This window comes from Chroicocephalus ridibundus, unplaced genomic scaffold, assembly GCF_963924245.1.
Source record: "Chroicocephalus ridibundus unplaced genomic scaffold, bChrRid1.1 SCAFFOLD_113, whole genome shotgun sequence".
Classification (NCBI taxonomy): domain Eukaryota; kingdom Metazoa; phylum Chordata; class Aves; order Charadriiformes; family Laridae; genus Chroicocephalus; species Chroicocephalus ridibundus.
The window spans coordinates 482,530-552,379 of NW_026961151.1; the positions used below are offsets into that span (position 1 = coordinate 482,530).

General features: G+C 62.1%; 1 long non-coding RNA gene across 1 annotated transcript; it reads right to left on the reverse strand.

Moving 5' to 3' along the window:
* Positions 1-25,000: 25,000 nt before the first annotated feature.
* Positions 25,001-25,797, reverse strand: LOC134509107 (uncharacterized). Its single transcript, XR_010069245.1, has 3 exons — positions 25,517-25,797; positions 25,230-25,336; positions 25,001-25,091 (listed from the first exon to the last, which is right to left on the reverse strand). It is a non-coding gene; the product is annotated as an uncharacterized LOC134509107 (long non-coding RNA).
* Positions 25,798-69,850: the final 44,053 nt, after the last annotated feature.

Sequence of the window (69,850 nt, forward strand, 5' to 3'; positions counted from 1 at the left end):
CCGCAAAGCCCGCAGCCGCACGGGCTGTGGGGCCACGCGAGCGGCTGCCAAAGAGCTTTCCAACGAGGCACGGCTTTCCCTCCTGGCTCTTCAGGCGTGGGAGCTGTGGCCAGAGCCGCGGCCCTACCGGAAAATGCTTCGCAGGCTGGCGTGGCGGCGCCACGTGGGCGACGGTGGCGCCGAGGCTGACGGCCGCCGCAAAGCCCGCAGCCCCACGGGCTGTGGGGCCACGCGAGCGGCTGCCAAAGAGCTTTCCAACGAGGCACGGCTTTCCCTCCTGGCTCTTCGGGCGTGGGAGCTGTCGCCAGAGCCGCGGCCCTACCTGAATATGCTTTGTAGGCTGGCGCTGCGGCGCGACGTGGGCGCCGGTGGTGCTGAGGCTGACGGCCGCCGCAAAGCCCGCAGTCCCACAGGCTGTGGGGCCACGCGAGCGGCTGCCAAAGAGCTTTCCAACGAGGCACGGCTTTCCCTCCTGGCTCTTCGGGCGTGGGAGCTGTGGCCAGAGCCGCGGCCCTACCGGAAAATGCTTCGCAGGCTGGCGCGGCGGCGCCAGGTGGGCGACGGTGGCGCCGAGGCTGACGGCCGCCGCAAAGCCCGCAGCCCCACGGGCTGTGGGGCCACGCGAGCGGCTGCCAAAGTGCTTTCCAACGAGGCACGGCTTTTGCTACTGCCTCTTCGGGCGTGGGAGCTGTGGCCAGAGCCGCGGCCCTACCGGAAAATGCTTCGCAGGCTGGCACGGCGGCGCCACGTGGGCGCCGGTAGTGCTGAGGCTGACGGCCGCCGCAAAGCCCGCAGCCCCACGGGCTGTGGGGCCACGCGAGCGGCTGCCAAAGAGCTTTCCAACGAGGCACGGCTTTCCCTCCTGGCTCTTCGGGCGTGGGAGCTCTGGCCAGAGCCGCGGCCCTACCGGAAAATGCTTCGCAGGCTGGCGCGGCGGCGCCACGTGGGCGCCGGTGGCGCCGAGGCTGACGGCCGTGACAAAGCCCGCAGCCCCACGGGCTGTGGGGCCACGCGAGCGGCTGCCAAAGAGCTTTCCAACGAGACACGGCTTTCCCTCCTGGCTCTTCGGGCGTGGGAGTTGTGGCCAGAGCCGCGGCCCTACCGGAAAATGCTTCGCAGGCTGGCGCGGCGGCGCCACGTGGGCGCCGATGCCGCCGAGGCTGACGGCCGCCGCAAAGCCCGCAGCCCCACGGGCTGTGGGGCCACACGAGCGGCTGCCAAAGAGCTTTCCAACGAGGCACGGCTTTCCCTCCTGGCTCTTCGGGCGTGGGAGCTGTGGCCAGAGCCGCGGCCCTACCAGAAAATGCTTCGCAGCCTGGCGCGGCAGCGCCCCGTGGGCACCGGTGGCGCCGAGGCTGACGGCCGCCGCGAAGCCCGCAGCCCCACGGGCTGTGGGGCCACGCGAGCGGCTGCCAAAGAGCTTTCCAACGAGGCACGGCTTTCCCTCCTGGCTCTTCGGGCGTGGGAGCTGTGGCCAGAGCCGCGGCCCTACCGCAAAATGCTTCGCAGGCTGGTGCGGCGGCGCCGGTGGCGCCGAGGCTGACGGCCGCCGCAAAGCCCGCAGCCCCACGGGCTGTGGGGCCACGCGAGCGGCTGCCAAAGAGCTTTCCAACGAGGCACGGCTTTCCCTCCTGGCTCTTCGGGCGTGGGAGCTGTGGCCAGAGCCGCGGCCCTACTGGAAAATGCTTCGCAGGCTGGCGCGGCGGCGCCACGTGGGCGCCGGTGGGGCCGAGGCTGACGGCCGCTGCAAAGCCCGCAACACCACGGGCTGTGGGGCCACGCGAGCGGCTGCCAAAGAGCTTTCCAACGAGGCACGGCTTTCCCTCCTGGCTCTTCGGACGTGGGAGCTGTGGCCAGAGCCGCGGCCCTACCGGAAAATGCTTCGCAGGCTGGCGCGGCGGCGCCCCGTGGGCGCCGGTGGCGCCGAGGCTGACGGCCGCCGCAAAGCCCGCAGCCCCACGGGCTGTGGGGCCACGCGAGCGGCTGCCAAAGAGCTTTCCAACGAGGCACGGCTTTCCCTCCTGGCTCTTCGGGCGTGGGAGCTGTGGCCAGAGCCGCGGCCCTACCGGAAAATGCTTCGCAGGCTGGCGCGGCGGCGCCACGTGGGCGCCGCTGGCGCCGAGGCTGACGGCCGCCGCAAAGCCCGCAGCCCCACGGGCTGTGGGGCCACGCGAGCGGCTGCCAAAGAGCTTTCCAACGAGGCATGGCTTTCACTCCTGGCTCTTCGGGCGTGGGAGCTGTGGCCAGAGCCGCAGCCGTACCAGAAAATGCTTCGCAGGCTGGCGCGGCGGCGCCACGTGGGCGCCGGTGGCGCCGAGGCTGACGGCCGCTTCAAAGCCCGCAGCCCCACGGGCTGTGGGGCCACGCGAGCGGCTGCCAAAGAGCTTTCCAACGAGGCACGGCTTTCCCTCCTGGCTCTTCGGGCGTGGGAGCTGTGGCCAGAGCCGCGGCCCTACCGGAAAATGCTTCGCAGGCTGCCGCGGCGGCGCGACGTGGGCGCCGGTGGTGCTGAGGCTGAGGGCCGCCGCATAGCCCGCAGTCCCACGGGCTGTGGGGCCACGCGAATGTCTGCCAAAGAACTTTCCAACGAGGCACGGCTTTCTCTCCTGGCTCTTCGGGCGTGGGAGCTGTGGCCAGAGCCGCGGCCCTACCGGAAAATGCTTCGCAGGCTGGCGCGGCGGCGGCAGGTGGGCGCCGGTGGCGCCGAGGCTGACGGCCGCCGCAAAGCCCGCAGCCCCACGGGCTGTGGGGCCACGCGAGCGGCTGCCAAAGAGCTTTCCAACGAGGCACGGCTTTCCCTCCTGGCTCTTCGGGCGTGGGAGCTGTGGCCACAGCCGCGGCCCTACCGGAAAATGCTTTGCAGGCAGGCGCGGTGGCGCGACGTGGGTGCCGGTGGCGCCGAGGCTGACGGCCGCCGCAAACCCCGCAGCCCCACGGGCAGTGGGGCCACGCGAGCGGCTGCCAAAGAGCTTTCCAACGAGGCACGGCTTTCCCTCCTGGCTCTTCGGGCGTGGGAGCTGTGGCCAGAGCCACGGCCCTACCGGAAAATGCTTCGCAGGCTAGTGCGGCGGCGCCAAGTGGGCGCCGGTGGCGCCGAGGCTGACGGCCGCCGCAAAGCCCGCAGCCCCACGGGCTGTGGGGCCACGCGAGCGGCTGCCAAAGAGCTTTCCAACGAGGCACGGCTTTCCCTCCTGGCTCTTCGGGCATGGGAGCTGTGGCCAGAGCCGCGGCCCTACCAGAAAATGCTTCGCAGACTTGCGCGGCGGCGCCAGGTGGGCGTCGGTGGAGCCGAGGCTGACGGCCGCTGCAAAGCCCGCAGCCCCACGGGCTGTGGGGCCACGCGAGCGGCTGCCAAAGAGCTTTCCAACGAGGCACAGCTTTCCCTCCTGGCTCTTCGGACGTGGGTGCTGTGGCCAGAGCCGCGGCCCTACCGGAAAATGCTTCGCAGGCTGGCGCGGCGGCGCCAGGTGTGGCCCGGTGGCGCCGAGGCTGACGGCCGCCGCAAACCCCGCAGCCCCACGGGCTGTGGGGCCACGCGAGCGGCTGCCAAAGAGCTTTCCAACGAGGCACGGCTTTCCCTCCTGGCTCTTCGGGCGTGGGAGTGGTGGCTAGAGCCGCGGCCCTACCGGAAAATGCTTTGCAGGCTGGCGCGGCGGCGCCAGCTGGGCGCCGGTGGCGCCGAGGCTGACGGCCGCCGCAAAGCCCGCAGCCCCACGGGCTGTGGGGCCACGCGAGCGGCTGCCAAAGAGCTTTCCAACGAGGCACGGCTTTCCCTCCTGGCTCTTCGGGCGTGGGTGCTGTGGCCAGAGCCGCGGCCCTACCGGAAAATGCTTCGCAGGCTGGCGCGGCGGCGCCAGGTGTGGCCCGGTGGCGCCGAGGCTGACGGCCGCCGCAAAGCCCGCAGCCCCACGGGCTGTGGGGCCACGCGAGCGGCTGCCAAAGAGCTTTCCAACGAGGCACGGCTTTCCCTCCTGGCTCTTCGGGCGTGGGAGTGGTGGCCAGAGCCGCGGCCCTACCGGAAAATGCTTCGCAGGCTGGCGCGGCGGCGCCAGCTGGGCGCCGGTGGCGCCGAGGCTGACGGCCGCCGCAAAGCCCGCAGCCCCACGGGCTGTGGGGCCACGCGAGCGGCTGCCAAAGAGCTTTCCAACGAGGCACGGCTTTCCCTCCTGGCTCTTCGGGCGTGGGAGCTGTGGCCAGAGCCGCGGCCCTACCGGAAAATGCTTCGCAGGCTGGCGTGGCGGCGCCACGTGTACGCCGGTGGCGCCGAGGCTGACGGCCGCCGCAAAGCCCGCAGCCCCACGGGCTGTGGGGCCACGCGAGCGGCTGCCAAAGAGCTTTCCAACGAGGCACGTCTTTCCCTCCTGGCTCTTCGGGCGTGGGAGCTGTGGACAGAGCCACGGCCCTACCGGAAAATGCTTCGCAGGCTGGCGCGACGGCGCCAGGTGGGCGCCGGTGGCACCGAGGCTGACGGCCGCTGCAAAGCCCGAAGCTCCACAGACTGTGGGGCCACACGAGCGGCTGCCAAAGAGCTTTCCAACGAGGCACGGCTTTCCCTCCTGGCTCTTCGGACGTGGGTGCTGTGGCCAGAGCCGCGGCCCTACCAGAAAATGCTTCGCAGGCTGGCGCGGCGGCGCGACGTGGGCGCCGGTGGCGCCGAGGCTGACGGCCGCCGCAAAGCCCGCAGCCCCACGGGCTGTGGGGCCACGCGAGCGGCTGCCAAAGAGCTTTCCAACGAGGCACGGCTTTCCCTCCTGGCTCTTTGGGCGTGGGAGCTATGGCCAGAGCCGCGGCCCTACCGGAAAATGCTTCGCAGGCTGGTGCGGCGGCGCCAGGTGTGGCCCGGTGGCGCCGAGGCTGACGGCCGCCGCAAAGCCCGCAGCCCCACGGGCTGTGGGGCCACGCGAGCGGCTGCCAAAGAGCTTTCCAACGAGGCACGGCTTTCCCTCCTGGCTCTTCGGGCGTGGGAGCTGTCGCCAGAGCCGCGGCCCTACCCGAAAATGCTTCGCAGGCTGGCGCGGCGGCGCCACGTGGGCGCCGGTGGCGCCGAGGCTGACGGCCGCCGCAAAGCCCGCAGCCCCACGGGCTGTGGGGCCACGCGAGCGGCTGCCAAAGAGCTTTCCAACGAGGCACGGCTTTCCCTCCTGGCTCTTCGGGCGTGGGAGCTTTGGCCAGAGCCGCGGCCCTACCGGAAAATGCTTCGCAGGCTGGCGCGGCGGCACAACGTGGGTGCCGGTGGCACCGAGGCTGACGGCCACCGCAAAGCCCGCAGCCCCACGGGCTGTGGGGCCACGCGAGCGGCTGCCAAAGAGCTTTCCAACGAGGCACGGCTTTCCCTCCTGGCTCTTCAGGCATGGGAGCTGTGGCCAGAGCCGCGGCCCTACCGGAAAATGCTTCGCAGGCTGGCGCGGCGGCGCCAGGTGGGCGCCGGTGGCGCCGAGGCTGACGGCCGCCGCAAAGACCGCAGCCCCACGGGCTGTGGGGCCACGCGAGCGGCTGCCAAAGAGCTTTCCAACGAGGCACGGCTTTCCCTCCTGGCTCTTCGAGCGTGGGAGCTGTGGCCAGAGCCGCGGCCCTACCGGAAAATGCTTCGCAGGCTAGTGCGGCGGCGCCAAGTGCGCGCCGGTGGCGGCGAGGCTGACGGCCGCCGCAAAGCCCGCAGCCCCACGGGCTGTGGGGCCACGCGAGCGGCTGCCAAAGAGCTTTCCAAGGAGGCACGGCTTTTCCTCCTGGCTTTTCGGGCGTGGGAGCTGTCGCCAGAGCCGCGGCCCTACCGGAAAATGCTTCGCAGGCTGGCGCGGCGGCGCCACGTGGGCGCCGGTGGCGCCGAGGCTGACGGCCGCCGCAAAGCCCGCAGCCCCACGGGCTGTGGGGCCACGCGAGCGGCTGCCAAAGAGCTTTCCGACGAGGCACGGCTTTTCCTCCTGGCTCTTCGAGCGTGGGAGCTGTGGCCACAGCCGCGGCCCTACCGGAAAATGCTTCGCAGGCTGGCGCGGCGGCACCATCTCGGGCTGCGGGCTTTCCTGCTGTCTTCAGAGTCTCACAACCACCCTTTCCCACTTCGCACCACGCCAGCCTCTAGCATTTCTATTATTAAGTCAAGACAGTGTGCGATTTAACATTATACAGAGCGCTACACATCAATACATGCTCCAATTAAGCATAGCCAATGGAAAAATTGGCAATACAGTGCCATCGTATGTTACAGAGTCTCACATGTCATTGAATACTGTGACAGAGCGATACAACGTGAAGCGTAACACAGTACTGGGCAGTGCCAGGCAATACACCGTCACAAAATCACCAATAGTGAAGTTCAGAACGGAGTGCAGTCTTACGACAGAATCTCTAAAGCCACCGTTAAGCCAGTGACAGGCGGTACAACGTCACACGTTACTGTATACAGGGCAGTACAACCCCATTCGCAAACAAATAAATTAGTGCAAATTACAAGACTCCCAATACAGTACAGTACAATGCCAGACCGTCTCAGATGTCGGTCAAGACAATGCCAGGGCAACGCAGTGCAAGACATAACGTTATACAGGTCAGTACAAGGCAATACGCAGTCCAATGAAGAACGGTAAACTACAATACCCAAAACACACTGGCAAACAATGGCAAACAATCCCACATGTCGGTCGAGACAATGACAACACGAGACGGAATACCGCACAGGGCAGCACAAGGCAGTACACAGTCAAATAAAGTACAGCTGACCAGAAAACCCGCACTATGCTGCCGTACGATCTCAAAACATCTCGGATGGCAGTCAAGGCAATTACAGGGCAATACAAAGCACTACGTCGCAGTACACAAGGCAGTACAAGGCAATACTCAGTCAAATAAATAACAGACAGTCAAAAAATTCACAGTGCAGTGAATTCACATGGGTCAGATGGCAACCAAAAGAAGGACCGGGCAATACAAGGCGAGAGGTAACCCAACACGGGGCCGGACAAGGCAATATGCAGTTGTGGCGAGTGGAGCCATTCACTTCAGTCCTGAGAGAAGTAGAGAAACATTTAGAAACATCAACACAGTGTTTCGACAAAGGCAGCAGTGAACGTAACATCCCTTTACCAGGTTCCGTGGCCACGTCCCCCGGATAATTTATTGCACAGGGGCCAGGGTCAGACGAGCTGTTAGGGAGACCCTCCCGTTGAGCCACAACCCCCTTGCTTTCTAAACTCCTTCTTGACGAGCAGTCTAAGTGCGGCTGGATCCGATTCCTAGCCCTGGACTTGGGCAACGGTTCACCTCTAAAGGATTGTATCCGCGCCATCAACCCTTTATATCACTGAGCTAAGGCTACGAGGTTTAGCGTGGTATTAGTCACTTACCGAGACTCTGTTGCGGCAAGGGATCTCTCAGCCTTGAGGAGCAGAACCTGAAGCAAGCGTCCCCGCTCAAGGGCACATCCTGGTGCCATGACAGACTATGACAGGCAATACTATGACAGGGCAATACAACGCAAGACGGAACTTTACACAGGGCAGTACAAGGCCAATACACAGTCAAATAGGGAACGACCGATCACAAAATTGATGCACGGTCAAATAGAGTACAACAGCCTAAGAAGCCCTCAATACAGTGCCTGTCAACGCCAGAATACATCAGATGGCTCGCGGCACGGTGAGAGGGCAACACGACGCGAGACTTAGGAAAATACAGGGCAGTACAAAGCAATACGTAGTCAAATATAGAACAGCCGATCAAAAACACCCTCAGTTCAGTGCGGTACAACCCCAGAGAGTGTAAAAGGACAGTTAAGACTATTTCATGGCAACACAACGCACAATGTAACACAATCCACGTTGCTACAACGCAATACAGAATAATAAACAACCGATCAAAACGCCACAATACGGTGCAGTACGATCCCACACGGTCTCGGGTGGCAGTCAAGACAACTATAGGGCGACACGATCCAAGAGGCAACATTACACGACAGAGCAGAACGGAAGACGCAGTCAACTAAATACCAACCGATTAGAAGAACCGCAGTACAGTGCGGGAGAAAACAAAAATAAATGGAGATGCCAGTCAAGACAATGACAGAGCAATACAAGGCAAGAAATAACGCAATACAGGGCAGTACAGTGAAATACACGGTCAAATAAATAACTGATTAAGTATCCCACAATACCGTGCGATGCAATGCCAAAACGTGTGAGACAGCAGTCGAGGCAGTGACAGAGCTATACAATGGAAGACATAACGCAGGGCTGTACAACACCGAAACGTATCAGGTGGCACTCAGAACAACAACACGGCGATACAACGCAAGCCGCAACACAATACAAGGTGGTAACAAGGCAATACACGGTCAAACACAGAACAACGAATGAAACCTGCACAATACGGATCGCTGCAATCCCAGAACGTCTAAAGTGACAGTGAACGGAATGACGGGGCAGTACAATGCAAGATACAACACGAGACAGGGCAACACGCATTCAAATAACGCAAAACCAATTAAAAAACCCACAATACACACCAGTACAATGCCAAAACAGATCAGATGGCAGTCCGGGCAAATAGAGGGCAACACAATGCCAAACGTGACGCCATACGGGGCCGGACAAGGCAATACGCAGTTGTGGCAGGCCGAGCGGCTAACTTCGCTTCTAAGAGAGAAGCGGTGAAACATTCAGAAACATCAACACAGTGATTCTCCAAAGGCAGCAGCGCACGTGACGGCGCTTTACCAGATTCCATATGGCCACGCACCCCGGATTATTTACTGCCTAGGGGCCAGGGTCAGACTAGCTGTCTGGGAGACCCTCCCCTTGAGTCACGAGGCTCGGAAAGGACCCCCTTGCTTTCTAAACTCCTTCTCAGAGAGGAGTCTAGGTGCGGCTGGATCCAATTCCTAGCTCGGAAAGGACCCCCTTGCTTTCTAAACTCCTTCTCAGAGAGGAGTCTAGGTGCGGCTGGATCCAATTCCTAGCTCGGAAAGGACCCCCTTGCTTTCTAAACTCCTTCTCAGAGAGGAGTCTAGGTGCGGCTGGATCCAATTCCTAGCCCCGGACTTAGGCAATGGGTCACCTCTAAAGGATTGTATCTGCGCCATCGACCCTTTATATCACTGAGCTAAGGCTACAAGGTTTTGTATGCTATTAGTCACTTACTGAGAATCTGTTGCGGCAAGGCATCTCTATCTCGAGGAGCAGAACCTTAATTGAGCGTCCCTGCTCAAGGGGAGATCCTGGCACGGAGGCCCCTGCCATGCAGAAGTCAAAAGGCTCTTGGGCTGTCCACTCTTTATGGGGTAAGCCAATTGACTTATAGTCACATCAGCACAGGAACAAGATATCTAGGTCCCCACCGTGTTGCCAACCATCCCCCAACTTCAAGTACCACTCAGAACAACTCCATGGATGATTGGGGCGCCAAAACGAAGGGGCGCCCACACCACCCCAGCAGTCAAATAAGGAACAACCAATGGAACTTTCACAATAAATAAGTACAATCCCAGACAGTCCAAAGTAACAGCCAAGACAAGGACAGACCAATACAGTGCAAGACCCAACATCATACAGAGCAGTAAAAGGCAACGTGCAGCCAAGTCAAGAACAGTTAAAATACCCATAATCCAGTGCAGCACTATGACACTGTCCCAAAACACAGTCAAAACAACGACAGAGTAAGGCAACACAAGCCGTAACACAACACAGGGCAGCACAAGGCAATACACAGTCACACAAAGAACAGCCAATTACAAAACCCACAACAGAACGCCCTACGATCTCAGGAAGTCTCAGAGGGCAGTCACGGCAAATACAGGGCAATACGGTGCAAGATAACACAATACAGGCCACTGCCAGCCAATATCAGTCAAATAAATAACAGACAGTCAAAAAATTCACAATGCAGTGCACTACTATGACACCATGGGTCAGGTGGCAATCATGACAACGACAGGGCAATACAAGGCAAGACGTAACCCAACACGGGGCCGGACAAGGCAATATGCAGTTGTGGCAGGTGGAGCGATTCACTTCAGTCCTAAGAGAAAAGTAGAGAAACATTCGGAAACATCAACACAGTGATTCTCCAAAGGCAGCAGTGCGCATGACGGCGCTTTACCAGGTTCCGTGGCCACGTACCCTGGATTATTTCCTGCCTAGGGGCCAGGGTCAGACAAGCTGTCAGGGAGACCCTCCCGTTGAGTCACGAGGCTCGGAAAGGACCCCCTTGCTTTCTAAACTCCTTCTCCGAGAGGAGTCTAGGTGCGGCTGGATCCCATCCTCACCCCGGACTTGGGCAACGGTTCACCTCTAAAGGATTATGTCTGTGCCATCAACCCTTTACATGGCTCATAAAAAACAGCTGATGAAGGAAGTGACAATATGGTGGCCTACAACAGCAGAATAGATCAGATGACAATCAAGACAACAACAGAGCAATACAATGGAAGACGTAACACCACACGGGGCCGGACAAGGCAATACACAGCCACATCAGAACCCATGAGAGACATCACACTACAGTCCAGACCTAGGACAGATTCTCTAACGTGACCGTCAAGACGACAGGGCAATGCAATGCAAGATGTAACACAGGCCATATGCAGTTGTGGCGGGCGCAATGATAAAATTCACTCCTAAGAGAGAGGTAGAGAAACATTAACAAACATAACAGTGATTCACTAAAGGTAGCAGCGCACGTGATGGCACTTTACCAGATTGCACGGCCACGCACCCCGGGTCATTTACTGCCTCGGGGCCAGGGTCTGACACGCTGTCTGGGAGACCCTCCCCTTGAGTCACGAGGCTCGGAAAGGACCCCCTTGCTTTCTAAACTCCTTCTCCGAGAGGAGTCTAGGTGCGGCTGGATCCCATCCTCGCCCCGGACTTGGGCAACGGTTCACCTCTAAAGGATCATATCTGCGTGATCAAACCCTTTGTATCGCTCAGCTAAGATGGCAAAGTCTGGCATGCTGTTAGTCACTTACCCAGAATCTGTTGCGGCAAGGCTTCTCTCAACCTAGAGGAGCAGAACCTTAAGTGAGTGTCCCCAGGAAATGCTGATGAACAGGCCGCTGCCTTGCAAGAAAGCTCCAAGGGCTCTTGGTCTGTCCGCTAGGTCTATAGCAAGCTAACTGACTCACAGTGTCTTGACTCTGGTGCCAGCCATCCCACAAAGTTCAAGTGCCACTCGTAGCGACTCCTGCTGGTCGTTATAGCTCGAGCAGCAGCCCGGAGGAAAAAGGGGGGGTGACATCGCAACAGCGGTCAAATACAGAACAACCGGTTAAAAATTGCACAATACAGTGCCAGAGACTCTAAAATAACTGGCAAGACAACGACAGGGCAACACCATGCAAGATCTAACCTTACACAGGACAGTACAAGGCAACGCACAATCAAATGCAGAGCAGACAATGAAAGAATTGACCGTACAGTGCCATACAACGGTAGAATATATCAGATGTCGGTCACCACAATGACAGAGCAATACAAGGCAAGACGTAACGCGATACGGGGCCCTACCAGGCGACACAGTCAAGGAAACAACAACCCATGAAAGAATTCACAACACAGCGCGGTCCTAGGACAGAATGTGTAAAATGACCGTCGAGACAGTGACAGGGCAATACAATGCAAGACACAACACCATACCAGGTGGTAACAAGGCAACATGCAGCCAAACGAAGAACAACCGATTAAGAAACCCAGCATACGTTCAACTGTAATACCAGAAAAGATCAGAAGGCAGTCAAGACAATGACAGCACACTATAACATGAGAAGTAACACAATACACGGCAGTACAAGGCATTACACAGTCAAATAAAGAAGAACCCATTAAAAACCACACAATACAGTGCAGTGCGATGCCAGAGTAGATCAGAAGGCAGTCGAGACTACGACGGGGCAATATAATGCAAGATGTTACACAATACAGGGCGGTACAAGGCATTAGAAAGCCAGATGAAGAACAACCGATTAAAAAACCCGCAATACAGCGTGGTACGAGGCCCGAACAGATCAGAAGGCAGTCAAGGCTACGACGGGGCAATATAACATGAGACGTAACGCAATAGAGGGCGGTACAAGGCATTACACAGTCAAAGAACAACCGATTAAAAAAAAAAAAAACCACGCAACACGGTGTGGTACGATGCCAGAATAGATCACAGAGCAGGCAAGAGCGTGACGGGGCAACACGATGCGAAAACGATACTGAGTGAGGCGGAGCAATACTATTTCAAATATACAAGAACACAGTACGGAACCAAGTTCTTAAGCGTACGACACAAGACCATCTCAAATGGCAGTCAAGGAAGTTACTGAGCAACGTAATCCCGATTTGCACAAAATGGTGCCATCAGGCACCATCGCGTCCGTCAACACTAAGTTGTACTGCAATATCCCCCGCATCACACGCGCCGTACCCTTCTGCTCACCTGCTCCGCATGGATTCCGGGTATGGACTTTGTGGCACACTCTGGTTCTGGCACCTAAAACACCGAAGACACACAATATTACTGTTGAGCTTATGGGAAACCACCACCCCCATGCGCTACCTCTCTGCTACCCAGCTCACCTCCAACGCTCGTCCGGCTCCGGATGCCTGCGGCGCCTGCAAAACCAAAGACAAACACTTGCCTGAGCTCCCCAACGTGTCCACAACCGCCTCACTTGCTGGGACTACTCAGTGGGCGTGCAGCATCACCCCTCTGACCCTGCGTGTCACACCAACCGAAGAAACGCACGCCGAGATACCGCCCAAAACCCTACCAAATTCCCCATCTCCCGCTCCCTCACCTTGCCCGCCCATCCTCCCCTGAGGCGTGCAACCTGAAGGCTCGCAAACCACCCATAAAACCCAACAGACATGGGTTGCTTTACAACTTGAAAGTTGCTCCCTCTGAGGCAGATGTGATAAGGTCAGCAGCGGCGGGTGGGCTGAAGTGACTGACCCATCCCCATCCCCACATCCCATGTCATTCATTGCTTCAAAACTTCAAATTGGAAAGAACCAATACATACAGTACTCAGAGCCACATCTTCTCTCTAATACCACGTGCTGACTCACCTTCTTACATTGCTCTCCTCTCCTACGCTGCCCCGCCAAGCTTGTCCTGTTGCATCTGCAAGAACGACATCAGAGAAATCACCCTGAGGCAGAGCAATAGAGTCATAACAACAAAAAGTCTTGCACCTTTTTACAAATACCATCTAAGGTCCAAATACAACCGTACACAAAGAAAATTACAAAAAAAAAATCCGCACCAAAACCAGCCGTACCCTCTTCCACATGAACTCTTCTTCACTGCTGCTGTATTGCCTTTCCAACATGCCTCTGCTCTTCCCAAACAAAACAGAAGAGGTGTCTACACAGCCTCCCAATGGCTACCCTGAGATGACTCTAACACCTTTGCCCCGATCTACTGGGACTCATGTACTACATATAGACTCTCCACAGGATTCCGCCCACCCTGGACACTACGTGCCCAGGCAGGGCAGCCCCGAGCCAAACACTCACGGTTACGGACAGACACTACACGGAACGCTACGAACGACACGCCTCAAAGATGAGAGAAAACTCTCAGCAAGAAAGATGACATGGGGACCAAAGTCACCGTCGTGCAAGAAAATCTGTGGGATCGTGATGATGTCAACATGAAGACGCTCTACGGAACCCCCTGAAGCAAACTGTAGAACGTGATGGTACGTAATAAGAATGGACTGTTGAGCCCGATAAGATGGACATGCAGGAAGTCTGGCTTCAAGACCTAAGAACGTAACGACGCAGGGAAGAACTCCCAGACATGGAAGCGGGCCGTCCAGAAACTTCCGAGAGGCAAGATTGATGCACGCTTTAAGATGCTAACGCAAGAAGAGCATCAGATGAATGGTGCTACGCCCACAGGCCCAAGCATTCGAGACCCTAAGGATGACGCCCAGGGCCCCACGTCGTGCTCCTGGAGCTCAAAGATGACCTCGAGACCCAAGAAGGGGCGAAGATACACAACACAGACCACATGAACGACATGACAACACGCACAGGCTGGAACTGCCCTGCCCGGGACACGCTAGCGTCACACTGAACAGTAAGCAACATCCTTTACCTTCCTAAATATGACTGTGCCCCGGGACAGCCCTCGCCACTACGCTAACGTCAAAGACCCCATTTTGCAATTGTCCACCTCAGCCCCTCTCCGGCGCCTGACTGTCAACTTAGCTTTTGGAGGGCCAGGCATCTGAATCCTTCTTCGATGCGGTCCGCAAAAACCAGCCATCCGATACATTTCCGCAGTCACCAGGTTCCTCCTCTTCCTCTGCAAAAGGAAAATAAAACATAATCCCAGAGGCCGCCACAGCACCAGCAATAAGCATCCTGAGAGGAGATGCCAACCTCTTCGACGACACCCTCAGCCTCCCGAATGCCGTGGCGTTCTGCTCGCCCGCTCCGCGCCGATTCCGGAGTCCGAGGCTGCAGTGATAGTTATTCACAGCACCTAAGAGACCAAGAAACACAACATTACCACTGCGCTTCTGCCAAACCGCCACACCATCAACTCCTATCTTCTGTCTTCATTCACATGAAAAAAAAAGTACCCAATTGTATTCATAGAGGCGCCAGTCACATCTTCCCTCTAACGCCACATGCCGAGCCACCTCCGTACAGCGCTCCTCTCGGCTCCGCTACGTCACCCTGCACATCTCATCTCTCGGCATCTAAAAAGAGAAAAAAAAAATCCAACATTACCCCGATGCAGAGCGATAGCTTAATTCCAAAGGTCTTGTTTCTACTTCGGAACACTGTTCAATTAGATCCAACTACAGCCTGCCATCAAAAAAAAAAAAAAACCACAGAAAAAGCCCACAAACATTACACCCCACACAAAGCAGCCTGAACATCTTTGAGATACTGCGTCCTTCACTGGCTGTGAACAGCCTCTCCGACTTGGCTCTGCTTATGCCAACACCCACTAATAAAACACCCACGCACCCAACCTACTGAGAGACAATTAATTCCAGATGACTACCCAACCTTTGCCTCGGTCTCCACAGATCCACATATTAACTGTAGACTCTCGTCACTATTCTGCCTGCCCTGGACTCTACACACCCGGGCAGGGGGGCTCCGAGCCAGACACACACAGAAGCACAGACCAACACTACACAAAACGCTAAAAACAACGCACCTCAAGGATGAGAGAAAACTCTCAGCAAGAAGGATGACACCCAGACGGAAGTCACCGTCGGGCAAGACGACCTGGAGACCGTGGTGGTGATGTGAAGAGGCTCTATGGAAGCCCCTGAAACAGAGTGTAGGACATCATCATCTGTGATAAGAAGGGACTGTCAAGACTGATAAGATGTATGCGGGGGAAGCCTGGCTTCAAGACCTAAGAACGTAATGACATAGGGAAGAAGTCCCAGTTGTAGACGCAGGCCATCCGGAAACTTCCAAGACGCAAGACCGATGCAAGCTTTAAGCTTCTAACGCAAGACGACCAGCAGCCGAATGGTGCTATGCCCATGGGTGCAGGTGTTCGAGACCCTAGGGATGGCGCCTGAGGCGCCATGCCGTGCTCCTGGAGCTTAAAGACGACCTCGAGACCCGAGAAAGGTCTAAGACACAGAACACGGACCACACGAAAGACAACAACACACACAGGCTGGAACCACCCTGCCCGGGAATGCCGAACAGTAAGCCGCATCCCTTACGTGCCTAAAAGGAGACTGCCCTCCAGGACAAACCTCTCCCCTACGCCAACTTCAAAGACACCTTTTTGCAATTCTCAACCTCGTCCCCTCTCGAGCGCCAGTCTCTCAACTTAGCTTTTGGAGGGCCAGGGGTCCGAATCCATCCTTGAGGCAGTCCACAGAAAACAGCCATCCAGTACGTTCCTGTGGTCACCAGCTTCCTCCTCTTCCTCTGCAAAAGGAAAAGAAAAAAAAAGTTATCCCAAAAGCAGCCACAGCACCAGCAATAAGCATCCTGAGAGGAGATGCCAACCTCTTCCACAACACCCTCAGCCTCATGAACGCCGAGGCATTCTGCTCGCCCGCTCAGCGCCAATTCCAGAGTCTGACGCTGCGGCAACAGTTATTCACGGCACCTAAGAGACCAAGAAACACAGCATTACCACTGCGCTACTGCCAAACCACCAGTCCCGTGCTCCTCCTCGATACTATCTGGCTCGCCTCAAATGTGAGAGCCTAGAGCACACCAGGCTCCGACGACACCCGAACCCATCTGCAAAACCTGTCCAAGAAGGACTCATGAACCCGGCTCCCTTTTCTAGCCCTCCCCCAGTGCCAAAACTTTAGAAACCCCTTCTCTTCTCCCTGAGCTGCCAGGGAAGGAGCCCCACTTCTTCCCCATAGATCCCACCCTTTATTTGCCAGCCCGAACACCCGGCGTTGGACGCTTCTCAAGAGCCACTCTTCCCAGCCTCTCCCTGCGTCCCACCACCACCTCCCATCTTCTGTCTTCCCACAGACTCTGTGCTCTGCTGCAGACCCACAGAGTCAGTGAAGCCCTGATCTGACCTATACCAGGGGCCTGCCACAAGCCGCAAAGGCTCCAGGGACACGGCAAAACCCTGAGCACGGTGGGGGAAGGTGACAAGGCACCCCACATCCTGAAATACGTTATGCTTTATGGCCCTGCTGCTTTCCTGAGAAATGTGGAAACTCCATCTACAGCTGCAGACAAGGTGCTCACCCAGTCCCTGCAAAGTAATCTCATCATCTGCCCGATTGAGACAAATTCTATTGGCATCTTACCTGGGATACAGCAAAGCTAGTGGGAAAAAAAAAAAAAAAACACAAACAAGAAAGTTCCGTCTTCAATACAGTCAGGGATTCCAGGAAAATGCGCCACGCCTGGAAGAGAGAAAACCATACCCTTAAACTATCTCACCGCCCCCTAAGACTCATTACCACGCGACTCACCTGAAAAACCACAAGGAAGAGAACCGGCACATGAGGCCGCTCTCTACTATACACGCTGCCAAACCTCACCTGGTCCTGAAGGTCTTGCCACCTCCAGCTTCTTACCTGCTATTCTCTAAATGGGATAACATCTCCACCCAAGGAGCTGAGCCGCCTCCAAAGCTGCAATCGACTGAAGGACAGGCAGAGCTCTGACCCTGGAGAAGCCCAGCAGCAGAATGAGCTGCCCCAGCAGAGGCTGTGGGTTATATACCCCGGGCCCCGCCCACCCCCGTTCCCACCATCCCCTGGGAAAGGGCCTGGCTGACCTCCACAAGGCATAGAGCCTGCCAGAGGAAAAGCTGCTCCTTTCCTCACAGGCCTGAGAAGTACAGCATGCAAAACACCAAAACGGAGAAAGCGACCCTTAGAGGAACGGACAATATGTGCTCTTTTATTACAACTACATCAACTGTGTCAGCAACAGGGCCCGGTAGGTAAGTAAACTTAATTAAACTTTTGCAGGGCGTAGACATAAAGAGAAAGACATCATCCTAACCTAAATAGGCCAGAAGATCATGAAGCACAATAACAATATTTTTATCAAGACTCAATGTGCTTTAGTTTCCTTGTAAAAGAAACCCCACAACGAGTCATACAGCATTTCTAGCAAGACGACGCATATTATCCGACTTCTGCCAGAACTGTGTTCTGGATCGGACCGACAGACAGAGTGCAAGCAGAGGCTTGTGCGCCGCCCGTAATGCAGTGGCTGAGAAAGAACCAAGGCTTGGGGCCGCCGCTCTCCTCGGCCGAGTCTGCTCCGGTGCCCTGTCTGTCATCATTGCTGTTGTGCCTTAGGCCATGCAGTAAAACAAGTGACACGTGCTCCCTTTTAACTTCTCTCCTGAGGCAGAAAAGAACAAGAGAGAGAGACTTAGGGACTGAAAGATAAACTGAACTGTAATGAAATCTTAACAGCAAAATAATACTGAGAAAAGACAACAGTAACAAGAAAACAATTAAATATATACAGGACATACAGAACCCGATACAGAGCTCCCAGGATGACCGCTGCTTCACTGGCAAAGTCCGGAACCAGACTCCGTGACAGACCGGAACCAGACTCCGGACCTGGTTGCATAAATGCACGGATCGAGGTCAAAGGACAATGAACAGACAGAGGAGTCTTCAGAGGCCAGACAACAGGTACCGACCCCTTTGATCCCTCCGCTTTTATACTGAGCGTGATGAGGATGGGATGGAATACCCTATCAGTCAGATTCGGGTCACCGGTCCCGTCTACTCTTCACTATGGGTGCAACCCCTCTACGCTTTTCTGCTTCCAACCCTCCAACAGGGCAGATATATAAAAGTTAGCTGGGCTGTGCTGTTGTAGGAATAAGTATAAGCAAGAGCCTCTCTGCACGTCATCCCTTCGCATTAAGTGTAAATATAAGTTCTTGGTGCTCTGAAGGCAGATACTACCTGAAAAATACGTCATTATTTTCAGAGAGTTCACTTCATTGGAAGAGACTTACCTGAAAAGTAAAGTGACTGCAAACAACACCGGTTCTGTTGTACCTCAGACCAGCACTTCCACACATGGCTACGTAACCTCACATTCACATGAAAAAAAGAAGAAGTGGCCAAATGTATTCATGGAGCCGCCGGTCACATCTTCCCTTTAAGACCTCGGGCTCAGCCACCTTTGTCCTGCGCCCCCATCAGCTCCCCTGTGTATCCCTGGCCACCTCATCTCTCTGCATCTGAAAAAAAAGCAACACACCAACATCAAACATTACCCTAATGCAGAGCAGTAGCTTAATTCCAAAGGTCTTGTTTCTACTTAGGAACCCTGTTCACATAAGTCCAACTACAGCCTGTCATCCAAAGAAGAGACGCCTGCAAACATTACACCCCACACAATGCAGGTTTACCATCTTTGAGATACTGTCCCCTTCACTAGCCATGAACACCCTCTCCAACTTGTCTCCGCTTATGCCAGCGCCCGCTAATGAAACACCCGTCCACACAGCCTCTCGAAAGCTAATCAATTCGAGACGACTGAGCAACCTTTGCCTGGGTCTAGACAGATCCTCATATTCACTACAGACTGCCGTCTGTAAGTCCTGCCGTCTGAAAGTCCAAGACACAGAAGACAGAGCGCACAAACTACACAACCGAAGACACAGGCCAGAACTGCCCTGCCCAGCACACACTAGCTTTGTGCTGAAAAGTAACCCACTCCCTTTACCTACTCAGAGGAGACTGCTCCCGCATAGCCCTCTGCTCTAGCCTGACTTTAAAACTCCTCCCTGAAACTGTCAACCTTGGCCCCCCTCCAGCACCTGTCCCTCTACTTCGTTTTCAGAGGGCCAGTGGTCTGAATTCATCCTTGACAAAAAAAACCACAACAAACAGCTAACTGATGTGTTCCTGCAGTCACCATGTTCCTCTTCATCAGCAAAACAAAAAGAAATCACAGCTCCAGCAGCGACCACCATGACAGTAGATGCCAACCTCTTCCACAACACCCTCATCCTCAGAGGTGCCATGGCAATCCACTCACCTGCTTCACGTCGATTCCAGTCGGAGGCTGCAGCAACAATTATTTATGGCACCTAAGATACCAACAGACACAAAATTACCATTGCATTTCTGCAAAATCACCAGTCCCGTGCTCCTCCTCCACACTGTCCAGCTCACCTCAAATGCAAGAGACTAGAACAGACCAGACCCTGTCGACACCCAAATGCAAAACCGATATGACAGAGACTGATGAACCCACCTCCTTTTCCTAGCCAGCCCCCAGCGCCAAAACTTTCGAAACCCCTTCTCTTCTCCTCAACCGTCAGGGAAGGAGCCTCACTTCTTCCTGACAGCTCCCATCCTGTATTTGCAACCCTGAACCCCCTACGCCGGCTGCTTCTCAGGAGCAGCTCTTCTGAGCTGTGCCCTGCGTTTGGCAGGCACCTCCTATCTTCTGTCTTCCCACAGACTCTGGGCTCTGCATCAGACCCACAAAACAAATAATGTCCTGACACAATCTATGAGGGGCCTGCTGCCCGCTGCAAAAACTCTAGGGACACCGTGGCACTCCATGGGCAACGGGGAAAGGTGATGAGCCATGCCATACCCTGAACGACGCTATGCCTTACATCCCTGCTGCTTTCTTGAGAAATGCTAGTGCCATATATGCAGATGCATACAAAACGCTCACCCTAACCCCCATAAGATAATCTCATCATCAACCCAATTAAGAGAAACAATATCAGCAATTTACACAGCATACTGCAAAACTGGTGAAAAACCCACAGTTCTATCTTCAATAAAGTCAGAAATTCTAGGAAAATGCAGTGCTCCTAGAACAAAGAAAAGCATACTATTAAACCATCTGGGCACCCCCTAAACACTCATCACAAAGTTATGACCCGAAAAAAAAAGGAGCATACCAGTCAACTTTCTACCATACAGGCAGCTGGATGTTTACTGCTCCCGAAGGTCTCAGCTCAGCCTTCTCACCTCTGCCTCCCTAAATGCCGAAACACGCCTGCCCAAACAGCTGAGCCTGTCCCAAAGCTGCAGCAAAGCGAGGGACCAGCAGAGCACCCACCCCACAGGGCCCAGCAGCAGAACGAGCTCCTGAGCCCGGGCTGGGGCTCATGTACCCCGTGCCCCACCCACCGCCCTCAGGCCCCGCCCACCGCCCTTCCCACAATCCCCTGGGAAAGGGGCAGGGCCAACCCCCAGAAGACGTGAAGGCGGGCGGCAGCGGGAGCAGCAGCTTCGCTTCTCCTGCCTTAAGTTCCCAGCAGGCGAAGCACCTCCCCTTTTTATTTCCATTTGGGACCAACCTCTGGTGATTCTCTTACCGCTTTTGTGTGATTTCTGTCCAGCTGTTGCTGTGGAGAAGAGAGCTCTGCAGGGGTTGCATTATTTTTGCGATCTTCAGATATTTTTGTGGTTAACTGATAATCGTGTTTTATCGTTTTGGAAGGGTGTTGGAAGCATATGATTTCCAGAAGACTTATGAGCATTTACGGGCTCCTGGAGGACTAAAGTGCCATAGAGACGCGCGTCGGAGGACTGAGGGGGCACTTCCGGGGTCCTGGAGGACCGAAGTGCCACGGAGACGCGCGTCGGAGGACTGAGGGGGCACTTCCGGGGTCCTGGAGGACCGAAGTGCCACAGAGACGCGCGTCGGAGGACTGAGGGGGCACTTCTGGGCTCCTGGAGGACCGAAGTGCCATAGAGACGCGCGTCGGAGGACTGAGGGGACACTTCCGGGGTCCTGGAGGACCGAAGTGCCACGGAGACGCGCGTCGGAGGACTGAGGGGGGACTTCCGGGGTCCTGGAGGACCGAAGTGCCACGGAGACGCGCGTCGGAGGACTGAGGGGGGACTTCCGGGGTCCTGGAGGACCGAAGTGCCATGGAGACGCGCGTCGGAGGACTGAGGGGGGACTTCCGGGCTCCTGGAGGACCGAAGTGCCACGGAGACGCGCGTCGGAGGACTGAGGGGACACTTCCGGGGTCCTGGAGGACCGCGGGGTCACGTAGATGGAAACCCGGAAAACTGCCGGGCACTGACGGGGCCGTGGTAACGTGTAAGAGCTGATGCGGAGGGGCCGATGGCCGCTCTGGAGGCCGGGCGGGCGGCACCGATGCCGCTCCAGGTGGCGCGGAGCTCGCCAGAGTCCCGGCGGTCCTGGTTCGCCCTCCGGCCGCCGCTCTCTTGAGACTGCGGCCGGACGGGCCTCCGCGAAGCCGCGCCTGCGCACGAGCTGCGGAACCCACGCGGCGCCGGCGGCGGGGGCCGAGGGGGGCCGGGAGGCGCGGGCACTGCGCATGCGCCGCCCCCCACCTGCAGGACGCGCCTTCAGCCGCCAGGCGGCAGCACCCGCTCCGGTATTGACACACATCTGTGCGTTTAGGGAATTTCCGTTGCCCGTTTCCTACGTTAACGCTTTTGATACCGAATATCTATTTAGGCTGTCTGCCTACACACCTAGTTTGACACTAATATCTTTTTATAAACGCATCTAAGTATTTTTATATTCTAGGATCTTTCATATAACACAGAATCACAGAATCCTTAGAGACAGAGGTTTTTATTTTGAACTTTTACATACATAATTTATATATATGTATATTTCTCATTCCCTATTTCAACGCCTCCTGCCCATAGTTACAGGTTTTCACATTTTTTAATGCATCCCAAGAATTTTCAGACATTCTGGGGCCGCGACCCACTTCTTTTGGGGGGGCAACTCCACGTAACTCCTCCCCCCCATCTCCCACTCACCTGCTCCTCTGCTGCATCATCGCTGCCCCAGTGACATCGGGGTGCCCCAAATGACACCATCACCCCCCAAGACACACACACAGACACCCTTCTATTCACCGCAAAAAAAGGCTTAAAACGCCCAGACCCGGGGCTGGCCCCTTCTCCTCAGGGGGGCTCCGCCAGCGGCTGCAAACCTGGGCTGGGGCATCTCTCGAGCAGCACGAGACGCCTACGACGAGGCACCTGGAAAACAAAAATCCCCAATTATAGCTCAGCATCCCAAAAAAACAGCACAGAAGAGAGCAGAGGAGTTCCGTCAGACGGAGGGACGGGACAGGAGCTGGGGAAACAGCTCAGCTCGAAATACAGCACAGCCTTCAAAAGCCAGTGCCATCTGAACTCTTAAAAGTCAGGATTAAGACTAATCAGTGCCATTTTGAACACGTTCTTAGCATAAGGGCGAACCCTCCGGCTGGTGCTGGGAAACACCTGGCCCTTTCCCTTTCACTGAGAAGGTGTGCATGAAGTTTACATCCACCCAGTGAAAATACTTACCCTGTGAAAGTACTTGGCTTTCCTTCGGCGCTAATTTAACTTGCACAGCTGTGAACGGATACTACTAAACTATCCGTCTCCAAAATACACAGCTATGATTTGACCATGGGGGGTTTTTTGTGTGCTACACGAGGAGGAGGAGGGACATCGGGGCAGCGGCGCTGCCCGAGAGAGACACTACTGGCTGCCGGGAAAAGGCGGCACTGAAAGCCAGACAGAAGTAAAGTACTTCAGAGCACTCTGCCAAAAAAACGGGGGGAAAACCGCGTAACATTCAGTTGTCTCTCCTTTTAAACATTTCGAACAAATACCTAACTGCCCAGGTACACCTCATAAATTGTACACTACAGCCGTTTAGGCGGCTGCAGTTTAAACTACGCAAGTCAGTTTGTCGATTATACAACTCTCACTTTTCTTTTTTTAGCTTCATTTAACATAGAAAAATCAGTGAGAGAAAAAACTCCTCCAAATGGTTTTACTTTTGGGGGCGGGGAATCAAATCGCCGGCGCCGCGATCCGTAGGGCTACCAAAAAGGACCGGCAGATTCGCGAATGCTTTTGGCTGTGCTGAAGGCGCAGAGGAACGCGTTTTTATGGTATCTCGACTGTTCCAACCGAGAACCCAAAGGCCGGTGATGCCAGCAACTGGGGGGAGACGCGCGGCACTTGGGCCTGCGGAAGGAAATGAACTTCCTCCCGAGGTTACAGAAAAAGGACATTGTTGAAGCCGTAACTCACCAAAACCACAACCAAAACCACAGGATTCGCCGTCACGAGTTAAACGCTGCTGATGCTTCACGGCAAAGCCTGGAGAACGCAGAGAGGCGATGCCCGTTTGTCCCGTTTTGTCCATGTCTCCTCTTTGACCTCAATCGCCTTTAGGACAGATGCCAGTATCTCAGTGAGGTTTTCGAGTACCGCTGTGAAATATTTTAAAGACTTATTGACTGAGAAAGCATAAAGTTTTTATCGTGAAAGCAAAGCCTGCTTCTTCTGGACATGTGAACTCTTACAAACAGTTCCTTCCCTCTTCTAGTACAGAATTATTTTCACAGTATCGTTTGACAGTGAGCACCCAGAAAGAGAAGAATATGCTTTCAGGAAGAGAAAAATAAATGGAGGGAAGTAAGCTTTGCAGAGGCGTAACGTGCTCCAGGACAGACTTTATTTTGTTTTTAGGATTGTGAGGGACGGACTGTAAATTCCCTGCCGAGGGGCAGGAGCCCCTCCAAGCCTTCGGTGGAACGCCTCAAACACTCGCAAGGAAATAAATAACGCAGGCCTGGCCTTCAAACAGCTGATGAGGCTCACACTTCTGGCGGCTGAAAGTGTGGGAGAACTGTCTTGTGAAGACAGGTCGGTTCTGCCACTCGTGCCGTGAGCTCGCTCGTTCTCAGTTCTCGAGGCCGTTGTGTCCCATGAGTGACCTTTGCTTCATTATCCGCGAAACGCACGTGAAAGCGCACGCCCTGCATGTGCTAATGAAGATTACAGAGATCACGCTAAACATGTGTGACCACGGCACTCGTCTCTCCACCCAAATCATGGCACACGTCACCGGGGAGAAGGGAGAAACCTGTGCTGAGCCCGTCCTCAGCAAGGAGGGCGGACCGTGCTGAGTCAGCAAACGTAAAAGGGGAAAACAAGTGCCCCGAGGGAACAAAAAAGAAACAAAAGAAATAGATAGTGCCTGGGAAGAGTCTTCCCAAGAAAGAAGAAGATTATGCCTGGGAAGAATCCCTGAAAAAGACGCTGGAACCAGGACCCGCGATCTCTTTATCTCTGTCTTTTTCTCTGTCTGTCCCTCAGTTTCTCTTTTCTCTTGGAATTGTTAAGTAACAGTTAGAGCTGTGAAGTGATGACCTTAAGTACGACCTTAAGCACCGCTTGCCGTAAGTTGTCCTACACCTGGTGTTAACTAACACAATGTACACCCCAACACCTGCCATAATTTTTTATATACCTAACCAATTATCGTGGGCTTGTTAAGATCTATACTAACCATTTTGGTAAGCTAATAAATGTTTCTGTATGGACCTTGAGATTTATCTCACCTTAGTCCGTGCCGCTGAGAATTTACAAATCTGAAGTCACTTACCCTCCCCTCTTTCCTGACAGCGGGAAGCGACAAGGATTTTGTTAAAATATTTCACAGAAAAACTATAGGAGGAGTGCTGGCACATCCTTCCCGTTAACTTCAGAGTCCACACTACAAGTACCTCAGGAAAAAAGCAGACGCGCATCGCAGACGCACCTCGTACTCGCAGAGCACTCCGGATTCTTTCCGTCTGTCCTGTACCATCACGGCAGAAGGAAGGGCGACCACGGAGAAACGCTGGCAGCTGGCATTCTGCCAAGACAGGAAAAAAACTTCTGGCGTAAAGCTAGGTGGCAATCTAAAGCGTCCTTCTTTCGTGAAGGTCTGTGAAGACTGCAGCCAACGGAGGCTCCTGACGAGTGGGACACGGCCCCAAAGCCTGGGACTCACCGCAGCTCCTGCTTTCAGCGCTGCCCACAGAATTTTCCAGTTCAGGTGCCTCTCTCTTTCTCTGTCCCTTCCTCTTCTGCAGCGCTGGTCACTTGACCATCCTCCACCTAAGAGAACACAGCGGTGTCTTACAGCTCTTGCGATATGAAGCTTCCCAGATGTGCAGCCTTGCACGCACACAACCCTTCCCCATGGCCATACCGTGATTTTGGATACGCGTACGGACCCTGCGGTACATATCAGCAATCTGGTCTGCTGAGGACAACTCAGAGGGGACCCTTCCTCACCCAGAAATGCTTGGCTGTCTCTTCCCTGCCGCAGGAAGCACCTTCTGGCTCAATCACCTTGATGTTGTTCTCTGGCTGTTTCACGTTTTTCAAGCATCTTAATCTTCACCCACAGCAGCTCCTGTTCAAAGCCAGTAAACGTCCACCAGTCCCAGGTCGCCCACACCAGGAGGGAGAACGGGGCTGAACGGAGACAGCCCAGGCAAGTCTGTGGCAAAGGCAGCCCACGACAACCCCGGGGAGGAGCGGACAACCGTGGCCTCCGGGAGAGAAAGAGAAGGGGCAGCAGTTCCCCGACCACTGGCCCCAGCAGGAGCCCCACCTGCAGCAGGAGCTCCTGGAGACGCTGCTTTCCCCACCCGGATGCTCCTGGCACCTGCATCGAGAGGCGACCAAGCGCAGCCAGGGGCGGCCGCCGCTGTCGGGAACAAGACGGGGGGAGGACATCTGCCGGCAGTGCCTCGGCTGGGGAGGAGGGCCGGGGCCCGTCTCCTCGCAAAGGAACAGGGAGCGGGGGGGGTTGCGGGCCCGGGAGCGGGGGGACGCTGGCCCGGGAGCGGGGGGATGCTGGCCCGGAAGCAGGGGGGGGCCGGCCCGGGAACCCGGGGACGCGGGGGGAGAACCGTCCCGATGGGGGGGGACGCGAGGGGGGAAGGGAGGGGGGGTCCGAGGCGGAGGATGCGGGGGGGGGGCAGGGCCGGGGCCAGCCTGGGAGCCCAGGGACGCGGGGGGGGGGACGCGAGGGGGGGGGGGGAACCGTCCTGGGAGCGGGGGGGGGGTCCGTCCCGGGAGCGGGGGCCGCCCACCATCCTCCCGCCCGACGGAAACGCGGCCGGCAGACGCCGCTCCCCACGTGACCACCCGGAAGTAACGTACCGGAAAATGCTTCACAGGCTGGCGCGGCGGCGCCACGTGGGCGCCGGTGGCGCTGAGGCTGACGGCCGCTGCAAAGCCCGCAGCCCCACGGGCTGTGGGGCCACGCGAGCGGCTGCCAAAGAGCTTTCCAACGAGGCACGGCTTTCCCTCCTGGCTCTTCGGGCGTGGGAGCTGTCGCCAGAGCCGCGGCCCTACCGGAAAATGCTTCGCAGGCTGGCGCAGCGGCCCCACGTGGGCGCCGGTGGCGCCGAGGCTGACGGCCGCCGCAAAGCCCGCAGCCCCACGGGCTGTGGGGCCATGCGAGCGGCTGCCAAAGAGCTTTCCAACGAGGCACGGCTTTCCCTCCTGGCTCTTCGGGCGTGGGAGCTGTGGCCAGAGCCGCGGCCCTACCGGAAAATGCTTCGCAGGCTAGTGCGGCGGCGCCACGAGGGCGCTGGTGGCGCTGTGGCTGATTGCCGCCGCAAAGCCCGCAGCCCCACGGGCTGTGGGGCCACGCGAGCGGCTGCCAAAGAGCTTTCCAACAAGGCACGGCTTTCCCTCCTGGCTCTTACGGCGTGGGAGTTGTGGCCAGAGCCGCGGCCCTACCGGAAAATGCTTCTCAGGCTGGTGCGGCGGTGCCACGAGGGCGCTGGTGGCGCTGAGGCTGATGGCCGCCGCAGAGCCCACAGCCCCACGGGCTGTGGGGCCACGCGAGCGGCTGCCAAAGAGCTTTCCAACGAGGCACGGCTTTCCCTCCTGGCTCTTCGGGCGTGGGAGCTGTGGCCAGAGCCGCGGCCCTACCCGAAAATGCTTCGCAGGCTAGTGCGGCGGCGCCACGAGGGCGCTGGTGGCGCTTAGGCTGATTGCCGCCGCAAAGCCCGCAGCCCCACGGGCTGTGGGGCCACGCGAGCGGCTACCCAAGAGCTTTCCAACGAGGCACGGCTTTCCCTCCTGACTCTTTGGGCGTGGGAGCTGTGGCCAGAGCCGCGGCCCTACCGGAAAATGCTTCGCAGGCTGGCGCGGCGGCGCCACGTGGGCGCCGGTGGCGCTGAGGCTGACGGCCGCTGCAAAGCCCGCAGCCCCACGGGCTGTGGGGCCACGCGAGCGGCTGCCAAAGAGCTTTCCAACGAGGCACGGCTTTCCCTCCTGGCTCTTCGGGCGTGGGAGCTGTCGCCAGAGCCGCGGCCCTACCGGAAAATGCTTCGCAGGCTGGCGCAGCGGCCCCACGTGGGCGCCGGTGGCGCCGAGGCTGACGGCCGCCGCAAAGCCTGCAGCCCCCCGGGCTGTGGGGCCACGCGAGTGGCTGCCAAAGAGCTTTCCAACGAGGCACGGCTTTCCCTCCTGGCTCTTCGGGCGTGGGAGCTCTCGCCAGAGCTGCGGCCCTACCGGAAAATGCTTCGCAGGCTGGCCCGCCGGTGCCACGTGGGCGCCGGTGGCGCTTAGGCTGACGGCCGCCGCAAAGCCCGCAGCCCCACGGGCTGTGGGGCCACGCGAGCGGCTGCCAAAGAGCTTTCCAACAAGGCACGGCTTTCCCTCCTGGCTCTTCGGGCGTGGGAGGTGTGGCCAGAGACGCAGTCCTACCGGAAAATGCTTCGCAGGCTGGCCCGGCGGTGCCACGAGGGCGCTGGTGGCGCTGAGGCTGATGGCCGCCGCAGAGCCCACAGCCCCACGGGCTGTGGGGCCACGCGAGCGGCTGCCAAAGAGCTTTCCAACGAGGCACGGCTTTCCCTCCTGGCTCTTCGGGCGTGGGAGCTGTGGCCAGAGCCGCGGCCCTACCCGAAAATGCTTCGCAGGCTAGTGCGGCGGCGCCACGAGGGCGCTGGTGGCGCTTAGGCTGATTGCCGCCGCAAAGCCCGCAGCCCCACGGGCTGTGGGGCCACGCGAGCGGCTACCCAAGAGCTTTCCAACGAGGCACGGCTTTCCCTCCTGACTCTTCGGGCGTGGGAGCTGTGGCCAGAGCCGCGGCCCTACCGGAAAATGCTTCGCAGGCTGGCGCGGCGGCGCCACGTGGGCGCCGGTGGCGCCGAGGCTGACGGCCGCCGCAAAGCCCGCAGCCCCACGGGCTGTGGGGCCATGCGAGCGGCTGCCAAAGAGCTTTCCAAGGAGGCACCTCTTTCCCTCCTGGCTCTTCGGGCGTGGGAGCTCTCGCGAGAGCTGCGGCCCTACCGGAAAATGCTTCGCAGGCTGGCGTGGCGGCGCCATGTGGGCGCCAACGGCAATGAGGCTGACGGCCGCCGCAAAGCCCGCAGCCCCACTGGCAGTGGGGCCACGCGAGCGGCTGCCAAAGAGCTTTCCAACGAGGCACGGCTTTCCCTCCTAGCTCTTCGGGCGTGGGAGCTGTCGCCAGAGAGGCAGCCCTACCAAAAATTGCTTCGCCGGCTGGCCCGGCGGCGCCACAAGGGCGCTGGTGGCGCTGAGTCTGATGGCCGCCGCAAAGCCCGCAGCCCCACGGGCTGTGGGGCCACGCGAGTGGCTGCCAAAGAGCTTTCCAACGAGGCACGGCTTTCCCTCCTGGCTCTTCCGGCGTGGGAGCTGTCGCCAGAGCCGCGGCCCTACCGGAAAATGCTTCGCAGGCTGGCGCAGTGGCGCCACGTGTGCGCCAGGGGCGCCGAAGCTGATCGCCGCCGTAAAGCCCGCAGCCCCATGGGCTGTGGGGCCACGCGAGCGGCTACCCAAGCGCTTTCCAACGAGGCACGGCTTTCCCTCCTGGCTCTTCGGGCGTGGGAGCTGTGGCCAGAGCCGCGGCCCTACCGGAAAATCCTTCGCAGGCTGGCGCGACGGCGCGATGTGGATACCGGTGGCGCCGAGGCTGACGGCCGCCGTAAAGCCCGCAGCCCCACGGGCTGTGGGGCCACGCGAGCGGCTGCCAAAGAGCTTTCCAACGAGGCACGGCTTTCCCTCCTAGCTCTTCGGGCATGGGAGCTGTCGCCAGAGAGGCAGCCCTACCAAAAAATGCTTCGCCGGCTGGCCCGGCGGAGCCACAAGGGCGCTGGTGGCGCTGAGTCTGATGGCCGCCGCAAAGCCCGCAGCCCCATGGGCTGTGGGGCCACGCAAGCGGCTGCCAAAGAGGTTTCCAACGAGGCACGGCTTTCCCTCCTGGCTCTTCCAGCGTGGGAGCTGTGGCCAGAGCCGCGGCCCTACCGGAAAATGCTTCGCAGGCTGGCGCAGTGGCGCCACGTGTGCGCCAGGGGCGCCGAAGCTGATGGCCGCCGCAAAGCCCGCAGCCCCATGGGCTGTGGGGCCACGCGAGCGGCTAACCAAGCGCTTTCCAACGAGGCACGGCTTTCCCTCCTGGCTCTTCGGGCGTGGGAGCTGTGGCCAGAGCCGCGGCCCTACCGGAAAATGCTTCGCATGCTGGCGCGGCAGCGCCATGTGGGCGCCGGTGGCGATGAGGCTGACGGCCGCCGCAAAGCCCGCAGCCCCATGGGCTGTGGGGCCACGCGAGCGGCTGCCAAAGAGCTTTCCAACGAGGCACGGCTTTCCCTCCTGGCTCTTCGGGCGTGGGAGCTGTCGCCAGAGCCGCGGCCCTACCAGATAATGCTTCACAGGATGGCGCGTCGGCGCCACGTGGCCGCCGGTGGCGATGAGGCTGACGGCCGCCGCAAAGCCCGCAGCCCCACGGGCTGTGGGGCCACGCGAGCAGCTGCCAAAGAGCTTTCCAACGAGGCACGGCTTTCCCTCCTGGCTCTTCGGGCGTGGGAGCTGTGGCCAGAGCCGCGGCCCTACCGGAAAGTGCTTCGCAGGCTGGCGCAGCGGCGTCACGTGTGCGCCAGTGGCGCCGAGGCTGACGGCCGCCGCAAAGCCCGCAGCCCCACGGGCTGTGGGGCCACGCGAGCGGCTGCCAAAGAGCTTTCCAACGAGGCACGGCTTTCCCTCCTGGCTCTTCGGGCGTGGGAGGTGTCGCCAGAGACGCAGTCCTACCGGAAAATGCTTCGCAGGCTGGCCCGGCGGTGCCACGAGGGCGCTGGTGGCGCTGAGGCTGACGGCCGCCACAAAGCCTGCAGCCCCCCGGGCTGTGGGGCCACGCGAGCGGCTGCCAAAGAGCTTTCCAACGAGGCACGGCTTTCCCTCCTGGCTCTTCGGGCGTGGGAGCTGTCGACAGAGCCGCGGCCCTACCGGAAAATGCTTCGCAGGCTAGTGCGGCGGCGCCACGAGGGCGCTGGTGGCGCTTAGGCTGATTGCCGCCGCAAAGCCCGCAGCCCCACGGGCTGTGGGGCCACGCGAGCGGCTGCCAAAGAGCTTTCCAACGAGGCACGGCTTTCCCTCCTGGCTCTTCGTGCGTGGGAGCTGTGGCCAGAGACACAGCCCTACCGGAAAATGCTTCGCAGGCTGGCCTGGCGGCGCCACAAGGGCGCTGGTGGCGCTGAGTCTGATGGCCGCCGCAAAGCCCGCAGCCCCACGGGCTGTGGGGCCAGGCGAGCGGCTGCCAAAGAGCTTTCCAACGAGGCACGGCTTTCCCTCCTGGCTCTTCGGGCGTGGGAGCTGTGGCCAGAGCCGCGGCCCTACCGGAAAATGCTTCGCAGGCTGGCGCGGCGGCGCCACGAGGGCGCCGGTGGCACCGAGGCTGACGGCCGCCGCAAAGCCCGCAGCCCCCCGGGCTGTGGGGCCACGCGAGCGGCTGCCAAAGAGCTTTCCAACGAGGCACGGCTTTCCCTCCTGGCTCTTCTGGCGTGGGAGCTGTCGACAGAGCCGCGGCCCTACCGGAAAATGCTTCGCAGGCTAGTGCGGCGGCGCCACGAGGGCGCTGGTGGCGCTGAGGCTGATTGCCGCCGCAAAGCCCGCAGCCCCACGGGCTGTGGGGCCACGCGAGCGGCTGCCAAAGAGCTTTCCAACGAGGCACGGCTTTCCCTCCTAGCTCTTCGGGCGTGGGAGCTGTCGCCCGAGAGGCAGCCCTACCAAAAAATGCTTCGACGGCTGGCCCGGCGGCGCCACAAGGGCGCTGGTGGCGATGAGGCTGACGGCCGCCGCAAAGCCTGCAGCCCCACGGGCTGTGGGGCCACGCAAGCGCCTGCCAAAGAGCTTTCCAATGAAGCACGGCTTTCCCTCCTGGCTCTTCGGGCGTGGGAGCTGTCACCAGAGCCGCGGCCCTACCAAATAATGCTTCACAGGATGGCGCGTCGGCACCACGTGGCCGCCAGTGGCGATGAGGCTGACGGCCGCCGCAAAGCCCGCAGCCCCACGGGCTGTGGGGCCACGCGAGCGGCTGCCAAAGAGCTTTCCAATGAGGGACGGCTTTCCCTCCTGGCTCTTCCGGCGTGGGAGCTGTCGCCAGAGCCGCGGCCCTACTGGAAAATGCTTCGCAGGTGGGCGCCGGTGGCGCCGAGGCTGACGGCCGCCGCAAAGCCCGCAGCCCCACGGGCTGTGGGGCCACGCGAGCGGCTGCCAAAGAGCTTTCCAACGAGGCACGGCTTTCCCTCCTGGCTCTTCGGGCGTGGGAGCTGTGGCCAGAGCCGCCGCCCTACCCCGAAATGGTTTGGAATCTGGCCCGGCCGCAGCACCTTGGGGTGCGGGCTTTCCTGCTGCCTTCAGAGTCTCACAACCACCCTTTCCCACTTGGCACCACGCCAGCCTCTACCGTTTGTATTATTACCTCAAGACCGTGTACAACTTAACGTTATACAGAGAACTACACATCAATACATGCTCAAATTAAGCATAGCCAATGGAACAATTGGCAATACAGTGCCATCGCATGTTACACAGTGTCACATCTCATTGAAGACCATGACGGAGCGATACAACGTAAAGCTTAACACAGTACTGGGCAGTGCCAGGCAATACGCCGTCACAAAATCACCAATAGAGAAATTGACAACGGAGTGCAGTCTTGCCACACAATCTGTGAAGCCACCGTTAAGCCAGTGACAGGCGGTACAACATCACACGTTACAGTATACAGGGCAGTACAACCCGATTCGCAGACAAAGAAATTAGCGGAAATTACAAGACTCCCAGTACAGTACAATGCCAGACAGTCTCAGCTGTCGGTCAAGACAATGCCAGGGCAACGCAGTGCAAGACATAACGTTATACAGGTCAGTACAAGGCAATACGCAGTCAAATGAAGAACAGTAAACTACAATACCCAAACCACACTGCAGTACAATGGCAAACCATCCCACATGTCGGTCGAGACAATGACAACGCGAGACGGAACACCGTGCAGGGCAGCACAAGGCAGTACACAGTCAAATAAAGAACAGCTGACCAGAAAACCCGCACTACGCTGCCATACGATCTCAACACGTCTCGGATGGCAGTCAAGGCAATTACAGGGCAATACAAAGCACTACGTCGCAGTACACAAGGCAGTACAAGGCAACACTCAGTCAAATAAATAACAGACAGTCAAAAAATTCACAGTGCAGTGCACTACTCTGACACCATGGGTCAGATGGCAACCAAAAGAAGGACCGGGCAATACAAGGCGAGAGGTAACCCAATACGGGGCCGGACAAGGCAATATGCAGTTGTGGCGGGTGGAGCCATTCACTTCAGTCCTGAGAGAAATAGAGAAACATTTAGAAACATCACCACAATTACCAGGTTCCGTGGCCACGTCCCCCGGATAATTTATTGCACAGGGGCCAGGGTCAGTCCCGTTGAGCCACAACCCCCTTGCTTTCTAAACTCCTTCTCGGAGAGGAGTCTAGGTGCGGCTGGATCCAATTCCTAGCCCCGGACTTGGGCAACGGTTCTCCTCTAAAGGATTATGTCTGTGCCGTCAACCCTTTATGTGGCTCATAAAAAAACAGCTGATGAAGGAAGTGACAATATGGTGGCCTACAACGGCAGAATAGATCAGATGACAATCAAGACAACAACAGAGCAATACAATGGAAGACGTACCACCACACGGGGCCGGACAAGGCAATACACAGCCACATCAGAACCCATGAGAGACATCACACTACAGTCCAGTCCTAGGACAGATTCTCTAACGTGACCGTCAAGACGACAGGGCAATACAATGCAAGATGTAACACAGGCCATATGCAGTTGTTGCGGGCGCAGGGATAAAATTCACTCCTAAGAGAGAGGCAGAGAAACATTTACAAACATAACAACAGTGATTCACCAAAGGTAGCAGCGCACGTGATGGCACTTTACCAGATTCCACGGCCACGCACCCCGGGTCGTTTCCTGCCTAGGGGCCAGGGTCAGACGAGCTGTCATGGAGACCCTCCCCTTGAGTCACAAGGCTCGGAAAGGACCCCCTTGCTTTCTAAACTCCTTCTCCGAGAGGAGTCTAGGTGCGGCTGGATCCCACCCTCGCCCCGGACTTGGGCAACGGTTCACCTCTAAAGGATCATGTCTGCGTGATCAAACCCTTTGTATCGCTCAGCTAAGATTGCAAAGTCTGGAATGCTGTTAGTCACTTACCCAGAATCTGTTGCGGCAAGGCTTCTCTCAGCCTCCAGGAGCAGAAACTTACGTGAGCGTCCCCGGGAAATGCTGGCAAACAGGCCACTGCCTTGCAAGAAAGCTCCAAGGGCTCTTGGTCTGTCCGCTAGGTCTATAGCAAGCTAACTGACTCACAGTGTTTTGACTCTGGTGCCAGCCATCCCACAAAGTTCAAGTGCCACTCGTAGCGACTCCTCCTGGTTGTTATAGCTCGAGCAGCAGCCCGGGGCAAAAAGGGGGGTGACATCGCAACAGCGGTCAAATACAGAACAACCGGTTAAAAATTGCACAATACAGTGCCAGAGACTCTAAAGTAACTGGCAAGACAACGACAGGGCAATACCATGCAAGATCTAACCTTACACAGGGCAGCACAAGGCAACATGCAATTAAATGCAGAACAGACAATGAAAGAATTGACGGTACAGTGCCATACAATGGTAGAGTATATCAGATGTCGGTCACCACAATGACAGAGCAATACAAGGCAAGACGTAACGCAATACGGGGCCCTACCAGGCGACACAGTCAAGGAAACAACAACCCATGAAAGAATTCGCAATACAGCGCAGTCCTAGGACAGAATGTGTAAAATGACCATCGAGACAGTGACAGGGCAATACAATGCCAGACACAACACCATACCAGGTGGTAACAAGGCAACATGCAGCCAAACGAAGAACAACCGATTAAGAAACCCAGCATACATTCAACTGTAATACCAGAGAAGATCAGAAGGCAGTCAAGACAATGACAGCGCACTATAACGCGAGAAGTAACACAATACAGGGCAGTACAAGGCATTACACAGTCAAATAAAAAGAACCAATTAAAAAAAACAAAAACACACAATACAGTGCGGTGCGATGCCAGAGTAGATCAGAAGGCAGTCGAGACTATGACGGGGCAATATAATGCGAGATGTTACACAATACAGGGCGGTACAAGGCATTAGAAAGCCAAATGAAGAACAACCGATTAAAAAACCCGCAATACAGTGTGGTACGAGGCCCGAACAGATCAGAAGGCAGTCAAGGCTACGACGGGGCAATATAATGCGAGACGAAATGCAATAGAGGGCGGTACAAGGCATTACACAGTCAAAGAACAACCGATTAAAAAAAAAAAAAAAAACCACGCAACACAGTGTGGTACGATGCCAGAATAGATCACAGAGCAATCAAGAGCGTGACAGGGCAACACGATGCGAAACCGATACTGAGTGAGGCGGAGCAATACTATTTCAAATATACAAGAACATAGTACGGAACCAAATTCTTAAGCGTACGACACAAGACCATCTCAAATGGCAGTCAAGGAAGTTACTGAGCAACATAATCCTGATTTGCACAAAATGGTGCCATCAGGCACCATCACGTCCGTCAACACTAAGTTGTACTGCAATATCCCCCGCATCACACGCGCCGTACCCTTCTGCTCACCTGCTCCTCATGGATTCCGGATTCGGACTTCGTGGCACTCTCTGGTTCTGGCACCTAAAACACCTAAGACACACAATATTACTGTTGAGCTTACGGGAAACCACCACCCCCATGCGCTACCTCTCTGCTACCCAGCTCACCTCCAACGCTCGTCCGGCTCCGGATGCCTGCGGCGCCTGCAAAACCAAAGACAAACACTCCCCTGAGCTGCAATGTAGCACTGGGCTATTAGACACCAACGTGTCCACAACCGCCTCACTTGCTGGGACTACTCAGTGGGCGTGCAGCATCGCCCCTCTGACCCTGCGTGTCACACCAACCGAAGAAACGCATGCCGAGATACCGCCCAAAACCCTACAAATTCCCCATCTCCCACTCCCTCACCTTGCCCGCCCATCCTCCCCCGAGGCGTGCAACCTGAAGGCTCGCAAACCACCCATAAAACCCAACAGACATGGGTTGCTTTAAAACTTGAAAGTTGCTCCCTCTGAGGCAGATGTGATAAGGTCAGCAGCGGCGGGTGGGCTGAAGTGACTGACTCATCCCCATCCCCACATCCCATGTCATTCATTGCTTCAAAACTTCAAATTGGAAAGAACCAATACATACAGTACTCAGAACCACATCTCTCTAATACCACTTGCTGACCCACCTTCTTACATCGCTCTCCTCCTCTACGCTGCCCCGCCAAGCTTGTCCTGTTGCATCTGCAAGAGCATCAGAGAAATCACCCTGAGGCAGAGCAATAGAGTCATAACAACAAGAAGTCTTGCACCTTTTTACAAATACCATCTAAGGTCCAAATACAACCGTACACAAAGAAAATTACAAAAAAAAAATCCGCACCAAAACCAGCCGTACCCTCTTCCACATGAACTCTTCTTCACTGCTGCTGTATTGCCTTCCCAACATGCCTCTGCTCTTTCCAAACAAAACAGAAGAGATGTCTACACAGCCTCCCGATGGCTACCCTGAGATAACTCTAATACCTTTGCCCCGATCTACTGGGATTCATGTACTACATATAGACTCTCCACAGGATTCCGCCCACCCTGGACACTACGTGCCCGGGCAGTGCAGCCCCGAGCCAAACACTCACGGTTACGGACAGACACTACACGGAACACTACGAACGACACGCCTCAAAGATGAGAGAAAACTCTCAACAAGAAAGATGACACGGGGACCAAAGTCACCATCGTGCAAGAAAATCTGTGGGATCATGATGATGTCAACGTGAAGATGCTCTACGGAACCCCCTGAAGCAAACTGTAGAACGTAATAAGTACTTATTACTGGTACGTAATAAGAATGGACTGTTGAGCCCGCTAAGATGGACGTGCAGGAAGCCTGGCTTCAAGACCTAAGAACGTAACAACGCAGGGAAGAAGTCCCAGACGTGGAAGTGGGCCGTCCAGAAACTTCCGAGAGGCAAGATTGATGCACGCTTTAAGATGCTAACGCAAGAAGAGCGTCACATGAATGGTGCTACGCCCACAGGCCCAAGCATTCGAGACCCTAAGGATGACGCCCAGGGCCCCACGTCGTGCTCCTGGAGCTCAAAGATGACCTCGAGACCCAAGAAGGGGCAAAGATACACAACACAGACCACATGAACGACATGACAACACGCACAGGCTGGAACTGCCCTGCCCGGGACACGCTAGCATCACACTGAACAGTAAGCAACATCCTTTACCCTCCTAAATATGACTGTGCCCCGGGACAGCCCTCGCCACTACGCTAACGTCAAAGACCCCATTTTGCAATTGTCCACCTCAGCCCCTCTCCGGGGCCTGACTGTCAACTTAGCTTTTGGAGGGCCAGGCGTCTGAATCCTTCTTCGATGCGGTCCGCAAAAACCAGCCATCCGATACATTTCCGCAGTCACCAGGTTCCTCCTCTTCCTCTGCAAAAGGAAAATAAAAAATAACCCCAGAGGCCGCCACAGCACCAGGAATAAGCATCCTGAGAGGAGACGCCAACCTTTTCGACGACACCCTCAGCCTCCCGAACGCCATGGCGTTCTGCTTGCCTGCTCTGCACCGATTCCGGAGTCCGAGGCTGCGGTGATAGTTATTCACAGCACCTAAGAGACCAAGAAACACAACATTACCACTGCGCTTCTGCCAAACCGCCACACTATCGACTCCTATCTTCTGTCTTCATTCACATGAAAAAAAAAAAAAAGTACCCAATTGTATTCATAGAGGTGCCAGTCACATCTTCCCTCTAATACCACATGCCGAGCCACCTCCGTACAGCGCTCCTCTCGGCTCCCCTGCGTCACCCTGCACATCTCGTCTCTCGGCATCTAAAAAGAGAAAAAAAAAAAAATCAAACATTACCCCGATGCAGAGCGATAGCTTAATTCCAAAGGTCTTGTTTCTACTTCGGAACACTGTTCAATTAGATCCAACTACAGCCTGCCATCAAAAAAAAAAAAAACCACAGAAAAAGCCCACAAACATTACACCCCACACAAAGCAGCCTGAACATCTTTGAGATACTGCGTCCTTCACTGACTGTGAACAGCCTCTCCGACTTGGCTCTGCTTATGCCAACACCCACTAATAAAACACCCACGCACCCAACCTACTGAGAGCAAATTAATTCCAGATGACTACCCAACCTTTGCCTCGGTCTCCACAGATCCACATATTAACTGTAGACTCTCGTCACTATTCTGCCTGCCCTGGACTCTACACACCCGGGCAGGGGGGCTCCGAGCCAGACACACACACAAGCACAGACCAACACTACACAAAACGCTAAAAACAACGCGCCTCAAGGATGAGAGAAAACTCTCAGCAAGAAGGATGACACCCAGACGGAAGTCACCGTCGGGCAAGAAGACCTGGAGACCGTGGTGGTGATGTGAAGAGGCTCTATGGAAGCCCCTGAAACAGAGTGTAGGGCATCATCATCTGTGATAAGAAGGGACTGTCAAGACTGATAAGATGTATGCGGGGGAAGCCTGGCTTCAAGACCTAAGAACGTAATGACATAGGGAAGAAGTCCCAGTTGTAGACGCGGGCCATCCGGAAACTTCCAAGACGCAAGACCGATGCAAGCTTTAAGCTTCTAACGCAAGACGACCAGCAGCCGAATGGTGCTATGCCCATGGGTGCAGGTGTTCGAGACCCTAGGGATGGCGCCTGAGGCGCCATGCCGTGCTCCTGGAGCTTAAAGACGACCTCGAGACCCGAGAAAGATCTAAGACACAGAACACGGACCACACGAAAGACAACAACACACACAGGCTGGAACCACCCTGCCCGGGAATGCCGAACAGTAAGCAGCATCCCTTATGTGCCTAAAGGAGACTGCCCTCCAGGACAAACCTCTCCCCTACGCCAACTTCAAAGACACCTTTTTGCAATTCTCAACCTCGTCCCCTCTCGAGCGCCAGTCTCTCAACTTAGCTTTTGGAGGGCCAGGGGTCCGAATCCATCCTTGAGGCAGTCCACAGAAAACAGCCATCCAGTACGTTCCTGTGGTCACCAGCTTCCTCCTCTTCCTCTGCAAAAGGAAAAGAAAAAAAAAAGTTATCCCAAAAGCAGCCACAGCACCAGCAATAAGCATCCTGAGAGGAGATGCCAACCTCTTCCACAACACCCTCAGCCTCATGAACGCCGAGGCATTCTGCTCGCCCGCTCAGCGCCAATTCCAGAGTCTGACGCTGCGGCAACAGTTATTCACGGCACCTAAGAGACCAAGAAACACAGCATTACCACTGCGCTACTGCCAAACCACCAGTCCCGTGCTCCTCCTCGATACTATCTGGCTCGCCTCAAATGTGAGAGCCTAGAGCACACCAGGCTCCGACGACACCCAAACCCATCTGCAAAACCTGTCCAAGAAGGACTCATGAACCCGGCTCCCTTTTCTAGCCCTCCCCCAGTGCCAAAACTTTAGAAACCCCTTCTCTTCTCCCTGAGCTGGCAGGGAAGGAGCCCCACTTCTTCCCCACAGATCCCACCCTTTATTTGCCAGCCCGAACACACGGCGTTGGACGCTTCTCAAGAGCCACTCTTCCCAGCCTCTCCCTGCGTCCCACCACCACCTCCTATCTTCTGTCTTCCCACAGACTCTGGGCTCTGCTGCAGACCCACAGAGTCAGTGAAGCCCTGATCTGACCTATACCAGGGGCCTGCCACAAGCCGCAAAGGCTCCAGGGACACGGCAAAACCCTGAGCACGGTGGGGGAAGGTGACAAGGCACCCCACATCCTGAAATACGTTATGCTTTATGGCCCTGCTGCTTTCCTGAGAAATGTGGAAACTCCATCTACAGCTGCAGACAAGGTGCTCACCCAGTCCCTGCAAAGTAATCTCATCATCTGCCCGATTGAGACAAATTCTATTGGCATCTTATCTGGGATACAACAAAGCTAGTGGGGAAAAAAAAAAAAAACACAAACAAGAAAGTTCCGTCTTCAATACAGTCAGGGATTCCAGGAAAATGCGCCATGCCTGGAAGAGAGAAAACCATACCCTTAAACTATCTCACCGCCCCCTAAGACTCATTACCACGCGACTCACCTGAAAAACCACAAGGAAGAGAACCGGCACTTGAGGCCGCTCTCTACTATACACGCTGCCAAACCTCACCTGGTCCTGAAGGTCTTGCCACCTCCAGCTTCTTACCTGCTATTCTCTAAATGGGATAACATCTCCACCCAAGGAGCTGAGCCACCTCCAAAGCTGCAATCGACTGAAGGACAGGCAGAGCTCTGACCCTGGAGAAGCCCAGCAGCAGAATGAGCTGCCCCAGCAGAGGCTGTGGGTTATATACCCCGGGCCCCGCCCACCCCCGTTCCCACCATCACCTGGGAAAGGGCCTGGTTGACCTCCACAAGGCATAGAGCCTGCCAGAGGAAAAGCTGCTCCTTTCCTCACAGGCCTGAGAAGTACAGCATGCAAAACACCAAAACGGAGAAAGCGACCCTTAGAGGAACGGACAATATGTGCTCTTTTATTACAACTACATCAACTGTGTCAGCAACGGGGCCCGGTAGGTAAGTAAACTTAATTAAACTTTTGCAGGGCGTAGACATAAAGAGAAAGACATCATCCTAACCTAAATAGGCCAGAAGATCATGAAGCACAATAACAATATTTTTATCAAGACTCAATGTGCTTTAGTTTCCTTGTAAAAGAAACCCCACAACGAGTCATACAGCATTTCTAGCAAGACGACGCATATTATCCGACTTCTGCCAGAACTGTGTTCTGGATCGGACCGACAGACAGACAGAGTGCAAGCAGAGGCTTGTGCGCCGCCCGTAATGCAGTGGCTGAGAAAGAACCGAGGCTTGCGGCCGCCGCTCTCCTCGGCCAAGTCTGCTCCGGTGCCCTGTCTGTCATCATTGCTGTTGTGCCTTAGGCCATGCAGTAAAACAAGTGACACGTGCTCCCTTTTAACTTCTCTCCTGAGGCAGAATAGAACAAGAGAGAGAGACTTAGGGACTGAAAGATAAACTGAACTGTAATGAAATCTTAACAGCAAAATAATACTGAGAAAAGACAACAGTAACAAGAAAACAATTAAATATATACAGGACATACACAACCCGATACAGAGCTCCCAGGATGACCGCTGCTTCACTGGCAAAGTCCGGAACCAGACTCCGTGACAGACTGGAACCAGACTCCGTGACAGACTGGAACCAGACTCCGGACCTGGTTGCATAAATGCACGGATCGAGGTCAAAGGACAATGAACAGACAGAGGAGTCTTCAGAGGCCAGACAACAAGTACCGACCCCTTTGATCCCTCCGCTTTTATACTGAGCGTGATGAGGATGGGATGGAATACCCTATCAGTCAGATTCGGGTCACGGGTCCCGTCTACTCTTCACTATGGGTGCAACCCCTCTACGCTTTTCTGCTTCCAACCCTCCAACAGGGCAGATATATAAAAGTTAGCTGGGCTGTGCTGTTGTAGGAATAAGTATAAGCAAGAACCTCTCTGCACGGTCCCGATGGGGGGGGACGCGAGGGGGGAAGGGAGGGGGGGTCCGAGGCGGAAGACGCGGGGGGGGGGCCGGCCTGGGAGCCCGGGGACGGGACGCGGGGGGGGAACCGTCCTTAGAGCGGGGGGGTCCGAGCCGGAAGACGGGGTGGGCAGTGCCGGGGCCGGCCTGGGAGCCCGGGGACGCGGGGGCAGGGGGAACCGTCCCGGGAGCGGGGGGGGGTCCGTCCCGGGAGCGGGGGCCGCCTACCATCCTCCCACCCGACGGAAACGCGGCCGGCAGACGCCGCTCTCCACGTGACCACCCGGAAGTAACGTACCGGAAAATGCTTCGCAGGCTGGCGCGGCGGCGCAAGGTGGGCGCCGGTGGTGCCGAGGCTGACGGCCGCCGCAAAGCCCGCAGCCCCACAACCTGTGGGGCCACGCGAGCGGCTGCCAAAGAGCTTTCCAACGAGGCATGGCTTTCCCTCCTGGCTCTTCGGGCGTGGGAGCTGTCGCCAGAGCCGCGGCCCTACCGGAAAATGCTTCGCAGGCTAGCGCGGCGGCGCCACGTGGGCGCCGGTGGCGCCGAGGCTGACGGCCACTAGAAAGCCCGCAGCCCCACGGGCTGTGGGGCCACGCGAGCGGCTGCCAAAGAGCTTTCCAACGAGGCACGGCTTTCCCTCCTGGCTCTTCGGGCGTGGGAGCTGTGGCCAGAGCCGCGGCCCTACCGGAAAATGCTTCATAGGCTGGCGCAGCGGCGTCACGTGTGCGCCAGTGGCGCCGAGGCTGACGGCCGCCGCAAAGCCCACAGCCCCACGAGCTGTGGGGCCACGCGAGCGGCTGCCAAAGAGCTTTCCAACGAGGCACGGCTTTCCCACCTGGCTCTTCGGGCGTGGGAGTTGTCGCCAGAGACGCAGCCCTACCGGAAAATGCTTCGCAGGCTGGCCCGGCGGTGCCACGAGGGCGCTGGTGGCGCCGAGGCTGACGGCCGCCGCAAAGCCCGCAGCCCCACGGGCTGTGGGGCCACGCGAGCGGCTGCCAAAGAGCTTTCCAACGAGGCACGGCTTTCCCTCCTGGCTCTTCGGGCGTGGGAGCTGTGGCCAGAGCCGCGGCCCTACCAGATAATGCTTCGCAGGCTGGCGCGGTAGCGCCAGGTGGGCACCGGTGGCGCTTAGGCTGACGGCCGCCGCAAAGCCCGCAGCCCCACGGGCTGTGGGGCCACGCGAGCGGCTGCCAAAGAGCTTTCCAACGAGGCACGGCTTTCCCTCCTGGCTCTTCGGGCGTGGGAGCTGTGGCGAGAGCCGCGGCCCTACCGGAAAATGCTTTGCAGGCTGGCGCGGCGGCGCCAGGTGGGCGCCGGTGGCGCCGAGGCTGACGGCCACCAGAAAGCCCGCAGCCCCACGGGCTGTGGGGCCACGCGAGCGGCTGCCAAAGAGCTTTCCAACGAGGCACGGCTTTCCCTCCTGGCTCTTCCGGTGTGGGAGCTGTCGCCAGAGAGGCAGCCCTACCAAAAAATGCTTCGCTGGCTGGCCCGGCGGCGCCACAAGGGCGCTGGTGGCGCTGAGTCTGATGGCCGCCGCAAAGCCCGCAGCCCCACGGGCTGTGGGGCCACGCGAGCGGCTGCCAAAGAGCTTTCCAACGAGGCACGGCTTTCCCTCCTGGCTCTTCGTGCGTGGGAGCTGTGGCCAGAGCCGCGGCCCTACCGGAAAAAGCTTCGCAGGCTGGCCCAGCGGCGCCACAAGGGCGCTGGTGGCGCTGAGTCTGATGGCCGCCGCAAAGCCCGCAGCCCCACGGGCTGTGGGGCCAAGCGAGCGGCTGCCAAAGAGCTTTCCAACGAGGCACGGCTTTCCCTCCTAGCTCTTCGGGCGTGGGAGCTGTGGCCAGAGCCGCGGCCCTACCAGAAAATGCTTCGCAGGCTGGCGCGGCGGCGCCACGTGGGCGCCAGGGGCGCCGAAGCTGATGGCCGCCGTAAAGCCCGCAGCCCCACGGGCTGTGGGTCCACGCGAGCGGCTGCCAAAGAGCTTTCCAACGAGGCACGGCTTTCCCTCCTGGCTCTTCGGGCGTGGGAGGTGTCGCCAGAGACGCAGTCCTACCGGAAAATGCTTCGCAGGCTGGTGCGGCGGTGCCACGAGGGCGCTGGTGGCGCTGAGGCTGACGGCCGCCGCAAAGCCTGCAGCCCCCCGGGCTGTGGGGCCACGCGAGCGGCTGCCAAAGAGCTTTCCAACGAGGCACGGCTTTCCCTCCTGGCTCTTCGGGCGTGGGCGCTGTCGACAGAGCCGCGGCCCTACCGGAAAATGCTTCGCAGGCTAGTGCGGCGGCGCCACGAGGGCGCTGGTGGCGCTTAGGCTGATTGCCGCCGCAAAGCCCGCAGCCCCACGGGCTGTGGGGCCACGCGAGCGGCTGCCAAAGAGCTTTCCAACGAGGCACGGCTTTCCCTCCTAGCTCTTCGGGCGTGGGAGCTGTGGCCAGAGCCGCGGCCCTACCGGAAAAAGCTTCGCAGGCTGGCGCGGCGGCGCCACAAGGGCGCTGGTGGCGCTGAGTCTGATGGCCGCCGCAAAGCCCGCAGCCCCACGGGCTGTGGGACCAAGCGAGCGGCTGCCAAAGAGCTTTCCAACGAGGCACGGCTTTCCCTCCTAGCTCTTCGGGCGTGGGAGCTGTGGCCAGAGCCGCGGCCCTACCGGAAAATGCTTCGCAGGCTGGCGCGGCGGCGCCACGTGTGCGCCAGGGGCGCCGAAGCTGATGGCCGCCGTAAAGCCCGCAGCCCCATGGGCTGTGGGGCCACGCGAGCGGCTGCCAAAGAGCTTTCCAACGAGGCACGGCTTTCCCTCCTGGCTCTTTGGGCGTGGGAGCTGTGGCCAGAGCCGCGGCCCTACCGGAAAATCCTTCGCAGGCTGGCGCGACGGCGCGATGTGGATACCGGTGGCGCCGAGGCTGAGGGCCGCCCTAAAGCCCGCAGCCCCACGGGCTGTGGGTCCACGCGAGCGGCTGCCAAAGACCTTTCTAAGGAGGCACGGCTTTCCCTCCTGGCTCTTCCGGCGTGGGAGCTGTGGCCAGAGCCGCGGCCCTACCGGAAAGTGCTTCGCAGGCTGGCCCGGCGGCGCCAGGTGGGCGCCGGTGGCGCCGAGGCTGACGGCCGCCACAAAGCCCGCAGCCCCACGGGCTGTGGGGCCACGCGAGCGGCTGCCAAAGAGCTTTCCAACGAGGCACGGCTTTCCCTCCTGGCTCTTCCGGCGTGGGAGCTGTGGCCAGAGCCGCGGCCCTACCGGAAAGTGCTTCGCAGGCTGGCCCGGCGGTGCCACGAGGGCGCTGGTGGCGCCGAGGCTGACAGCCACCAGAAAGCCCGCAGCCCCACGGGCTGTGGGGCCACGCGAGCGGCTGCCAAAGAGCTTTCCAACGAGGCACGGCTTTCCCTCCTGGCTCTTCGGGCGTGGGAGCTGTGGCCAGAGCCGCGGCCCTACCGGAAAATGCTTCGCAGGCTGGCCCGGCGGCGCCACAAGGGCGCCGGTGGCGCCGAGGCTGACAGCCACCAGAAAGCCCGCAGCCCCACGGTCTGTGGGGCCACGCGAGCGGCTGCCAAAGAGCTTTCCAACGAGGCACGGCTTTCCCTCCTGGCTCTTCCGGCGTGGGAGCTGTCGCCAGAGCCGCGGCCCTACCGGAAAATGCTTCGCATGCTGGCGCGGCAGCGCCATGTGGGCGCCGGTGGCGATGAGGCTGACGGCCGCCGCAAAGCCCGCAGCCCCACGGGCTGTGGGGCCACGCAAGCGCATGCCAAAGAGCTTTCCAACGAGGCACGGCTTTCCCTCCTGGCTCTTCGGGCGTGGGAGCTGTGGCCAGAGCCGCGGCCCTACCGGAAAATGCTTCGCAGGCTGGCGCGGCGGCGCCAGGTGGGCGCCGGTGGCGCCGAGGCTGACGGCCGCCACAAAGCCCGCAGCCCCACGGGCTGTGGGGCCACGCGAGCGGCTAACCAAGCGCTTTCCAACGAGGCACGGCTTTCCCTCCTGGCTCTTCGGGCGTGGGAGCTGTGGCCAGAGCCGCGGCCCTACCGGAAAATGCTTCGCAGGTTGGCGCGGCGGCGCCAGGTGGGCGACGGTGGCGCCGAGGCTGACAGCCACCAGAAAGCCCGCAGCCCCACGGGCTGTGGGGCCACGCGAGCGGCTGCCAAAGAGCTTTCCAACGAGGCACGGCTTTCCCTCCTGGCTCTTCCGGCGTGGGAGCTGTCGCCAGAGCCGCGGCCCTACCGGAAAATGCTTCGCATGCTGGCGCGGCAGCGCCATGTGGGCGCCGGTGGCGATGAGGCTGACGGCCGCCGCAAAGCCCGCAGCCCCACGGGCTGTGGGGCCACGCAAGCGCATGCCAAAGAGCTTTCCAACGAGGCACGGCTTTCCCTCCTGGCTCTTCGGGCGTGGGAGCTGTGGCCAGAGCCGCGGCCCTACCGGAAAATGCTTCGCAGGCTGGCGCGGCGGTGCCAGGTGGGCGCCGGTGGCGCTGAGGCTGACGGCCGCCATAAAGCCCGCAGCCCCACGGGCTGTCGGGCCACGCGAGCGGCTGCCAAAGAGCTTTCCAACGAGGCACGGCTTTCCCTCCTGGCTCTTCGGGCGTTGGAGCTCTGGCCAGAGCCGCGGCCCTACCGGAAAGTGCTTCGCAGGCTGGCGCAGCGGCGTCAAGTGTGCGCCAGTGGCGCCGAGGCTGACGGCCGCCGCAAAGCCCGCAGCCCCACGAGCTGTGGGGCCACGCGAGCGGCTGCCAAAGAGCTTTCCAACGAGGCACGGCTTTCCCTCCTGGCTCTTCGGGCGTGGGAGTTGTCGCCAGAGACGGAGCCCTACCGGAAAATGCTTCGCAGGCTGGTGCGGCGGCGCCACGAGGGCGATGGTGGTGCTGAGGCTGATTGCCGCCGCAAAGCTCGCAGCCCCACGGGCTGTGGGGCCACGCGAGCGGCTGCCAAAGAGCTTTCCAACGAGGCACGGCTTTCCCACCTGGCTCTTCGGGCGTGGGAGCTGTGGCCAGAGCCGCGGCCCTACCGGAAAATGCTTCGCAGGCTGGCCCGGCGGTGCCACGAGGGCGCTGGTGGCGCCGAGGCTGACGGCCGCCGCAAAGCCCGCAGCCCCACGGGCTGTGGGGCCACACAAGCGCATGCCAAAGAGCTTTCCAACGAGGCACGGCTTTCCCTCCTGGCTCTTCCGGCGTGGGAGCTGTCGCCAGAGCCGCGGCCCTACCGGAAAATGCTTCGCAGGCTGGTGCGGCGGCGCCACGAGGGCGCTGGTGGCGCTGAGGCTGACGGCCGCCGCAAAGCCTGCAGCACCCCGGGCTGTGGGGCCACGCGAGCGGCTGCCAAAGAGCTTTCCAACGAGGCACGGCTTTCCCTCCTGGCTCTTCGGGTGTGGGAGCTCTCGCCAGAGCTGCGGCCCTACCGGAAAATGCTTCGCAGGCTGGCCCGCCGGTGCCACAAGGGCGCTGGTGGCACTGAGTCTGATGGCCGCCGCAAAGCCCGCAGCCCCACGGGCTGTGGGGCCATGCGAGCAGCTGCCAAAGAGCTTTCCAACGAGGCACGGCTTTCCCTCCTGGCTCTTCGGGCGTGGGAGCTGTGGCCAGAGCCGCGGCCCTACCAGATAATGCTTCGCAGGCTGGCACGGTAGCGCCAGGTGGGCAGCGGTGGCGCTTAGGCTGACGGCCGCCGCAAAGCCCGCAGCCCCACGGGCTGTCGGGCCACACGAGCGGCTGCCAAAGAGCTTTCCAACGAGGCACGGCTTTCCCTCCTGGCTCTTCGGGCGTGGGAGCTGTGGCCAGAGCCGCAGCCCTACCGGAAAATGCTTCGCAGGCTGGCCCGGCAGTGCCACGAGGGCGATGGTGGTGCTGAGGCTGATTGCCGCCGCAAAGCCCGCAGCCCCACGGGCTGTGGGGCCACGCGAGCGGCTGCCAAAGAGCTTTCCAACGAGGCACGGCTTTCCCACCTGGCTCTTCGGGCGTGGGAGCTGTGGCCAGAGCCGCGGCCCTAACGGAAAATGCTTCGCAGGCTAGCCTGGTGGTGCCACGAGGGCACTGGTGGCGCCGAGGCTGACGGCCGCCGCAAAGCCCGCAGCCCCACGGGCTGTGGGGCCACGCGAGCGGCTGCCAAAGAGCTTTCCAACGAGGCACGGCTTTCCCTCCTGGCTCTTCGGGCGTGGGAGCTGTGGCCAGAGCCGCAGCCCTACCGGAAAATGCTTCGCAGGCTGGCCCAGCGGCGCCACGAGGGCGATGGTGGTGCTGAGGCTGATTGCCGCCGCAAAGCCCGCAGCCCCACGGGCTGTGGGGCCACGCGAGCGGCTGCCAAAGAGCTTTCCAACGAGGCACGGCTTTCCCACCTGGCTCTTCGGGCGTGGGAGCTGTGGCCAGAGCCGCGGCCCTAACGGAAAATGCTTCGCAGGCTAGCCTGGCGGTGCCACGAGGGCGCTGGTGGCGCCGAGGCTGACGGCCGCCGCAAAGCCCGCAGCCCCACGAGCTGTGGGGCAACGCGAGCGGCTGCCAAAGAGCTTTCCAACGAGGCACGGCTTTCCCTCCTGGCTCTTCGGGCGTGGGAGCTGTGGCCAGAGCCGCGGCCCTACCGGAAAATGCTTCGTAGGCTGGCGCGGCGGTGCCAGGTGGGCGCCGGTGGCGCTGAGGCTGACGGCCGCCATAAAGCCCGCAGCCCCACGGGCTGTCGGGCCACGCGAGCGGCTGCCAAAGAGCTTTCCAACGAGGCACGGCTTTCCCTCCTGGCTCTTCGGGCGTTGGAGCTCTGGCCAGAGCCGCGGCCCTACCGGAAAATGCTTCGCAGGCTGGCCCGGCGGCGCCACGAGGGCGATGGTGGTGCTGAGGCTGATTGCCGCCGCAAAGCCCGCAGCCCCACGGGCTGTGGGGCCACGCGAGCGGCTGCCAAAGAGCTTTCCAACGAGGCACGGCTTTCCCACCTGGCTCTTCGGGCGTGGGAGCTGTCGCCAGAGACGCAGCCCTACCGGAAAATGCTTCGCAGGCTGGCCCGGCGGCGCCACGAGGGCGATGGTGGTGCTGAGGCTGATTGCCGCCGCAAAGCCCGCAGCCCCATGGGCTGTGGGTCCACGCAAGCGGCTGCCAAAGAGCTTTCCAACGAGGCACGGCTTTCCCTCCTGGCTCTTCGGGCGTGGGAGCTGTGGCCAGAGCCGCGGCCCTACCAGATAACGCTTCGCAGGGTGGCGCGGTAGCGCCAGGTGGGCAGCGGTGGCGCTTAGGCTGACGGCCGCCGCAAAGCCCGCAGCCCCACGGGCTGTCGGGCAACGCGAGCGGCTGCCAAAGAGCTTTCCAACGAGGCACGGCTTTCCCTCCTGGCTCTTCGGGCGTGGGAGCTGTGGCCAGAGCCGCGGCCCTACCGGAAAATGCTTCTCAGGCTGGTGCGGCGGCGCCACGAGGGCGCTGGTGGCGCTGAGGCTGACGGCCGCCGCAAAGCCCGCAGCCCCACGGGCTGTGGGGCCACGCGAGCGGCTGCCAAAGAGCTTTCCAACGAGGCACGGCTTTCCCTCCTGGCTCTTCGGGCGTGGGAGCTGTGGCCAGAGCCGCGGCCCTAACGGAAAATGCTTTGCAGGCTGGCGCGGCGGCGCCAGGTGGGCGCCGGTGGCGCCGAGGCTGACGGCCGCCGCAAAGCCCGCAGCCCCACGGGCTGTGGGGCCACGCGAGCGGCTGCCAAAGAGCTTTCCAACGAGGCACGGCTTTCCCTCCTGGCTCTTTGGGCGTGGGAGCTGTGGCCAGAGCCGCGGCCCTACCGGAAAATGCTTCGCAGGCTGGCGCGGCGGCGCCACGTGGGCGACGGTGGCACCAAGGCTGACGGCCGCCGCAAAGCCCGCAGCCCCACTGGCAGTGGGGCCACGCGAGCGGCTGCCAAAGAGCTTTCCAACGAGGCACGGCTTTCCCTCCTAGCTCTTCGGGCGTGGGAGCTGTCGCCAGAGAGGCAGCCCTACCAAAAAATGCTTCGCCGGCTGGCCCGGCGGCGCCACAAGGGCGCTGGTGGCGCTGAGTCTGATGTCCGCCGCAAAGCCCGCAGCCCCATGGGCTGTGGGGCCACGCGAGCGGCTGCCAAAGAGCTTTCCAACGAGGCACGGCTTTCCCTCCTGGCTCTTCGGGCGTGGGAGCTGTGGCCAGATCCGCGGCCCTACCGGAAAATGCTTTGCAGGCTGGCGCAGTGGCGCCACGTGTGCGCCAGGGGCGCCGAAGCTGATGGCCGCCGTAAAGCCCGCAGCCCCATGGGCTATGGGGCCACGCGAGCGGCTACCCAAGCGCTTTCCAACGAGGCACGGCTTTCCCTCCTGGCTCTTTGGGCGTGCGAGCTGTGGCCAGAGCCGCGGCCCTACCGGAAAATCCTTCGCAGGCTGGCGCGACGGCGCGATGTGGATACCGGTGGCGCCGAGGCTGACGGCCGCCCTAAAGCCCGCAGCCCCACGGGCTGTGGGGCCACGCGTGCGGCTGCCAAAGAGCTTTCCAACGAGGCACGGCTTTCCCTCCTGGCTCTTCGGGCGTGGGAGCTGTCGCCAGAGCCGCGGCCCTACCAGATAATGCTTCACAGGATGGCGCGTCGGCGCCACGTGGCCGCCGGTGGCGATGAGGCTGACGGCCGCCGCAAAGCCCGCAGCCCCACGGGCTGTGGGGCCACGCGAGCGGCTGCCAAAGACCTTTCTAAGAAGGCACGGCTTTCCCTCCTGGCTCTTCGGGCGTGGGAGCTCTCGCCAGAGCTGCGGCCCTACCGGAAAATGCTTTGCAGGCTTGCCCGGCGGTGCCACGAGGGCGCTGGTGGCGCCGAGGCTGACGGTCGTAACAAAGCCCGCAGCCCCACGGGCTGTGGGGCCACGCGAGCGGCTGCCAAAGAGCTTTCCGACGAGGCACGGCTTTCCCTCCTGGCTCTTCGGGCGTGGGAGCTGTGGCCAGAGCCGCGGCCCTACCGGAAAATGCTTCGCAGGCTAGTGCGGCGGCGCCACGAGGGCGCTGGTGGCGCTGAGGCTGACGGCCGCCGCAAAGCCTGCAGCCCCCCGGGCTGTGGGGCCACGCGAGCGGCTGCCAAAGAGCTTTCCAACGAGGCACGGCTTTCCCTCCTGGGTCTTCAGGCGTGGGAGCTGTGGCCAGAGCCGTGGCCCTACCAGATAATGCTTCGCAGGCTGGCGCGGCAGCGCCACGTGGGCGCCGGTGGCGCTTAGGCTGACGGCCGCCGCAAAGCCCGCAGCCCCACGGGCTGTGGGGCCACGCGAGCGGCTGCCAAAGAGCTTTCCAACGAGGCACGGCTTTCCCTCCTGGCTCTTCGGGCGTGGGAGGTGTCGCCAGAGACGCAGTCCTACCGGAAAATGCTTCGCAGGCTGGCGCGGCGGCGCCACGTGGGCGCCTGTGGCGCCGAGGCTGACGGCCGCCGCAAAGCCCGCAGCCCCACGGGCTGTGGGGCCACGCGAGCGGCTGCCAAAGAGCTTTCCAACGAGGCACGGCTTTCCCTCCTGGCTCTTCGGGCGTGGGAGCTGTCGCCAGAGCCGCGGCCCTACCCGAAAATGCTTCGCAGGCTGGCGCAGTGGCGCCACGTGTGCGCCAGGGGCGCCGAAGCTGATGGCCGCCGCAAAGCCCGCAGCCCCACGGGCTGTGGGGCCACGCGAGCGGCTACCCAAGCGCTTTCCAACGAGGCACGGCTTTGCCTCCTGGCTCTTCGGGCGTGGGAGCTGTCGGTAGAGCCACGGCCCTACCGGAAAATGCTTCGCAGGCTGGCGCGGCAGCGCCACGTGGGCGCCGGTGGCGCTGAGGCTGACGGCCGCCGCAAAGCCCGCAGCCCCACGGGCTGTGGGGCCACGCGAACGGCTGCCAAAGAGCTTTCCAACGAGGCACGGCTTTCCCTCCTGGCTCTTCGGGCGTGGGAGCTGTGGCCAGAGCCGCAGCCCTACTGGAAAATGCGTAGCAGGCTGGCGCGGCGGCACCACGTGGGCGCCGGTGGCGCCGAGGCTGACGGCCGCCGCAAAGCCCGCAGCCCCACGCGCTGTGGAGCCACGCGAGCGGCTGCCAAAGAGCTTTGCAACGAGGCACGGCTTTCCCTCCTGGCTCTTCGGGCGTGAGAGCTGTCGCCAGAGACGCGGCCCTACCGGAAAATGCTTCACAGGCTGGCCCGGCGGTGCCACGAGGGCGCTGGTGTCGCTGAGGCTGATGGCCGCCGCAAAGCCCGCAGCCCCACGGGCTGTGGGGCCACGCGAGCGCCTGCCAAAGAGCTTTCCAACGAGGCAAGGCTTTCCCTCCTGGCTCTTCGGGCGTGGGAGCTGTGGCCAGAGCCGCGGCCCTACCGGAAAATGCTTCGCAGGCTGGTGTGGCGGCTCCACGAGGGCGCCGGTGGCGCTGAGGCTGATTGCCGCAGCAAAGCCCGCAGCCCCACGGGCTGTGGGGCCACGCGAACGGCTGCCAAAGAGCTTTTCAACAAGGCACGACTTTCCCTCCTGGCTCTTCGGGTGTGGCAGCTGTCGCCAGAGCCGTGGCCCTACCGGAAAATGCTTGGCAGGCTGGCGCGGCGGCTCCATGTGGGCGCTAGTGGCGCTGAGGCTGACGGCCGCCGCAAAGCCCGCAGCCCCACGGGCTGTGGGGCCACGCGAGCGGCTGCCCAAGAGCTTTCCAACGAGGCACGGCTTTCCCTCCTGGCTCTTCGGGCGTGGGAGCTGTGGCCAGAGCCGCGGCCCTACCGGAAAATGCTTCGCAGGCTGGCGCGGCGGCACCAGGTGGGCGCTGGTGGCGATGAGGCTGACAGCCACCATAAAGCCCGCAGCCCCACGGGCTGTGGGGCCACGCGAGCGGCTGCCCAAGAGCTTTCCAACGAGGCACGGCTTTCCCTCCTGGCTCTTCGGGCGTGGGAGCTGTGGCCAGAGCCGCAGCCCTACCAGATAATGCTTCGCAGGCTGGCGCGGCGGCGCCAGGTGGGCACCGGTGGCGCCGAGGCTGACAGCCACCATAAAGCCCGCAGCCCCACGGGCTGTGGGGCCACGCGAGCGGCTGCCCAAGAGCTTTCCAACGAGGCATGGCTTTCCCTCCTGGCTCTTCGGGTATGGGAGCTGTGGCCAGAGGCGCGGCCCTACCAGATAATGCTTCGCAGACTGGCGCGGCGGCGCCACGTGGGCGACGGTGGCACCGAGGCTGACGGCCGCTGCAAAGCCCGCAGCCCCACGCGCTGTGGGGCCACGCGAGCGGCTGCCAAAGAGCTTTCCAACGAGGCACGGCTTTCCCTCCTGGCTCTTCGGGCGTGGGAGCTGTGGCCAGAGCCGCGGCCCTACCAGATAATGCTTCGCAGACTGGCGCATCGGCGCCACGTGGGCGCCGGTGGCGCCGAGGCTGACAGCCGCCGCAAAGCCCGCAGCCCCACGGGCTGTGGGTCCACGCGAGCGGCTGCCAAAGAGCTTTCCAACGAGGCACGGCTTTCCCTCCTGGCTCTTCGGGTGTTAGAGCTCTCGCCAGTGCTGCGGCCCTACCGGAAAATGGTTCGCAGGCTGGCCCGGCGGCGCCAGGTGGGCGCTGGTGGCGATGAGGCTGACGGCCGCCGCAAAGCCCGCAGCCCCACGGGCTGTGGGGCCACGCGAGCGGCTGCCAAAGAGCTTTCCAACGAGGCAAGGCTTTCCCTCCTGGCTCTTCGGGCGTGGGAGCTGTGGCCAGAGCCGCGGCCCTACCGGAAAATGCTTCACAGGCTGGTGTGGCGGCGCCACGAGGGCGCCGGTGGCGCTGAGGCTGATTGCGGCAGCAAAGCCCGCAGCCCCACGGGCTGTGGGGCCACGCGAACGGCTGCCAAAGAGCTTTCCAACGAGGCACGGCTTTCCATCCTGGCTCTTCGGGTGTTGGAGCTCTCGCCAGAGCTGCGGCCCTACCGGAAAATGCTTCGCAGGCACGTGCAGCGGCGCCACGAGGGCGCTGGTGGCGCTGAGGCTGACGGCCGCCGCAAAGCCCGCAGCCCCACGGGCTGTGGGGCCACGCGAGCGGCTGCCAAAGAGCTTTCCAAGGAGGCACGGCTTTCCCTCCTGGCTCTTCGGGCGTGGGAGCTGTCGACAGAGCCGCGGCCCTACCGGAAAATGCTTCGCAGGCTGGTGCGGCGGCGCCACGAGGGCGCTGGTGGCGCCGAGGCTGACCGTTGCCGCAAAGCCCGCAGCCCCACGGGCTGTGGGGCCACGCGAGCGGCTGCCAAAGAGCTTTCCAAGGAGGCACGGCTTTCCCTCCTGGCTCTTTGGGTGTGGGAGCTGTGGCCAGAGCCGCGGCCCTACCGGAAAATGCTTCCAGACTGGCACGGCGGCGCCAGGTGGGCGCCGGTGGTGCCGAGGCTGATGGCCGCCGCAAAGCCCGCAGCCCCACGGGCTGTGGGTCCACGCGAGCGGCTGCCCAAGAGCTTTCCAACGAGGCATGGCTTTCCCTCCTGGCTCTTCGGGCGTGGGAGCTGTGGCCAGAGCCGCGGCCCTACCGGAAAATGCTTCGCAGGCTGGCGCGGCGGCGCCAGGTGGGCACCGGTGGCGCCGAGGCTGACAGCCACCATAAAGCCCGCAGCCCCACGGGCTGTGGGGCCACGCGAGCGGCTGCCCAAGAGCTTTCCAACGAGGCATGGCTTTCCCTCCTGGCTCTTCGGGTGTGGGAGCTGTGGCCAGAGGCGCGGCCCTACTGGAAAATGCTTCGCAGGCTGGCGCGGCGGCGCCACGTGGGCGCCGGTGGCGCCGAGGCTGACGGCCTGTGCAAAGCCCGCAGCCCCACAGGCTGTGGGGCCACGCGAGCGGCTGCCAAAGAGCTTTCCAACGAGGCACGGCTTTCCCTCCTGGCTCTTCGGGCGTGGGAGCTGTCGCCAGAGCCGCGGCCCTACCGGAAAATGCTTCGCAGACTGACACGGCGGCGCCACGAAGACGGTGGTGTCGCTGAGGCTGATAGCCGCCGCAAAGCCCGCAGCCCCACGGGCTGTGGGGCCACGCGAGCGGCTGCCAAAGAGCTTTCCAAGGAGGCACGGCTTTCCCTCCTGGCTCTTCGGGCATGGGAGCTGTCGCCAGAGCCGCGGCCCGACCGGAAAATGCTTCGCAGGCTGGTGCGGCAGCGCCACGAGGGCGCTGGTGGCGCCGAGGCTGACCGTTGCCGCAAAGCCCGCAGCCCCACGGGCTGTGGGGCCACGCGAGCGGCTGCCAAAGAGCTTTCCAACGAGGCACAGCTTTCCCTCCTGGCTCTTCGGGCGTGGGAGCTGTGGCCAGAGCCGCGGCCCTACCGGATAATGCTTCGCAGGCTGGCGCGGTGGCGCCACGTGGGCGCCGGTGGCGCCTAGGCTGACGGCCGCCGCAAAGCCCGCAGCCCCACGGGCTGTGGGTCCACGCGAGCGGCTGCCAAAGAGCTTTCCAACGAGGCACGGCTTTCCCTCCTGGCTCTTCGGGCGTTGGAACTGTGCCCAGAGCAGCAGCCCTACCGGAAAATGCTTCACAGGCTGGCCCGGCGGTGCCACGAGGGCGCTGGTGTCGCTGAGGCTGATGGCCGCCGCAAAGCCCGCAGCCCCACGGGCTGTGGGGCCACGCGAGCGGCTGCCAAAGAGCTTTCCAACGAGGCACGGCTTTCCCTCCTGGCTCTTCGGGCGTGGGAGCTGTGGCCAGAGCTGCGGCCCTACCGGAAAATGCTTCGCAGGCTGGTGCGGCGGCGCCACGAGGGCGCTGGTGGCGCTGAGGCTGATGGCCGCCGCAAAGCCCGCAGCCCCACGGGCTGTGGGGCCACGCGAGCGGCTGCCAAAGAGCTTTCCAACGAGGCACGGCTTTCCCTCCTGGCTCTTCGGGCGTGGGAGCTGTGGCCAGAGCTGCGGCCCTACCGGAAAATGCTTCGCAGTCTGGTGCGGCGGCGCCACGTGTGCGCCGGTGGCGCCGAGGCTGACGGCCACCAGAAAGCCCGCAGCCCCACGGGCTGTGGGGCCACGCGAGCGGCTGCCAAAGAGCTTTCCAAGGAGGCACGGCTTTCCCTCCTGGCTCTTCGGGCGTGGGAGCTGTCGCCAGAGACACAGCCCTACCGGAAAATGCTTCGCAGGTTGGCCCGGCGGCGCCACAAGGACGCTGGTGGCGCTGAGTCTGATGGCCGCCACAAAGCCCGCAGCCCCACGGGCTGTGGGGCCACGCAAGCGGCTGCCAAAGAGCTTTCCAACGAGGCACGGCTTTCCCTCCTGGCTCTTCGGGCGTGGGAGCTGTGGCCAGAGCCGCGGCCCTACCGGAAAATGCTTCGCAGGCTAGTGCGTCGGCGCCACGAGGGCGCTGGTGGCGCTGAGGCTGATTGCCGCCGCAAAGCCCGCAGCCCCACGGGCTGTGGGGCCACGCGAGCGGCTGCCAAAGAGCTTTCCAACAAGGCACGGCTTTCCCTCCTGTCTCTTCGGGCGTGGGAGCTGTCGCCAGAGACGCAGCCCTACCGGAAAATGCTTCGCAGGCTGGCCCGCCGGCGCCACAATGGCGCTGGTGGCGCTGAGTCTGATGTCCGCCGCAAAGCCCGCAGCCCCACAGGCTGTGGGGCCACGCGAGCGGCTGCCAAAGAGCTTTCCAACGAGGCACGGCTTTCCCTCCTGGCTCTTTGGGCGTGGGAGCTGTGGCCAGAGCTGCGGCCCTACCGGAAAATGCTTCGCAGGCTGGTGCGGCGGCGCCACGAGGGCGCTGGTGGCGCTGAGTCTGATGGCCGCCGCAAAGCCCGCAGCCCCACAGGCTGTGGGGCCACGCGAGCGCCTCCCAAAGAGCTTTCCAACGAGGCACGGCTTTCCCTCCTGGCTCTTTGGGTGTGGGAGCTGTGGCCAGAGCCGCGGCCCTACCAGATAATGCTTCGCAGGCTGGCGCGTCGGCGCCACGTGGGCGCCGGTGGCGCTGAGGCTGACGGCCAACACAAAGCCCGCAGCCCCACGGGCTGTGGGGCCACGCGAGCGGCTGCCAAAGAGCTTTCCAACGAGGCACGGCTTTCCCTCCTGGCTCTTCGGGCGTGGGAGCTGTTGCCAGAGCCGCGGCCCTACCGGAAAATGCTTCGCAGGCTGGCGCGGCGGCGCCAGGTGAGCGCCGGTGGCGCCGAGGCTGACGGCCCCCGCAAAGCCCGCAGCCCCACGGGCTGTGGGGCCACGCGAGCGGCTGCCAAAGAGCTTTCCAAGGAGGCACGGCTTTCCCTCCTGGCTCTTCGGGCGTGGGAGCTGTGGCCAGAGCCGCGGCCCTACCGGAAAATGCTTCGCAGGTTGGCGCGGCGGCGCCACGTGTGCGCCGGTGGCGCCGAGGCTGACGGCCACCAGAAAGCCCGCAGCCCCATGGGCTGTGGGGCCACGCGAGCGGCTGCCAAAGAGCTTTCCAACGAGGCACGGCTTTCCCTCCTGGCTCTTCGGGCGTGGGAGCTGTGGCCAGAGCCGCGGCCCTACCGGAAAATGCTTCACAGGCTGGCCCGGCGGCGCCACAAGGGCGCTGGTGGCGCTGAGGCTGATGGCCGCCGCAAAGCCCGCAGCCCCACGGGCTGTGGGGCCACGCGAGCGGCTGCCAAAGTGCTTTCCAACGAGGCATGGCTTTCCCTCCTGGCTCTTCGGGCGTGGGAGCTGTGGCCAGAGCCGCGGCCCTACCGGAAAATGCTTCGCAGGCTGGTGCGGCGGCGCCACGTGGGCGCCGGTGGCGCTGAGGCTGACGGCCGACACAAAGCCCGCAGCCCCACGGGCTGTGGGGCCACGCGAGCGGCTGCCAAAGAGCTTTCCAACGAGGCACGGCTTTCCCTCCTGGCTCTTCGTGCGTGGGAGCTGTCGCCAGAGCCGCGGCCCTACCGGAAAATGCTTCGCAGGCTGGCGCAGCGGCGCCACGAGGGCGCTCGTGGCGCTGAGGCTGACGGCCGACACAAAGCCCGCAGCCCCACGGGCTGTGGGGCCACGCGAGCGGCTGCCAAAGAGCTTTCCAACGAGGCACGGCTTTCCCTCCTGGCTCTTCAGGCGTGGGAGCTGTTGCCAGAGCAGCAGCCCTACCGGAAAATGCTTCACAGGCTGGCCCGGCGGCGCCACAAGGGCGCTGGTGGCGCTGAGGCTGACAGCCGACACAAAGCCCGCAGCCCCACGGGCTGTGGGGCCACGCGAGCGGCTGCCAAAGAGCTTTCCAACGAGGCACGGCTTTCCCTCCTGGCTCTTCGTGCGTGGGAGCTGTGGCCAGAGCCGCGGCCCTACCGGAAAATGCTTCGCAGGCTGGTGCGGCGGCGCCACGTGTGCGCCGGTGGCGCCGAGGCTGACGGCCACCAGAAAGCCCGCAGCCCCACGGGCTGTGGGGCCACGCGAGCGGCTGCCAAAGAGCTTTCCAACAAGGCACGGCTTTCCCTCCTGGCTCTTCGGGCGTGGGAGCTGTGGCCAGAGCCGCGGCCCTACCGGAAAATGCTTCGCAGGCTGGCCCGGCGGCGCCACAAGGGCGCTGGTGGCGCTGAGGCTGATGGCCGCCGCAAAGCCCGCAGCCCCACGGGCTGTGGGGCCACGCGAGCGGCTGCCAAAGTGCTTTCCAACGAGGCATGGCTTTCCCTCCTGGCTCTTCGGGCGTGGGAGCTGTGGCCAGAGCCGCGGCCCTACCGGAAAATGCTTCGCAGGCTGGTGCGGCGGCGCCACATGGGCGCCGGTGGCGCTGAGGCTGACGGCCGACACAAAGCCCGCAGCCCCACGGGCTGTGGGGCCACGCGAGCGGCTGCCAAAGAGCTTTCCAACGAGGCACGGCTTTCCCTCCTGGCTCTTCGGGCGTGGGAGCTGTCGCCAGAGCCACCGCCCTACCGGAAAATGCTTCGCAGGCTGGTGCGGCGGCGCCACGAGGGCGCTCGTGGCGCTGAGGCTGACGGCCGACACAAAGCCCGCAGCCCCACAGGCTGTGGGGCCACGCGAGCGCCTGCCAAACAGCTTTCCAACGAGGCACGGCTTTCCCTCCTGGCTCTTCGGGCGTGGGAGCTGTGGCCAGAGCCGCGGCCCTACCAGATAATCCTTCGCAGGCTGGCGCGTCAGCGCCAGGTGGGCGCTGGTGGCGCTGAGGCTGACGGCCGACACAAAGCCCGCAGCCCCACGGGCTGTGGGGCCACGCGAGCGGCTGCCAAAGAGCTTTCCAACGAGGCACGGCTTTCCCTCCTGGCTCTTCAGGCGTGGGAGATGTTGCCAGAGCAGCAGCCCTACCGGAAAATGCTTCACAGGCTGGCCCGGCGGCGCCACAAGGGCGCTGGTGGCGCTGAGTCTGACAGCCGCCGCAAAGCCCGCAGCCCCACGGGCTGTGGGGCCACGCGAGCGGCTGCCAAAGAGCTTTCCAACGAGGCACGGCTTTCCCTCCTGGCTCTTCGGGCGTGGAAGCTATGGCCAGAGCCGCGGCCCTACCGGAAAATGCTTCGCAGGCTGGCGCGGTGGCGCCACGTGTGCGCCGGTGGCGCCGAGGCTGACGGCCACCAGAAAGCCCGCAGCCCCACGGGCTGTGGGGCCACGCGAGCGGCTGCCAAAGAGCTTTCCAACGAGGCACGGCTTTCCCTCCTGGCTCTTCGGGCGTGGGAGCTGTGGCCAGAGCCGCGGCCCTACCGGAAAATGCTTCGCAGGCTAGCCCGGCGGCGCCACAAGGGCGCTGGTGGCGCTGAGGCTGATTGCCGCCGCAAAGCCCGCAGCCCCACGGGCTGTGGGGCCACGCGAGCGGCTGCCAAAGAGCTTTCCAACGAGGCACGGCTTTCCCTCCTGGCTCTTCGGGCATGGGAGCTGTGGCCAGAGCCGCGGCCCTACCGGAAAATGCTTCGCAGGCTGGTGCGGCGGCGCCACGTGTGCGCCGGTGGCGCCGAGGCTGACGGCCACCAGAAAGCCCGCAGCCCCACGGGCTGTGGGGCCACGCGAGCGGCTGCCAAAGTGCTTTCCAACGAGGCATAGCTTTCCCTCCTGGCTCTTCGGGCGTGGGAGCTGTCGCCAGAGACACAGCCCTACCGGAAAATGCTTCGCAGGCTGGCCCGGCGGCGCCACAAGGGCGCTGGTGGCGCTGAGGCTGATTGCCGCCGCAAAGCCCGCAGCCCCACGGGCTGTGGGGCCACGCGAGCGGCTGCCAAAGAGCTTTCCAACGAGGCACGGCTTTCCCTCCTGGCTCTTCGGGCGTGGGAGCTGTGGCCAGAGCCGCGGCCCTACCGGAAAATGCTTCGCAGGCTGGTGCGGCGGCGCCACGTGTGCGCCGGTGGCGCCGAGGCTGACGGCCACCAGAAAGCCCGCAGCCCCACGGGCTGTGGGGCCACGCGAGCGGCTGCCAAAGAGCTTTCCAACGAGGCACGGCTTTCCCTCCTGGCTCTTCGGGCGTGGGAGCTGTCGCCAGAGACACAGCCCTACCGGAAAATGCTTCGCAGGCTGGCCCGCCGGTGCCACAAGGGCGCTGGTGGCGCTGAGTCTGATGGCCGCCACAAAGCCCGCAGCCCCACGGGCTGTGGGGCCATGCGAGCGGCTGCCAAAGAGCTTTCCAACGAGGCACGGCTTTCCCTCCTGGCTCTTCGGGCGTGGGAGCTGTGGCCAGAGCCGCGGCCCTACCGGAAAATGCTTCGCAGGCTGGTGCGGCGGCGCCACGAGGGCGCTGCTGGCGCTGAGGCTGATTGCCGCCACAAAGCCCGCAGCCCCACGGGCTGTGGGGCCACGCGAGCGGCTGCCAAAGAGCTTTCCAACAAGGCACGGCTTTCCCTCCTGGCTCTTCGGGCGTGGGAGCTGTGGCCAGAGCAGCAGCCCTACCGGAAAATGCTTCACAGGCTGGCCCGGCGGTGCCACGAGGGCGCTGGTGGCGCTGAGGCTGACGGCCACCAGAAAGCCCGCAGCCCCACGGGCTGTGGGGCCACGTGAGCGGCTGCCAAAGAGCTTTGCAACGAGGCACGGCTTTCCCTCCTGGCTCTTCGGGCGTGGGAGCTGTCGCCAGAGACACAGCCCTACCGGAAAATGCTTCGCAGGATGGCCCGGCGGCGCCACAAGGGCGCTGGTGGCGCTGAGGCTGATTGCCGCCGCAAAGCCCGCAGCCCCACGGGCTGTGGGGCCACGCGAGCGGCTGCCAAAGAGCTTTCCAACGAGGCACGGCTTTCCCTCCTGGCTCTTCGGGCGTGGGAGCTGTCGCCAGAGCCGCGGCCCTACCGGAAAATGCTTCGCAGGCTGGCGCGGCGGCGCCACAAGGGCGCTGGTGGCGCTGAGGCTGATTGCGGCCGCAAAGCCCGCAGCCCCACGGGCTGTGGGGCCACGCGAGCGGCTGCCAAAGTGCTTTCCAACGAGGCATGGCTTTCCCTCCTGGCTCTTCCGGCGTGGGAGCTGTGGCCAGAGCCGCGGACCTACCGGAAAATGCTTCGCAGGCTGGTGCGGCGGCGCCACGTGTGCGCCGGTGGCGCCGAGGCTGACGGCCACCAGAAAACCCGCAGCCCCACGGGCTGTGGGGCCACGCAAGCGGCTGCCAAAGAGCTTTCCAACGAGGCACGGCTTTCCCTCCTAGCTCTTCGGGCATGGGAGCTGTCGCCAGAGACACAGCCCTACCGGAAAATGCTTCGCAGGCTGGCCCGCCGGTGCCACAAGGGCGCTGGTGGCGCTGAGTCTGATGGCCGCCACAAAGCCCGCAGCCCCACGGGCTGTGGGGCCACGCGAGCGGCTGCCAAAGAGCTTTCCAACGAGGCACGGCTTTCCCTCCTGGCTCTTCGGGCGTGGGAGCTGTGGCCAGAGCCGCGGCCCTACCGGAAAATGCTTCGCAAGCTGGTGCGGCGGCGCCACGAGGGCGCTGGTGGCGCTGAGTCTGATGGCCGCCACAAAGCCCGCAGCCCCACGGGCTGTGGGGCCACGCGAGCGGCTGCCAAAGAGCTTTCCAACGAGGCACGGCTTTCCCTCCTGGCTCTTCGGGCGTGGGAGCTGTGGCCAGAGCAGCAACCCTACCGGAAAATGCTTCACAGGCTGGCCCGGCGGTGCCACGAGGGCGCTGGTGGCGCTGAGGCTGATTGCCGCCGCAAAGCCCGCAGCCCCACGGGCTGTGGGGCCACGCGAGCGGCTGCCCAAGAGCTTTCCAACGAGGCACGGCTTTCCCTCCTGGCTCTTCGGGCGTGGGAGCTGTGGCCAGAGCCGCGGCCCTACCGGAAAATGCTTCGCAGGCTGGCCCGGCGGCGCCACAAGGGCGCTGGTGGCACTGAGTCTGATGGCCGCCGCAAAGCCCGCAGCCCCACGGGCTGTGGGGCCACGCGAGCGGCTGCCAAAGTGCTTTCCAACGAGGCATGGCTTTCCCTCCTGGCTCTTCGGGCGTGGGAGCAGTGGCCAGAGCCGCGGCCCTACCGGAAAATGCTTCGCAGCCTGGCCCGGCGGCGCCACGAGGGCGCTGGTGGCGCTGAGGCTGATTGCCGCCGCAAAGCCCGCAGCCCCACGGGCTGTGGGGCCACGCGAGCGGCTGCCCAAGAGCTTTCCAACGAGGCACGGCTTTCCCTCCTGGCTCTTCGGGCGTGGGAGCTGTCGCCAGAGCCGCGGCCCTACCGGAAAATGCTTCGCAGGCTGGTGTGGCGGCGCCACGAGGGCACTGGTGGCGCTGAGGCTGACAGCCGCCGCAAAGCCCGCAGCCCCACGGGCTGTGGGGCCACGCGAGCGGCTGCCAAAGAGCTTTCCAACGAGGCACGGCTTTCCCTCCTGGCTCTTCGGGCGTGGGAGCTGTGGCCAGAGCCGCGGCCCTACCGGAAAATGCTTCGCAGGCTGGCCCGGCGGCGCCACAAGGGCGCTGGTGGCGCTGAGTCTGATGGCCGCCGCAAAGCCCGCAGCCCCACGGGCTGTGGGGCCACGCGAGCGGCTGCCAAAGTGCTTTCCAACGAGGCATGGCTTTCCCTCCTGGCTCTTCGGGCGTGGGAGCTGTGGCCAGAGCCGCGGCCCTACCGGAAAATGCTTCGCAGGCTGGTGCGGCGGCGCCACGTGTGCGCCGGTGGCGCCGAGGCTGACGGCCACCAGAAAGCCCGCAGCCCCACGGGCTGTGGGGCCACGCGAGCGGCTGCCAAAGAGCTTTCCAACGAGGCACAGCTTTCCCTCCTGGCTCTTCGGGCGTGGGAGCTCTCGGCAGAGACGCAGCCCTACCGGAAAATGCTTCGCAGGCTGGCCCGCCGGCGCCACAAGGGCGCTGGTGGCGCTGAGGCTGACGGCCGACACAAAGCCCGCAGCCCCACGGGCTGTGGGGCCACGCGAGCGGCTGCCAAAGAGCTTTCCAACGAGGCATGGCTTTCCCTCCTTAGTCTTCCGGCGTGGGAACTGTGGCCAGAGCAGCAGCCCTACCGGAAAATGCTTCGCAGGCTGGCCCGGCGGCGCAACATGGGGGCCGGTGGCGCCGAGGCTGACGGCCCCCGCAAAGCCCGCAGCCCCACGGGCTGTGGGGCCACGCGAGCGGCTGCCAAAGAGCTTTCCAAGGAGGCACGGCTTTCCCTCCTGGCTCTTCGGGCGTGGGAGCTGTCGCCAGAGCCGCGGCCCTACCGGAAAATGCTTCGCAGGCTAGCCCGGCGGCGCCACAAGAGCGCTGGTGGCGCTGAGGCTGATGGCCGCCGCAAAGCCCGCAGCCCCACGGGCTGTGGGGCCACGCGAGCGGCTGCCAAAGTGCTTTCCAACGAGGCATGGCTTTCCCTCCTGGCTCTTCGGGCGTGGGAGCTGTGGCCAGAGCCGCGGCCCTACCGGAAAATGCTTCGCAGGCTGGTGCGGCGGCGCCACGTGTGCGCCGGTGGCGCCGAGGCTGACGGCCACCAGAAAGCCCGCAGCCCCACGGGCTGTAGGGCCACGCGAGCGGCTGCCAAAGAGCTTTCCAACGAGGCACAGCTTTCCCTCCTGGCTCTTCGGGCGTGGGAGCTCTCGGCAGAGACGCAGCCCTACCGGAAAATGCTTCGCAGGCTGGCCCGGCGGCGCCACAAGGGCGCTGGTGGCGCTGAGGCTGACGGCCGACACAAAGCCCGCAGCCCCACGGGCTGTGGGGCCACGCGAGCGGCTGCCAAAGAGCTTTCCAACGAGGCACGGCTTTCCCTCCTGGCTCTTCGGGCGTGGGAGCTGTGGCCAGAGCCGCGGCCCTACCGGAAAATGCTTCGCAGGCTGGTGCGGCGGCGCCACGTGTGCGCCGGTGGCGCCGAGGCTGACGGCCACCAGAAAGCCCGCAGCCCCACGGGCTGTGGGGCCACGCGAGCGGCTGCCAAAGAGCTTTCCAAGGAGGCACGGCTTTCCCTCCTGGCTCTTTGGGCGTGGGAGCTGTAGCCAGAGACACAGCCCTACCGGAAAATGCTTCGCAGGCTGGCCCGGCGTCGCCACAAGGGCGCTGGTGGCGCTGAGTCTGATGGCCGCCGCAAAGCCCGCAGCCCCACGGGCTGTGGGGCCATGCGAGCGGCTGCCAAAGAGCTTTCCAACGAGGCACGGCTTTCCCTCCTGGCTCTTCGGGCGTGGGAGCTGTGGCCAGAGCCGCGGCCCTACCGGAAAATGCTTCGAAAGCTGGTGCGGCGGCGCCACGAGGGCGCTGGTGGCGCTGAGGCTGATTGCCGCCGCAAAGCCCGCAGCCCCACGGGCTGTGGGGCCACGCGAGCGGCTGCCAAAGAGCTTTCCAACGAGGCACAGCTTTCCCTCCTGGCTCTTCGGGCGTGGGAGCTGTGGCCAGAGCCGCGGCCCTACCGGAAAATGCTTCGCAGGCTGGCCCGGCGGCGCCACAAGGGCGCTGGTGGCGCTGAGGCTGATGGCCGCCGCAAAGCCCGCAGCCCCACGGGCTGTGGGGCCACGCGAGCGGCTGCCAAAGTGCTTTCCAACGAGGCATGGCTTTCCCTCCTGGCTCTTCGGGCGTGGGAGCTGTGGCCAGAGCCGCGGCCCTACCGGAAAATGCTTCGCAGGCTGGTGCGGCGGCGCCACGTGTGCGCCGGTGGCGCCGAGGCTGACGGCCACCAGAAAGCCCGCAGCCCCACGGGCTGTGGGGCCACGCGAGCGGCTGCCAAAGAGCTTTCCAAGGAGGCACGGCTTTCCCTCCTGGCTCTTCGGGCGTGGGAGCTGTGGCCAGAACCGCGGCCCTACCGGAAAATGCTTCGCAGGCTGGCCCGGCGGCGCCACAAGGACGCTGGTGGCGCTGAGTCTGATGGCCGCCGCAAAGCCCGCAGCCCCACGGGCTGTGGGGCCACGCGAGCGGCTGCCAAAGTGCTTTCCAACGAGGCATGGCTTTCCCTCCTGGCTCTTCGGGCGTGGGAGCTGTGGCCAGAGCCGCGGCCCTACCGGAAAATGCTTCGCAGGCTGGTGCGGCGGCGCCACGTGTGCGCCGGTGGCGCCGAGGCTGACGGCCACCAGAAAGCCCGCAGCCCCACAGGCTGTGGGGCCACGCGAGCGGCTGCCAAAGAGCTTTCCAACGAGGCACGGCTTTCCCTCCTGGCTCTTCGGGCGTGGGAGCTGTCGCCAGAGACACAGCCCTACCGGAAAATGCTTCAGGGGCTGGCCCGGCGGCGCCACAAGGGCGCTGGTGGCGCTGAGTCTGATGGCCGCCACAAAGCCCGCAGCCCCACGGGCTGTGGGGCCACGCGAGCGGCTGCCAAAGAGCTTTCCAACGAGGCACGGCTTTCCCTCCTGGCTCTTCGGGCGTGGGAGCTGTCGCCAGAGCCGCGGCCCTACCGGAAAATGCTTCGCAGGCTGGCGCGGCGGCGCCACGAGGGCGCTGGTGGCGCTGAGGCTGATTGCCGCCGCAAAGCCCGCAGCCCCACGGGCTGTGGGGCCACGCGAGCGGCTGCCAAAGAGCTTTCCAACGAGGCACGGCTTTCCCTCCTGGCTCTTAGGGTGTGGGAGCTGTGGCCAGAGCTGCGGCCCTACCGGAAAATGCTTCGCAGGCTGGCCCGCCGGCGCCACAAGGGCGCTGGTGGCGCTGAGGCTGATTGCCGCCGCAAAGCCCGCAGCCCCACGGGCTGTGGGGCCACGCGAGCGCCTGCCAAAGAGCTTTCCAACGAGGCACGGCTTTCCCTCCTGGCTCTTCGGGCGTGGGAGCTGTGGCCAGAGCCGCAGCCCTACCAGATAATCCTTCGCAGGCTGGCGCGTCGGCGCCAGCTGGGCGCTGCTGGCGCTGAGGCTGACGGCCGACACAAAGCCCGCAGCCCCACGGGCTGTGGGGCCATGCGAGCGGCTGCCAAAGAGCTTTCCAACGAGGCACGGCTTTCCCTCCTGGCTCTTCGGGCGTGGGAGCTGTGGCCAGAGCCGCGGCCCTACCGGAAAATGCTTCGCAGGCTAGCCCGGCGGCACCACAAGGGCGCTGGTGGCGCTGAGGCTGATGGCCGCCGCAAAGCCCGCAGCCCCACGGGCTGTGGGGCCACGCGAGCGGCTGCCAAAGTGCTTTCCAACGAGGCATGGCTTTCCCTCCTGGCTCTTCGGGCGTGGGAGCTGTGGCCAGAGCCGCGGCCCTACCGGAAAATGCTTCGCAGGCTGGTGCGGCGGCGCCACGTGTGTGCCGGTGGCGCCGAGGCTGACGGCCACCAGAAAGCCCGCAGCCCCACGGGCTGTGGGGCCACGCGAGCGGCTGCCAAAGAGCTTTCCAAGGAGGCACGGCTTTCCCTCCTGGCTCTTCGGGCGTGGGAGCTGTGGCCAGAGCCGCGGCCCTACCGGAAAATGCTTCGCAGGCTGGCCCGGCGGCGCCACAAGGGCGCTGGTGGCGCTGAGGCTGATGGCCGCCGCAAAGCCCGCAGCCCCACAGGCTGTGGGGCCACGCGAGCGGCTGCCAAAGTGCTTTCCAAGGAGGCATGGCTTTCCTTCCTGGCACTTCGGGCGTGGCAGCTGTGGCCAGAGCCGCGGCCCTACCGGAAAATGCTTCGCAGGCTGGTGCGGCGGCGCCACGTGTGCGCCGGTGGCGCCGAGGCTGACGGCCACCAGAAAGCCCGCAGCCCCACGGGCTGTGGGGCCACGCGAGCGGCTGCCAAAGAGCTTTCCAACGAGGCACGGCTTTCCCTCCTGGCTCTTCGGGCGTGGGAGCTGTGGCCAGAGCCGCGGCCCTACCGGAAAATGCTTCGCAGGCTGGCCCGGCGGCGCCACAAGGGCGCTGGTGGCGCTGAGTCTGATGGCCGCCGCAAAGCCCGCAGCCCCACGGGCTGTGGGGCCACGCGAGCGGCTGCCAAAGTGCTTTCCAAGGAGGCATGGCTTTCCCTCCTGGCTCTTCGGGCGTGGGAGCTGTGGCCAGAGCCGCGGCCCTACCGGAAAATGCTTCACAGGCTGGTGCGGCGGCGCCACGTGTGCGCCGGTGGCGCCGAGGCTGACGGCCACCAGAAAGCCCGCAGCCCCACGGGCTGTGGGGCCACGCGAGCGGCTGCCAAAGAGCTTTCCAACGAGGCACGGCTTTCCCTCCTGGCTCTTCGGGCGTGGGAGCTGTGGCCAGAGACGCAGCCCTACCAGATAATCCTTCGCAAGCTGGCGCGTCGGCGCCAGCTGGGCGCTGGTGGCGCTGAGGCTGACGGCCGACACAAAGCCCGCAGCCCCACGGGCTGTGGGGCCACGCGAGCGGCTGCCAAAGAGCTTTCCAACGAGGCACGGCTTTCCCTCCTGGCTCTTCGGGCGTGGGAGCTGTGGCCAGAGCCGCAGCCCTACCGGAAAATGCTTCGCAGGCTGGCCCGGCGGCGCCACAAGGGCGCTGGTGGCGCTGAGTCTGATTGCCGCCGCAAAGCCCGCAGCCCCACGGGCTGTGGGGCCACGCGAGCGGCTGCCAAAGAGCTTTCCAACGAGGCACGGCTTTCCCTCCTGGCTCTTCGGGCGTGGGAGCTGTGGCCAGAGCCGCGGCCCTACCGTAAAATGCTTCGCAGGCTGGCCCGGCGGCGCCACAAGGGCGCTGGTGCCGCTGAGTCTGATGGCCGCCGCAAAGCCCGCAGCCCCACGGGCTGTGGGGCCACGCGAGCGGCTGCCAAAGTGCTTTCCAACGAGGCATGGCTTTCCCTCCTGGCTCTTCGGGCGTGGGAGCTGTGGCCAGAGCCGCGGCCCTACCGGAAAATGCTTCGCAGGCTGGTGCGGCGGCGCCACGTGTGCGCCGGTGGCGCCGAGGCTGACGGCCACCAGAAAGCCCGCAGCCCCACGGGCTGTGGGGCCACGCGAGCGGCTGCCAAAGAGCTTTCCAACGAGGCACAGCTTTCCCCCCTGGCTCTTCGGGCGTGGGAGCTGTCGCCAGAGACACAGCCCTACCGGAAAATGCTTCGCAGGCTGGCCCGGCGGCGCCACAAGGGCGCTGGTGGCGCTGAGTCTGATGGCCGCTACAAAGCCCGCAGCCCCACGGGCTGTGGGGCCACGCGAGCGGCTGCCAAAGAGCTTTCCAACGAGGCACGGCTTTCCCTCCTGGCTCTTCGGGCGAGGGAGCTGTGGCCAGAGCCGCGGCCCTACCGGAAAATGCTTCACAGGCTGGTGCGGCGGCGCCACGAGGGCGCTGGTGGCGCTGAGGCTGATGGCCGCCGCAAAGCCCGCAGCCCCACAGGCTGTGGGGCCACGCGAGCGCCTCCCAAAGAGCTTTCCAACGAGGCACGGCTTTCGCTCCTGGCTCTTTGGGTGTGGGAGCTGTGGCCAGAGCTGCGGCCCTACCGGAAAATGCTTCGCAGGCTGGCCCGCTGGCGCCACAAGGGCGCTGGTGGCGCTGAGTCTGATGGCCGCCGCAAAGCCCGCAGCCCCACAGGCTGTGGGGCCACGCGAGCGCCTCCCAAAGAGCTTTCCAACGAGGCACGGCTTTCGCTCCTGGCTCTTTGGGTGTGGGAGCTGTGGCCAGAGCCGCGGCCCTACCAGATAATGCTTCGCAGGCTGGCGCGTCGGCGCCACGAGGGCGCTGGTGGCGCTGAGGGTGACGGCCGCCGCAAAGCCCGCAGCCCCACGGGCTGTGGGGCCACGCGAGCGGCTGCCAAAGAGCTTTCCAACGAGGCACGGCTTTCCCTCCTGGCTCTTCGGGCGTGGGAGCTGTCGCCAGAGCCGCGGCCCTACCGGAAAATGCTTCGCAGGCTGGTGCGGCGGCGCCACGAGGGCGCTGGTGGCGCTGAGGCTGACGGCCGCCGCAAGGCCCGCAGCCCCACGGGCTGTGGGGCCACGCGAGCGGCTGCCAAAGAGCTTTCCAACGAGGCACGGCTTTCCCTCCTGGCTCTTCGGGCGTGGGAGCTGTCGCCAGAGACGCAGCCCTACCGGAAAATGCTTCGCAGGCTGGCCCGCCGGCGCCACAAGGGCGCTGGTGGCGCTGAGGCTGACGGCCGACACAAAGCCCGCAGCCCCACGGGCTGTGGGGCCACGCGAGCGGCTGCCAAAGAGCTTTCCAAGGAGGCACGGCTTTCCCTCCTGGCTCTTCGGGCGTGGGAGCTGTGGCCAGAGCCGCGGCCCTACCGGAAAATGCTTCGCAGGCTGGTGCGGCGGCGCCACGTGTGCGCCGGTGGCGCCGAAGCTGACGGCCACCAGAAAGCCCGCAGCCCCACGGGCTGTGGGGCCACGCGAGCGGCTGCCAAAGAGCTTTCCAACGAGGCACGGCTTTCCCTCCTGGCTCTTCGGGCGTGGGAGCTGTCGCCAGAGCCGCGGCCCTACCGGAAAATGCTTCGCAGGGTGGTGCGGCGGCGCCACGTGTGCGCCGGTGGCGCCGAGGCTGACGGCCACCAGAAAGCCCGCAGCCCCACGGGCTGTGGGGCCACGCGAGCGGCTGCCAAAGAGCTTTCCAACGAGGCACGGCTTTCCCTCCTGGCTCTTTGGGCGTGGGAGCTGTGGCCAGAGACGCAGCCCTACCAGATAATCCTTAGCAGGCTGGCGCGTCGGCGCCAGCTGGGCACTGGTGGCGCTGAGGCTGACGGCCGACACAAAGCCCGCAGCCCCACGGGCTGTGGGGCCACGCGAGCGGCTGCCAAAGAGCTTTCCAACGAGGCACGGCTTTCCCTCCTGGCTCTTCGGGCGTGGGAGCTGTAGCCAAAGCCGCGGCCCTACCGGAAAATGCTTCGCAGGCTGGTGCGGCGGCGCCACGAGGGCGCTGGTGGCGCTGAGGCTGATTGCCGCCGCAAAGCCCGCAGCCCCACGGGCTGTGGGGCCACGCGAGCGGCTGCCCAAGAGCTTTCCAACGAGGCACGGCTTTCCCTCCTGGCTCTTCGGGCGTGGGAGCTGTGGCCAGAGCCGCGGCCCTACCGGAAAATGCTTCGCAGGCTGGCCCGGCGGCGCCACAAGGGCGCTGGTGGCGCTGAGGCTGATGGCCGCCGCAAAGCCCGCAGCCCCACGGGCTGTGGGGCCACGCGAGCGGCTGCCAAAGAGCTTTCCAACGAGGCACGGCTTTCCCTCCTGGCTCTTCGGGCGTGGGAGCTGTCGCCAGAGCCGCGGCCCTACCGGAAAATGCTTCGCAGGCTGGTGCGGCGGCGCCACGAGGGCGCTCGTGGCGCTGAGGCTGACGGCCGCCGCAAGGCCCGCAGCCCCACGGGCTGTGGGGCCACGCGAGCGGCTGCCAAAGAGCTTTCCAACGAGGCACGGCTTTCCCTCCTGGCTCTTCGGGCGTGGGAGCTGTCGCTAGAGACGCAGCCCTACCGGAAAATGCTTCGCAGGCTGGCCCGCCGGCGCCACAAGGGCGCTGGTGGCGCTGAGGCTGACGGCCGACACAAAGCCCGCAGCCCCACGGGCTGTGGGGCCACGCGAGCGGCTGCCAAAGAGCTTTCCAACGAGGCACGGCTTTCCCTCCTGGCTCTTTGGGCGTGGGAGCTGTGGCCAGAGACGCAGCCCTACCAGATAATCCTTAGCAGGCTGGCGCGTCGGCGCCAGCTGGGCACTGGTGGCGCTGAGGCTGAC